At 62.1% G+C, this 69178-nt stretch overlaps 1 protein-coding gene across 1 annotated transcript; it reads left to right on the forward strand.

Moving 5' to 3' along the window:
* The first annotated feature begins 16753 nt into the window (after positions 1 to 16753).
* On the forward strand, positions 16754 to 41071 carry CPZ (carboxypeptidase Z). Its single transcript, XM_043573094.1, is given in 12 exon segments — positions 16754 to 16855; positions 22046 to 22078; positions 23247 to 23622; positions 28045 to 28257; positions 30254 to 30450; positions 31011 to 31172; positions 31635 to 31790; positions 35838 to 35973; positions 37357 to 37496; positions 40296 to 40346; positions 40348 to 40396; positions 40604 to 41071. Coding segments are annotated over 10 exon segments (1557 nt in total). The 5' UTR covers positions 16754 to 16855; positions 22046 to 22078; positions 23247 to 23537; the 3' UTR covers positions 40972 to 41071.
* Positions 41072 to 69178: the final 28107 nt, after the last annotated feature.

Raw genomic sequence — 69178 nt, forward strand, 5'->3', positions numbered from 1 at the left:
GCCAGGGTTGCGTCTGGGGACTCACCGTCACCCCCTCACACACGCTCACCTCCACGCCTGCCCGCACACACACCTGCACGTACACGCACAGGCACACGCGGGCACACACACCAGGCTTGCACAAAGATCCCAGAAAGCACGTGCTACACCATCTCAGATGTTCACTCTCTCTCCTTAGCTCACTGATAAGCCTGGGCAGGTTCCCACGCGCATCAGTCCAGACCTGAACGGACCCCCCCCGGCCCCCGGCACCTCCTTGAGTGTGGCGGGGACCAGCCATCTCTGGGTTTTGTGACCAGGGCCACTGGACCTCCGTGTGCCCACACCTTGGCTTACACACGAACGCCTCCTTGGCGTTACCTGCCGGACGGAAAGTTGTCGGGTGCTACAGGCCTTTAATAAATACTCGTGGGATGGAATTTTAAATTTCTAAGCTGAAGGACGAGCCATTTTTGGTAGCCGTGGCCACGCTCGGGGCTGCGCACGCTGGGCCCGGTTTCCCAGCTTTCCAGGAAGCGACTTTCCCGACTGACGGTGCAGAGCCCAGTCTCCCCTTCCCCGTGTAATTCGATTACTGGGAGGCTGGAAACGTTGTCCCAAAACAAAACGTAGTTTGTTTGCTGACGCTTGTGTATTTGCAGCCCGTCCTCGCTCTCTCGTGAATTCCGGCCCCTTTCCCCGCTGGGTTTCGTGTTGGGCGCTTTTCTCTCCATTAAAGCACCTGTGAGACTTCCTCCCTGCCAGGCTGGTCTACATGAGCACCGGGTGCAGGGGCCACGGGGCAGCGATCGGGAGCCCCCACAGGAGGGGTCGAGCCCCTCGCGGTCCTGTCTCCCTGGGGCGGCGGCCAGGCTGGGCTCTGTGAAGAAGCAGAAAGCGGGGCTTCTGGAAGGGATTTTAGTCTAAAGGGGGTGTTCAGAGACATGCCTTCTTGGCGTGTAGACAGAGACATGACTTGCCCAAAGTCAATACAGGCAAAAGGAAGCCACGCCGGGAAGGAGGAAGCCACTGCTGGCCTCAGCCTTCTCATCTGTGAAATGGGACTCAAGCTGGGGCCTTGCTGTCTCCTCACTGGGCCAAGCGGGGTAGCTCCTCACCAGCTTGGGGCTCCCCTGCGCCCCTCCAGCACAGCCCCGTGTGTCAGTATGAGGAGCCCTCCACACCGCCCCCCTCCCCACTTCGGGAATCAAACCCAGCTCCTTGCAGGGTATGGTGCCTCTCTGTTTCCTGTGGGCGCACTGTCCCTTTTGCTGGGAACAGCCCACAGCGTTCACCTGGCTAACCACCTGAGCACAGCTCCTGGCTTAGATGTCAGCCCCTTTAAGAGCTTGGGGACCCCTATTTGCTCCTCTCCGACCCTGGCCTCACTGCACACGGGGGTCTGGGCTGCACAGACAGGGCAGTGACAGGGGCAGGGCCCTTCTGCCTCCAGCCGTCCACAGGCCACTGCCCACCCCCTCCGCTGGGAGCCCCGACTCCCACCCACCTCACCAGCCGTGCAAGCCACCCCGAGACTTGCTGGTGATAGAAATTATCAGGGTTTTACAAAACTAAGGTGTTTCAAAGCTGGAAACCGAAAGTCAGTCGTGGGGAGGGCAGCCCTTGAGGTGTGAAAGGCACGTTGCTTAGAGTTTTGACAGAGGATTTCAACTGGATCTTTCTTCCTGAGCGATTTCCTGATTTTCAAGCAGTTCGTGCTCTCACAGGAAACGTGAAGCTAGAGGAAAGTATAAGGAAGCAGAACAAACCCCAGGTGCTCATAATCCCGCCACGGGTAGCCGAGCATCATGTGGACTGGCGTGTTTCATCCAGGCCTTTCTGGGCGTCACTGGGGGCTGAGATCCCAGCGTGTCTCCCGTGGTCCTCACGAAACAACACGCGGTGAGCGGGGCCCACACACCCGCCTGTCAGCGGCTGCACCGTGCTGTGCTGTGGGGATAAGGTAAGAGTTTGCCAGCTTCCTGCCGTCGGGTAATTCGTCACTTCTCTTTCTGTCCTCCCACCTTCCCTTCCCTGTGTGTGTGAGCAAACATTTTTGCTGGCATTTTGGATTTCTCCTTTGAGATGCTTGCCTGAGAGGCAGATTGCTGGCGTATGGGAGGGGGCATCCTGGTGGATCTAGAGACATTCCTGCTGCTTCCCCCCAAATCCCCAGACGCCAGGTCTCCGGTCTCGCTGCCCCGCCCCCCTGCCCCCTGGGTTGTAGGAGGTGGCTTTGAGCCCTGTGGTCTTACAATAGAATACCACTTAATATCCACACCCTCAAATCTCATTCCTGATGGAAGATTTAAATCCTCTGTAGGGTGGCACACAGGGTCTAACCCATTTATCTTCCAGTCTTAGAGAAAAAAAAAAAGAAAACGTTAAATATTTGCAGCACAATTTTAAAAAGTACTCTTTAAAAAAACAGTTTTTATTTATTAAAAAAAATTTTTTTTTACGTTTATTCATTTTTGAAAGACACAGAGAGACAGAGCACAAGCAGGGGTGGGGGGGAGAGAAAGGGGGACACAGAATCCGAAGCAGGCTCCAGGCTCTGAGCTGTCAGCACCAGAGCCCGACATGGGGCTCAAACTCATGAACTGCGAGATCATGACCTGAGCTGGAGTCGGATGCTTAACCGACTGAGCCACCCAGGCGCCCCAGTTTTTATTTATTTTTGAGAGAGGTGGGGAGCATGAGCAGGGGAGGGGCAGAGAGAGAGCGAGACACAGAATCTGAAGCAGGTCTCCAGGCTCTGAGCTGTCAGCACAGAGCCCGACGCGGGGCTCGAGCCCACGAACTGAAAGATCATGACATGAACTGAAGCCGAAAGCTTAACCGACTGAGCCATCCAGGCGCCCCTGTCGTGCTCATTCTCGCTGAGATACATGATACGCACTTTGGTGACAAAGCCCAGCACTGGCTCCTGAAGGCCCCGCCCCTGCCCAGTAGCTTTCAATGGTTCCATGTTGCCCAGACAATCCCCAGGGGCTGCTCAAGGCCACCAGAGCCTGGCCCCAGCCACTCGCGATGGGTCCTTTCGCTGCTGTGACCACAAAGACGGCCACACCCGCACCCAAGCTCCCGACTTCCTCCTGCCTGGCCTGGCCTGGCAGCTCTTCACGCCCCCCTAAGTCTTCCAGCCCTGCCAGCCAGGAGAACCACACCTCCTCCGTGCACTCGCTGAGGTTTCTACTGCAGCCCCAGCAAAGTCCTGGGCTTGAGTGAGCCTGCTTCGGCTACTGAGTCAAAGCCGGCTGCTCTGAACTGTTCCCTTGTCTGGAAATCGGGGCAGGAATATGCACCTGCTGGGGCCGTGGTGGGAAGTAAATTCAGTTAAAGGGAACAAGCTTAGTAAGAAAATATGCTTAAAGTGAAGCAAAGTTCAATGCACTCAGTTAACGCTTGTCCTGTCCCCTGTTTACACGGGTTCCCCTCCCTGACTGCACGTAACAAACGTTCCGTGGAAACGAATTGGCTCGCGAGTGACGGTACCTCATCGTAACTGATACAATTCGTTTGTCTTAGGCAACGGGATCATTATTTCTTCCAGGGGCTCAGGGTGCTTGCCCCAGACCTTCTTTTGTCCAATCTTCTCCCCGCTCATCAAAGCGTGAGGATCAACGCCTGCTGGCCTCCACAGTCTGGGTCGTGTCTGCCCCAGGTCCCTTACGCATGCTGGGTGCCCAGAAGTCCTTGTGGGCGGGCAGATGGCTTCTGTCTGCGTAACACTGAAGGGCAAGGCTTTCCTGTGCTCATGTCACGGGATGATGCTCTTGTCCCCCCGAGGGACCTGCCTGGAATCTGTCTCTCCTCGGAGACATTCAGAGGGGACAGGAGCCTCTGTCGGTGGCTGGAGTGAAGTCTCCCTATGGAGCGTCTGATGCCTCCACTAACCTGCCGATCCTCAGATGGCCACTCAGGAACCTTGGAGGGACTGGGGGAGCCCCATGGCCACCTTCCTTATCCCAACTATCCTTCTGTGCCCTTACCGACGCCAGGGTCTGTAGAATAGCCTGCTCTTCCTGGGAAAGTCAGCAGGGAGGGCTTTGGCATTATGGCCCTGGTCTCGGGCAAGGTCTGATCAGTTGAGAATTTTTCTTGGATTTTGAAAGCATTAGTGGGAGGGGTGAGGAGAGAGGAAGGGACTTCATCTGAAGGGTAGAGGCTGGGCTTGGAGCTGGTACGATGGCCCCTCTGTGTGAGGCCGCATGGAGGAGTGATAAAGACTTTGGGTCGGCCAGAAGGACCCAGTCTGACCCCCAGAGCCTCTGGTTTCTAGTTATGTGACCTTGGAAAAGACACTTGACTTGTTTCCCCAATTATTAAGTGGAGTCATAGCAACGGCTGACATTTCTCTGAATACTCACTGTGTGCGGGCACTGTTTGAAGCCCTCTACGTACACTTAGTGGTTCAACGCTGATTGCAGCCACACAAGGCAGGTGTGATTGCTAGTTGTTAATATCTCTGTGGTACACATTAGAAAAGGAGACCCAAGGGGTGCCTGGGTGGCTTGGTCGGTTAAGCCTCTGACTTCGGCTCAGGTCATGATCTCACGGTCCGTGAGTTTGAGCCCCGCGTCGGGCTCTGTGCTGACAGCTCAGAGCTTGGAGCCTGTTTAGGATTCTGTGTCTCCCTCTCTCTCTGCCCCTCCCCTGTTCATGCTGTGTCTCTCTCTGTCTCAAAAATAAATAAAACGTTAAAAAAATAAAAAATAAAATAAAAAAAAAGAAAAGAAAAGGAGACCCAAGGGGCACCTGGGTGGCTCAGACAGTTAAGGGTCTGACTCTTGATTTCAGCTCAGCTCATGATCTATGGTTTGTGAGTTCAAGCTCTGCATGAACTTGGGACTTACTCTCTCCCTCTCTCTCTGCCCCTCCCCCGCTTGTTCTCTTTCTCTCTCTCTCTGTCTCTCAAAATAAATAACTAAATTTCTTTTTTACTTAAAATTTTTTTTAAATTAAAAAATTTTTTTAATTAAAAAAACTTTTTTAATGTTTATTTATTTTTGAGAGAGAGAGAGACAGAGTGTGAGCAGGGAAGGGGCAGAGGGTGAGAGGGAGACACAGAATCGGAAGCAGGCTCCAGGCTCTGAGCTGTCAGCACAGAGCCCAACATGGGGCTCGAACTCACCAACTGTGAGGTCATGACCTGAGCTGAAGTCAGACGCTTAACTGACTGAGCCACCCAGGTGCCTCATAGATAACTAAACTTAAAAAACAAACAAACATGAAAAATAATTTAAAAAAATTAATTAATTAATTAACTAAAAAAAAGCAAAGGAGACCCAAGATGTGACCCTGCCCAAGGCCATGTGGCTGGGGTGATGGGACCAGTGCAATCTGTCCACCCTAGTCCCCCACCCATCTGCCTTCTCTCCAGTCCTTATAGCACTGGCACCAGAGAGACGCCCCCCCCCCCACAAGGGTGAGCCCTCTTCCCACTGGCCACACTCCAACCCTGGGAGAGGGCTAGGGTTGCGGAGCCTCTGGGCAAGAGAGGGTGAGGGGCCAGGGAAAGGTGGGGTGAGGGTCTGCCTTCTGGCTCCTTTCATGCCAGGGCTGCCATTGCAGAGAAGGGGCCAAAAAACGTCCTGGAACCTGCCAGCTTCCAAGTGCCTTCTCTTCATTCTTGTCCTGCCAACTGGGCACTGAAGGGATTGGAACATTCTACAGGCTCAAGAGCCCAGAGGGGTCAGCAGAGATAGACCTCCCCCCACCCCCCGGGGCTCCAAGAGCCACATGGAGAGGCAGAGCTCAGCTCCAAAGGCGGTTCCACGCTGCACCCTGCAGGGACCCCTGCCTCCCAGGCTCTCCCTCTTTCTTTCCCTCTTCCTCTTTGCTTTTCTCTCCTTTACCCTTCCTTCCCTTCCTTCTTCCTTCCTCTTTACCTTTCCCTTCTCACCTTCCTTTCCCCATTTCCCCACCCACACTGTTTCCATTTCTTGCTACCCTTCTTGGTTCAACAGACACAGATCCACTCCCTGGCACTGAGCTGGGGTCTGGAGAGCGGTCCGCCACCCAGGTACGCCACCCAGGTCTCCCTCTAGCTCCCTCTACCGGTCGGTCCCAGCTCCCTGCCCCTCAGTCTCCCGCTTCCCGGCTCCCCCCTGCCCCCAGACCTCCGGGTCACTCCAGTTCGGTGCCGGTGCAGGGGAGAGCGAGGCGCAAGGAAAGGGACGAAGCAACTGAGGAGAAGCGACAGCTTTCGACCTCCCAACTGCGCACGAGTCACCGTCGGGAGGCTCCCGCGGACAAGGTGCGACCGCAGTAAGGACCGTCCTGGTCTTTACTGGGCAGAGGGGCGTAGAACTCCCTGCAGCCACTCCATGGGAAGGGAAGAGACCTTCATGGCTCCTGCACCCCTCGCCCTCCCGCCTGGATTCAGCCACGGAAAGGTGCCTCGGGCAGCCTGGCACCTGGAGCGCCGGCGGCGAGCGCGTTCAGCACCCTGGACAGCGCCACGGGAGGCGACCAGTGCGCGGCGTCGCGCTCCGCCCGCCCCAGGCGGCTCCCCGCTCCGCAGCGCGCTTAGCCAGGCACCGGCGACACCCCGCGCTTGCCGCTGCCCCTTGCGCGCCGCTCCGAACGGTGCCCGCCGGCTCTGCGCCTCCCGGCCTCCGAGGGCGCGCCCGCTCTGCCCCCGCACTCTCCCCGCCCGCGCCCGGGGCGGAACCACCGAGCACAGGTCCCTGCCGCTGCTGCTCCGCGGGGCGCCTGGCCAGCCGCTCGCGCCCCCGGGGCCCGGGAGAGGCGCTGCCGGCCGGGCTGCTGGCGCTGGAGCTGCCGCGCCGTTGCTGTCCATCGCGCTGGTGCTGCTCTGCTGCGCTTACGGAGGGAGCCGAGCGGCAAGCGCGCGCCTCCGGCGTTTTCCTGGTGAACCTGTTCCCGGGCCCCCTGCTGCCGGGCGCTAGGCCAGGCCTTCGTGCTGCCGCCGTCGGGTCCCGGCGCGTGCCAGGCGGTGGGTTTCCCGAACACCTCGGCGGCGTCCCACTCGGTAGGAGCAGGGGCGTAGACCAGCGGCTGGCGTTGGGTTTCCCGCTGCGCTGCTTACGCCCGGCTGGGGTAGGGCGGGAACGGTTGCCGGCGTTCGCGTTCGCGGTGCTGTCCTCATCACAGCTCAGCGACAGCCGCGCCTTCGGGTCCTGCTCGCTTCCCCGACCCCCGAGCCCGAGGGCTGGCGCTTTGCCGCCTTCACCACCCCGCTCCTCGCTGCGGGCTTTGCGCTGCCTTCCAGGTGCTCGGCCTCACCTCGCTCAAGACGCTGCAGGCGGTGGACGCTTCGAGGTAGTCACCATGCAGGTGCTTGTGTTGCTCTACACCCGGGTAGCCGCCTGCGCGTCCCCGCCCGCTGGAGGGGCTCCTGCGCTCCCCACTGGCAGCTGGCTCACAGGAGCCCACAGGCACCACCGCCGACCCCAGGGGTTCCACGCTGTGCGGCTTCCCCTGCGCCTGCTCTCGGGGTTTGCACACGGGCTCGTTTGTACTCTCCGGGAGTCTGCACACCGGAAGGCCCGATGCCTCTCAGCGTCTGGGTTTGCCCTGTGGAATATGTGCCCAGGGAGCTTTTGCACAAGCTGTGAGGTCTGAGCCACGGAAGAAGGGTGGCCACGGCCACCCTCCCCCCGCCGTGGGAGGAGTCAGTCACTCCTCTTTGGGGGCAGGTGGCCGTGTTTCTGAACGCCCCTTCCAGTGTCTGCCCGGCTGACCCAGTGCCCTTGCCTGACCGGAGGTTTCAAGTCTTGAGGCGGGGGTGGGGGATTGCCTGGTTCTGTGTGCTCCCTGCTGGGCACGCATTTGCCGCCGGAGCTCCAGCTGGTGTTACTGGCAGCGGTTGCCCCCTCCCGCCTGCCGCTGCCCCCCTCCAGGACCCTCGCTCTACTGCCTCAGGACGCAGACCCTCTCCCTCCCTGAGGATCCAGACCTGCTCCCCTCTCTACAGGACTGACTTAGACCCCCCCGTACCAGGAGGGAGGGAGAGATAGTGGGGGGGGGCAGCCGCTTAGAGGAGGAAGGGGGGGGTCGTCCCCTCCTTCCTGTCCTCCAGGCCTCTGGTATTTCGCCTTTACGAACCAAACCCACCCCTTCCCGTTGTCTCTTCTCTCTCTCGTCCGTGGGCTCTCCACCCTGGACATCCCCACTGAACCTGCTCACTCTGGCTCTTGCTCTCTGCTCAGCTCTGCCCCTGCCCTCCCGCATGCCCTGGCTTCTGTCCTCTGTTCTGTCCCCGCAGTGAGTGGCAGGGCCGCCTCAGGGAGCAGAAGCACCACCACCGGCCAGATCAGCGTCTTGGGCGGGTCCTTCGCTGTGACCTGGCGGGTCCTGGCCCTCAGACCCCTGACCTGGGGGCTGCTGGGCGGTGGGCTCGGCCTCAGCTGGGCAGGGCCCTGAGGTCTCCCTACTGGGGACCTGGCGGGAAGCTGACGTTCCCCAGGGCCCTTCCTCCACACCTGAGGCACCCAGGGCCCCACCCCGGCTCTTGTCAAAGGCCCTGGGACAGGGATGGGGCCAGCCCCACACCCTAGCTGCAAACGAGAAAGCCGCGCCTGTCCTGGGGAGACTGAGGCTGGGTCACAGGCGGCTGCGAGGTCTGTCTGAGCTAGCGCCTGATTTTTTCCAATCTTAGCAAATTTTTAAAGCCAGTTAGGTGGCCTGGGATCAACCCAGGCCTCAGACTCAGCATCCCCGGCCATGGATTCCAGGATCCTGGGGGGTGGGGGGTGGGGAGGGGACGGAGGGGGGAGCAGCCCAAGGCCTCTGGACCGGCTGAGTGAGTGTTCTCTTTGTCCTTCCTCCCACCCCTTTGCCTGGAGACCCTGGCCCAGAGACCCTGGCCCGGAGCTTGTAGGAGACTGGGGACTCATGGGAAGGGCAGGTGGGTGCCACTGTCCCAGTACCGTGATGAGGGCGCTGGGCCTGTGTTCCCGCCTACAGGGGTCCTGGGGTTCTCGTTCCGTGGCCAGGCCCCTGCTGTGGTCCCCACACCGCATCTTGGGCAGAAAGACGCCCTGACGGAAGGGGCTCCTGGGAGGAGCTGGCAGTCCTCAGCCTCATGGGGCTGGACCGACTATGGCCCAGGCTGCCTACCCAAGGGGGCGGGGAGGCGGTGGGCATGGGGCCAGGCTCCCGGGGCTGTTGAAACAAGCACTGCCTGGGGCCTGCAGGATGCCCAGTGAGGTCAGCTGGTCTCCTCAGGTCTGTCTTTGGCTTGTTGGGTGTCGCTGGGAGGGCACCCACGGTTCCCCCCGGGGCTGGGGGAGGCTTCTGGAGCTTCTGTGCCAAGTGCGGTGGGCTCTGTACTCTCTGCCACGCTCCTGCCGAGAGCTCTTCGGAATCACTGCTCAGGATGTGAGTCATGTGGCTGTTGGCCCAGGGACATGGGGGTGGACACGCACAGGCATGGTGCTTCTTCACACGGCACCTGGCGAAGGTCTCGCATTCTTGGGACAGTGTGTGTGCACGTGTGGGCAGAGCCAGTGTGGTGTTCGCCTCCTGTGAGCCAGCGAGTTGATCCAGCGATGTGGGCACATGCTTGTGTACATGGGACTGTGTGTGCCATTACACATGTGCCTGTGCACACACGTGTGTGTGTGGAGGGGTATGTATGCACGTGAGTGTGTGTGTGCAGGGGGTGTGTGCGCATGTGAGTGTGTGTATATGCATGAGTGTGTGTGCAGGGGTGTGTATGCACATGAGTGTGCAGGGGTGTGTACACACGTGTGTGTGCAGGGGTGTGTACACACGTGAGTGTGTGTGCAGGGGTGTGTACGCGCGTGACTGTGTGTGCAGGGGTGTGTATGCGCATGTGTGTGCAGGGGTCTGTACGCACGTGAGTGCATGTGCAAGGGTGTGTAAACATGTGAGTGTGCACGTGCAGGGGTGTGTATGCATGTGAGTCTGTGTGTGCAAGGGGTGTGTATGTGCATGAGTGTGTGTGCAGGGGTGTGTGTGCACGCGAGTGTGTGTGTGCAGGGGGTGTGTACGTGCATGAGTGTGTGCGCAGGGGTGTGTGCGCGTGTGCGCGCAGGGGTGTGTATGTGCATGAGTGCGCGTGCAGGGGTGTGTATGCACATGAGTGTGTGTGCAGGGGTGTGTGCATGCGTGAGTGTGTGTGTGCAGGGGCAGGTGCTGGAGCCTCAGGAGCTCGTACATGTGGATCCGGCTTCAGCATTTGCTTTTGAAATTGTAAATGAATAATGAGGGAGCCTGGATTACTCAGCCACGATGGGTCGATTGCCAGCTTTTACTTTTGTGTCATATAAGTGTGCAAGGGCCCAAGTGTGTCTATGGGAGCGTGCATGCGTGTAGGCGTGCACACACATGTGCAGGAGGAAGACCCGCAGAACAGAGCCTTGGTGTCCATCGTGTCCACTCGGGAGAGTGGGCAGCTCACACTTTGTGACACGCCCCCAAGCCCTTTATGGAAACGATGGTTGGAATAGAGCCTCTTACCATTGTCACAACTGTCACGATTGTCACAAGTGCCGACGAGGGGCTACGACTCATTCACTCACTGCCTGCTGAGCGCTTCCTGCCCGCTGGGCTTTGTGCCAGCTTCTGGGGGAGTCCTGCCTCGATGGGCTCTCCGTTCTGCTGGCGGGAGATGCAGGTCAACAGGGACAGGCAGGGGTGTCCAGTGGGGGAGGGGCGCTGAGGGACTGGGTTGGGGAGCGGCCCCCGGCTCCGTGTCCATCACCCCCCCCACCCCGCCCCTAGACCGAAGCCTCCTGGAGGCCAGCGTGCTGCCTGCCTGGGACCTTAATTCAAACCGTCGCTTGAACAAGTAAAACCCGAGGGCGACAACCAAGAGGCAGAGAGGGAAAGTCCCCGCGTCCCCGGCTCCTTTACCTTCCTTCACACCACAGGGCAGCTCAAGGCGACTTGGTGGTATTTGTAACCAGCTTAAATCCACCTTCAAAGACTGCGACACAGGGCTGAAAACAGTTCCCGGGGGAATATCCCTAAAATATTTGTAACCAGAACAAGCGTGCGACCTGACGAGGGGGAAGAGGCTGTCGTGGGAGAAACAGCACATCCCTCGGTATTTGAATTCTTGTGGGTTGAACCACCAGCCACTCAGAGTCTCGTCCACACACAGGGCTGCACGGTTCTGATTCGGTTCGCGCTTCTGATGCGGGAGGTCCCCGGCCGGGCGACTCTTCCCGCATGCTGACCGGGCTGCCGTCCCCAAGCTCAACTCCCCGCTGCCTTTCACTGGGGACACGCGCCCCAGGCTCAGACCGTGTGCACAGAGCCACTCAGCTAGTAATGTGAGGGCCGCCTTAGTAGTTGTCCGTGATTCCAGAACCTTCCACATCTCCAGAACACAGGTGTGTATGTGAGCGTGGCCATGGCTGCCGGACTCCTGCTCAGTTCCCAATAGGCTAGTGGAGCTCGTGACCTCGGTCACTGTTAATGCTCCCTGGGGCGTCCTGAACCAGCGCCCGGGCTACGGTAAGGCAGCGGCTGACCCCTGCGTGTGCCCCCAGCTCCCCCAGCACTCCCGCCAGGTCCTGGCCAGCTTGGCCAACTCGCACCCGGCGTCTGCCTACGGCAGCTCTCTGGACACCGAGAGCATCGTTTGCCTGTGGCAGACAACGCTGAGGGCCTGGCCGGGACTCGTCAGAGCCTAGTGGACGGGGCCCTGGTCCTGCCACGGGAGTGCTGGTGGGGACCCCCAAATGGCGGCTTGGCTTTGGGCAGAGGTCGTGGGGGGCAGCGGTGGCGGGGTGGAGGACGTAACACCGGCTGTGGATCGTTTCAGCCCCAGGCTGGGCCGCATGGCGGCCGGGTGGCCCTAGGACGGTGGCTGTCCCTCTCCGAGCCTCCGTTTCCCCACCTCCTTTCTCAGGCTGCAGGGGTGCTTTGGGACGGTGGGTTGGAAGGCACCCTTCACAGGGCTGCGCGCACATTGGGTGTCCCCCGCAGGGACGGCCGCTGTTAGGGGCCGGGTGACCATGCTTGCTCAGGGTCCGTTGGGGTGGCCCAGCTTGACGCCCACTCCTTCAGCCTCCTTGTTAATATTACCCCCTTGCTCGCAGCAGCCTCCGGGTCTGGAGGGTAGATTCTCTGGGAGGCTGGCGTGGGGCTCCCGATCCCACGGCTGCAGTCTGCGGTCAGGGCAGGACACTCCAGCGCAGGCAGGCGGGGTCAGGAAGCGCCCGTCTCCGAGAAACTTTGCGGTCGGCTCCCCCTGCCCCCCTCTCTCCAGCGCGACGCACGTGGGCTGGGCTCACCGGTCACACCTGCATCCTTCCTGCCTTCTTTTGTTTGCTACGAAGGGTCGGAATCTTGAGTGGGGAAGGACGTGAGGAATACGTTTGCGCTCAGAGCCTGTTCTGAGGACGACGTAAGAGCACGCGAACGCCGGCTTTTCTCTCAAGACCACCGCGGAGCCTCTGGACCACGTCCACGAGATGGTCGAGGTTCCGGCCACAGGCGGAGCCCGGGTGTGCCACGGGACAGCGGCCGGAGAGAGGGGGGCCCCGGTCCCCACCGCAGCCGCTCTGCCCAGCACTGGGGCAGCCGGGAGAGGCGGGGGCTTCCCTCAGGCTGGTTGTCGAGGGGGCCACGCCCCGGTGGGGCCACCCACTGCCGCTGTCACTAAATGCGCCCAGGGGACCGTGTCTGGGAACTGCACATGTATCTAGTTCACAATTCAGAAATAGAAAGGTGTGCGGTGTTAAGTGGGTCCTCTGCAGAGGTGTGTTGTGCGGGGCAGGGGGGGGGAAGGGGTGAAGGCTCGCAGTTTCCTCTTCACTCCCGCCCCCTGCCGTTGGCTGGCCTCTTCCGGCCCCAGCCGTCCCCGCGAAACTGGGGCTGGGCCCACCACGCGGTCGGCGGGCTCTCGGGTAGGGCCTAGCCCGTGGGATGTGGCACAGTCCGGAGCCCGCAGCGCTGGCCCCTCAGCCGAGGGCCGGGGCGAGACGGGTCCTGAGCTCGCTCCTTGGAGACTCGCGCACGGCAGTCAGCCCCTTCGGCCCCTCAGGGCGGTGGGAGCAGTCCGTAGCCTGGTGCAGGTTCCGTCCCGACCACCTGGGTGTCACTGGGCTGCTTCCCCAGGGCCTCCCCGCAAGCCGGACATACTTAAGTGCTCATCAGGTCTGCAGCGCAATTCAAATAAAACAAATTCTTTTTTAGGACTAATGACAACTATAGATGTGTGGTCAGGAAGCGGTTAAAAAAACCCCCACCCAGGCAGTTCAGTGAAAACCACATTCCAGCCTTGGGCTGGCAACTGCAGCTGTGAGGGGTGTCGAGGGGCTAAGTCACTGGGTTCGCAGGGGGGTTCGCAGCTGGGCCTGGAGCCTGGGGGTCCCCGAGACGCCCCCGGTGCTTGCAAAGGAGAGCTTGGCCTCCGTTGTGTCGTATGTAACTCGGAGCCGGGCTATGAACCTGCAAGTTGAAGGCCTCTCTCCTCCCTGAGAACTTCACTTGGGCTGGGGGGAGCATGCCCCACGCTTCACAGCCTCGTTCCAGTACGCTCTTCAGGCCTTAAATCCAGCGGAGGAAATACGCGCATCCTGTCCTGGGGAGGGTGCCACGGCTGGAAAGAGACAAGAGTCCTTGCAGGTGGATGTTGTTCTCCTGTTTTGCCTTCCCGGAAGCCACCAGGGAGTTTTCCAGAAAGCCACTCAGGCACAGATGCCTCCCCGGAGAGCACTATTATAATGCCCACGCTGGGCATTCTAGAACATTCTCTCACCATATTATCTTTTGCCTGGGGTTTGTGGCCTTTATTTATTTTTTTTATGTTTATTATTTATTTTGACAGAGAGAGAGAGGGAGAGTGTGAGCACATGGGGGGGTGGTGGGGCAGAGAGAGAGGGAGACAGAGAATCCGAAGCAGGCTCCGTGCTGTTAGCAGGGAGCCCGACGTGAGGCTTGAACCCACGAACCATGAGACTGCGATGTGAGCTGAAGGCGGAAATTTAACCGACTGAGCCACCCAGGCGCCTCAATCTTTTTTTAATTTGAAAGATGGTTTAAATGCCTCGCAGGACGGCGTCCTGTCCCGAGCACCGTGCGAATCCATAAACATTTTGTTCAAAAGCCTCTGGTTTCTCTGCCAAGGGGCCTTTGCAGCAGCCCGAGCCAGCTGTCTGAGGACCAGTCAGTCCTGCAAACCTTATGCTTTCCCAGGGCACCAGCCAGGGCATCTGGCGCCCCCAGACCCCAGGCCAGGCCAGGCCGTGTGAGGAGAATGTCTCCCCAGCGCCCAGCAGGGACGGTGCGGAGTCCGTCCTGGAAGAGCTCTCTGGAAGAGAGACGGGCTAAGTTCAGTGAGTTGAGTGCTGTCCCAGAGGAAGCCTGGGGAGGGTTGGGTCTGGGTGCTGCTGCTCCCAGGGGCCTTGACGCTTCAGCTGGGCACCTGCAGCCCCCCCCATCACTGTGAGCCCCGAGATGGGCAATGACACCTTCCTGGGGGGGGCGGCCAGGCTCACCGATGGAAGCCACGGGCTCTGAGTGAGCCACTTGACGCAGTGACCCCTGAGGGATGGCGGAGTCCGTGCTCTCCCCGTGACACCACGGGGCTCTGCCCCTCGCGGCTTGTTCCGCGAGCAGTGCAGTGCCGTGAGCTCCACTACCTGCTGGCGAATCTGGGTTCCTTCCCGCAGCTCCCTCTCTGGGTGCGTCGGCCGGTTCACCTGCCCCCCTCCTCGTGGTGCCTCCCCGTCCCTCTGGGCCAGTTGGCCGTGAGCGGCAGGGCCCGGACAGGGCCGGGGCGGGCGGGGGGCTGGGCGGGGGCCAACCTGCTGCCCATCCGTTTGGTGGGGTGTCCTCCTCCCCTCGTGGACAAGAAGCCTGGGGTGAGAGACCGTTCCTTCCAACAGCTTAACCGGGGAGGAAAGAGACTGGTCCCACGGGGCGTTGGCAGATTCGACCCACTGGGTCCTTGAAAATCACAACAGCTCACGGCCCTTTGTCTCCACCAAATCTCAGATGCCACTGGCTTACAACGGTGCCACCGTCTTATGCCCCATTCAGACAGAAAACCAAACCCCACGTGAGGGCTGTAGTAGGGGACGCCTGCGCAAATTTGGCCGCCGGGGGGCTGCGGGCTCGGTGTCCGCGAGGATTTAGCCTGCCCGAAAGGGGGGACAGCGAGGACCCTCACGTGCCTCCCTGGCACCCGGGGGAGGAGGGAACAAACCTCACCGGGTGGCTCGCGGGAAGGGCAAGCCGGGGTCTGGACTCGCCCTCCCAGCTAGGACTGGAGACCCCCGAGGGGAAAGTCCAAGGGAAGTGCCTGGGATCCCCGCTGGAGCAAGCCCAGAGACTTCCGGAAGGACGAGGCTGTGGTCCGGGTGGACAGAGGGCAGCACGGAGCGTCAGACGCCCCGGCCGGAGGTGCCGGGAAGGGCAGAGTCAATGAGGTGGAGTGGGGGGCGTGTTCTCCGAGCCGGGGACGGGCGTCCTTCGTACCTCTCTGCCATCACACGCACTGTCAGGGGCAGCCCAGCCTCGGGCCAGGGGGCTCGTCAAAGGGCTGGGCGACATCTGGCTGTATGGCCGGGCCTCCCGGCCGCCCGGGACGGTTGGTAAAGGAGGCCCGGAAAGGCACGTGGCCGCTGAAGGACCTCTGGGCTGACAGCCCGGCGGGGGAGGGGCCCGGCCCAGGTGACTGCACGCAGACCCGTGTCCAAGCTGGCATCGTCCCCGCGGCCCAGGGCGCGAGACACCAGGGGCTGGACGGCAGCTGTGGGGCCGTGACAAGTGGCTGGCAGGCAGATGTGTGCACATCTGGACGGCAGAGCCAGCACCTGCCCGGCTCCGCGAAGCGGGTGCTTCAAAGGCGTTGGCCGCGTCCCCGAGCGGCGCTGGCCCTGGAAGAGAGCGAGGCTCTGGGCGCCCAGTGAGCGGGGGGCTCCGGGGCCCAGGCTTCCCTCCCCTCGGGTCCCGAGCCTCCCTCCTCCCAGGCCCCTTGGGTTTCCTGCCCAGATGGCTTCGGGGCCGCAGGCAGGGGCTGGGGGGGGAGGCGGGTGGGAAGGATCCTCCTGCACCCCTAGAGCGGACCGGGCAGGGTGGCAGGGGCACCTACCCTGGGCTCTCGGAGGACCTGTCGCGTGGCCCGTGCCCCCTCATCCGGTGGGGAGGGGGGCTCACCCCGGGACTCCCTGCCACCGCTTGGCTGGTGTTGTGGCCTCCTCTGGCCGGCTGAGTGGGGCCGCCTCATCTCACCGAGGGCCCTGGTGCCAGGCGCCCTGCCGGGCTCTGCCACAGCGGCCAGGAGGGGCCTCTCCCCAGGGCGCAGACACGGACGGGCTCAGAGGTGAGGGGTTGCCCGAGGCCACTCGGAGCCGCCTGCCCCCTCCCGGTGCCTAAACGTCTGTCCCCCACAGACACTTCTCCTACACCCACACCCCGGCCGCGGTGGGGGCAGCTGGGGACACTGCCTCCTCCCCTCACGGGACAGAGGAGTGACTTGGCCGGGTTCTTGGCCGGCGGGGGTCAGCACGGGGGCAGGACCCACTTGGCCCCCAGATCCATCGTGTCCGGAAACAGGGGTTTGCGGGCGGGGATGAGGAGGGGGCGCGGAGGTCGGCTCCCGGGGGACCTCAGGGGGGAGGGAAGCCGAGCCCCAGGGGGGCGCCCAGCCCAGGGGGCGGGCCCTGGGCCGGAAGCGGGCCGCGAGGCTCTGTCCCTCCGCCCGCTGTAACCCGACTCCACGCTCGCGCTCCTGGGGGGCGGGAGCCCAGCGGCCTTCGCCCCGCGGCCCGAGTGCCACATCACTGCGCTCCTGCCGCCGCCTGCCCGCCGCCCACCATGCCGCCCCCGCCGCCGCCGCCGCTGCCGCTGCCGCTGCTGCTGCTGGCCTCGCTGGCCGCTGTCGCCGCCGGGCCGGGGTGCCCCCTCGGCCGGGGGCGCGCCGGTAAGGCGGACCACCCCGCGCCGGGAACTCCCTCCCCCCCACTCCCGACCCCCCGCGCTCGACCCCTGGCCCCGGAGCACGTCCCCGAGGGGCGCCCGTGACCTTGGACCTCGTGGCCAGCTGGGAGGGGCACTGGGCTCGCAGGGTAGAGGGGGGCTGGGACCCCAAGGGGAGCGCAGCGGACAACTGGGGCAGCGGACGGACGGGCGCCGTGCCCAGGCCAGGGTGGTCCTCCTCCTGGGGTCAGCGCACAGCGGGTGGGGCGCCCTGCTGGTGGGGTCCTAGGGAGCAGGTGTCAGGACTTCACAGGGGAGAGGGCAGCCAAGATCCCTGTTCCCTCCAGGAAGGGGCAGCCCCGTGGGCCGCCGCAAACCCTGTCCAGACCCCTCCCTCCCTCCCCCGCCCTGATGTGGGCAACAGTATCTCCGGAAGTGGGCTCTGAGGGCCTGGGAGGGGTTGGGTCTCCAGGGAGGGGGCGTGGTCACCTGGGAGGGAGGGGGTGCGCCTGGAGGGCTCTGGGGCAGGGGGAAAGGTGACATCCAGGGACCCTGGAGGGGAGGTGGTCTCACCTGAGAGTGTGGGGTGCCGGCCAGGCGGGGGTCCTGGAGTCCTGGGCTCTGGTCCCAGCCACACCCGCCCTCCCGGAGTGGGCTGGTTTCCCCTGTATCCACGTGCCCAGTCCCCTGTCCTCAGAGTCCTTATCAGCAGCAGACGTCTCTGTCCCCAGAGGGTGGGGTCCCCCCGGGCACAGGGCTCCGGGCGCGTCAGATTTGAAATCTCTCAAGTGCAGGCTTTGTGGACACCTGAGCACTTGCTCAGTCCAGCCAAGTGGACGTGCCAGGGGCCAACCGCCCGTCTCAAATGCGCCGATGCCGATCTTTCCTTTTTTTCCTTCTCCGTCTGGATTTCCACCCCACCTGCGACCCTCGCCGCCCCTCCTTCCCTCCCCCCATTTCTGCAGAAAGGCCCAGGCGGAGAGTGTAGGTGTGTGCGTGCCGTGTGCTCAGGTGCACACGGGGAGTGTGGGTGGAACTCACACTGTGTTGTGAAGGGACCTCCCCCTGGGCCCGTGAGACCCCAGCGGACTGTCTAGAATCGGGCCAGTCAGGGAGCACGGCCCCCTCCTCCAGGAGATTCTCCCAGGCCAGTCTTTTTCCCAGGGCGAAGACGCTACTTCCTCACCTGAGGGGTGGGCGGGGCGGCTCTCTGGCCGGGGCCCTGTGGCCTCACTGGTGACCGTTTCCAGAATAAATCGACCCTCCAGCCCCATCTTCACTCCTGACAGAGGAGCGTGTGTGGTCCCAGGAAGCCGAGTGGCTTTTCCAGACGGCAGGCTGGCGCGGGGTGGGGGCCCGGCGGCTTGTGTCCAGGCTGCTCTACCTGAGGACTCTATCCGTGTCCCCACTGCACCTGTCCTGGCGCCTCAGAGCAGGCCTGGACCCTCCCCTCCTGCCTTTCCCCAGGTCTTCACGGGGGGCCTAGGGGGCCGAGGCAACGTTCAAGCTGCTGGGGGCCAGGCGGTTCTGAGTTCAAATCCTTAGTCCTCTTCTCTGCTGTGCAGCCTTGGGCAGATGGCTTGACCTCTCTGGCCCCATTCAGGTGTCTCATCTGTTAGAGGAGTCCTTGGCCGGGACTATCTTCCACTTAAGAGGGACGGAGGGGCACCTGGATGTCTCAGTGGGTTAAATGTCCAGCTCTTGATTTTGGCTCAGGTCATGATCTCGGGATTGTGAGCTCGAGACCTACGTCTCGAGATTCTCTCTCTCCGTCTCCCTCTGCCCCCCTTCCCCACTCACGCACACACACGCTCTCTCTCTCTCAAAATAAATAAACACTAAAAAAAAAAAAAAAAAAAAAGGGAGGGAGGGAGGAAGGGAGGGAGCCGGCCAGCCCCAGGTCAGCCTGGGTCCCTCCGTCAAAGACATGCTGACACCTTGTGGTCACCTAGTGTAAGAGGCATGTGTGATCCGCCCGAGGGCAGAGAATCAGCACCATCTGCAGGGAAGGACGCCAACCCGTGACGGTTCCACACCGTCTAGGGGTCCCACTAAAGAGGTAACGAGAAGCAGGTGAAATTCACCGGAATAACAAATTTTGGGTCAGCCGATGTAACGTTTCAGTGTGTCGTCCTCAGTACAAAACCCACGAATGAAGTATTTTCCATCCTGTTTTTAGGACTGAGTCTGAGATTTGATGAGCACTTAACACGTACGGTACGTGGGGCATGGACCGGGTGCTTCGAGCTCCCGGTGACCCCACGTGGCTAGCGGGGGCACGCTGCCCGGTGCGGCCAGACCCGCCGACTCCTGTGTTGACCCCGCCCCAGCCCCTCAGCTCCCCGCAAGCACACCCTGGGGCCTGCCTCTTGTTAAGGGTGGAGCCGTGTGACCCCCTCCACGCACCGGTGAAGAAACGTTGAAGTCCTAACGCCCCCGTGCCTGTGTCGGTGACCGTATTGAGAAATGGGGTCTTTGCAGGTACAGTCCGAGTAAAGTAAGGTCATACGGGTGCAGGGTGGGCCCCAAATCCAGTGACTGGTGACCTTAGAAGAGGAGGAAACAGACGTTAGACCCACCAGAGGGACATGTGATGATGGGGGTAATGCAGCTGCACGCCAAGGATCGGCGGGGGGCCCAGAGGCGGGGGGAGCAGGGAGGACCCTCCCCGGGATCCTGCAGAAGGGCCTGGCCTCCAGGCCGCTGTCTCCAGAACCAGGCCGTCTGTTACACCAGTTTGTGGGACTTGGTAACAGCAGCCCCAGGACGCGCATCCGTCCGTCCTTCTAGCTGGCTGGCTCCTGGCCGCCACCCTGGGAGTCCTGGTGCCCAAGTCGGCAGATGCCTCCCACGTGTCCATCCCACGGACATCAAGGACACGGTGGCCAGTCCCTCCTCTGGCCTGTGAGCCCCCTGAGCTACTGTTTGTGGAGCCCTTACTGGGCCCAGGTGTCACCCAATCGGGCGGGCCCTATCGTCACCCCCATTTCACAGATGAGAAAACTGAGGCCGAGAAAGGCACCCGATCCCCAAACTTCAGTTACAGGTTGAAGCCATTTAAAACCCGGAGGGACCCTTTGTCGCATCCACTCCGATCCAGCCACTTGGGTGGCCCGTGGTAATTTTGAGGGGGCAGACGTGGGGGTCACTTCTCCACTCCTGGTTTCCTGAGGCTGCGGGGCCCGCGGGCCAAGGGGGCGTCCTGCTCACTGGACGTGCCCAGGGTCTCAACGGATCTGCAGACTGGGCCACCCGCAGCTCAGTGCAGGCACAGGCGCCCTCCGCGGATGCGGGCGTAGGGAGCGGGGTCAGGGGCCCTCGGCCCGGCAGGCCGTCGTGAGGCCCCGGGCTCGTGCGCTGACCTTCTGGGTCACGGCCTCCGCCCCTGTGCGTGCTCACGCGGGCTGTAGCAGGGAGTCGGCTGAGCGTGCATCTCGGTAGGGCAAACGCCACCCGGCAACGTGGGGCGCGGATGCCTGCACGCGGGGCCCTGCACAGACTTGATCCTTTGCTCTGCTCTGGCATCGCCTGGGGCCTTCAGCCACGAGGCGGCCAGGTAACCCCGCGATGTCCCAAGCAGGGTGCTGGGTCAGTTTCTTTCTCTTTCCTTTTTCCCTCAAGTGTTTGGTCCAGCCCGTCACGCCTCTCATTCTGCAGAGGGCGGTGGGCACGAATCGGGGAGCACGTCAGACCCTCAAGACTTTGGAGCTCCGGGCAGTGTCGGGTGGGAGCCCAGAGACGCCCGCCCCTGCGTGCTGAGGGGGGAAGGCGGTTTCTGCCGCCCGGGGTCCCCCAGCTCTGTCACCGCCAGTGCGCTCATCCTCGGGGACCCGAGGGCGCTGGCGGCACACTGTAGCCCCCTGTTTGTATTAGAGCCGACAGAATTGAGGAAGATTGAGGAAAATTATTCTCTTGCCTGCCGCCTTTCCCAAGGCCAGAGAATAATTTCTCTCACTGGGCCCCCTATTATTCGCACAGGGAGGGAGGGCGAGCCCCAGGGCCACAGGTGTTCCCGTGGACGGTCCGTGCACAGCCCAGTGTCTCCTCTGTCACCAGGGCTGGAGTGGAAGCCAGGCGGCGAGGGGCGGCCTTGTAGTCTCCGGCCCGTGAGAGCGCCGGGAGCCGGCCTGCCGCGGGGCCCGGGCTGCGGTTGCCTGGTCCGCGGAGGGCGAACCGCGTGCAGGGGTTCCTGAAAAGGGGAGCTGCCTGGCCAGCCCCCCGGGACCAGGGGCTCCCACCCTTCTCAGACTCGTGGGTCAGGCCTGGGTTGTGCGTGACGTCACAGGATTAGAACACAGGCTTTTCCCTGCGCATCTAACCTTCTGGGCTCCCCACTGCACCTGCCTCCCCCTTGGGCTCCCACTTTTTTGGCCCCCCATCCTGCCCTCTGCTCCCGGGACCCCTGCCCGGGGGCTGTCTGGGGCCAGCCACGCTCTAAATCTGACGCCGATTTCCATCTCTCCGGATCAGCTCCTCCCTCTCGGAGCCCCCAGAACACCGGGGACCTTCTGATAGGGACTGGGCGGGTGGCATCGATGAAGATTGGTTTTATTGGCCTTCCCAGGGCTCTCACTGCCGGGGCCTTGGGGAGTTTTGTGTGTTCTCTGGGAAGAGGAAACTCTTTCCAACTCAGGACATGGCGGAGCACCGCTCTTGCAGAGCGTTCTGGAAGGCAGGGAGCAGGCACCCGTGTGACGCTCAGGGGCTTTGAATGACGTGGGGTCAGAGTCAGTGGTGGGGCAGAGCCACGTGTGGCACAGGATTCTAGAACTCCTTGTTAAAGAGTCAAGAGTTTTGCCGGGACTGGTTGTCCAACTGCCGGAAGCTTGAGACCAGGCCGCCGCGGGGGTGTTTCCAGCTCGGGGACCGGGGGACACCTTCGGCCAGGGCTCCCGTGTCCCGGCGAGCGGGTCTGGCCGCACCCTGCCGGTCTGCCCCAGGCTCTGGGGCCAGATGGACGCAGAGAACCCGCACCGCGCTCCGGCTGTCTTTCCTTAGGCGCTTCGTGGCACCTGTCGGGGACCCGGTGTCCTCACCCGCGGAGGGCGGGTGACGGTTTCCCTCGGCACTGGAGGGCTGTGGTGCAGACCCGGCGAGACACGGGGTGTAAGCGACGGGCTGTCTTCAGTGCATACTCTCAGGGGGACGGGATGACGGGTCCGCGCCCCTAACAGCATGACATTTCTCTTTCCAGGTGAATGCCACGGGCCCTCAGCTACAGACAGTGGTACGGCATGCGGACTTCTCTCCTTTTTGTTTTGTGGGAGCGACGCAGCCCCTCGACGCTGTCCAAGCCCTTAGAGAGCTGACCCACGGTTCCCGAGCCGGTGATTAGTAACAAGGCCCAATCATCAAACCCAAGCCCTTCGTAAAAAGCTGGAGCTCAGACAAAACGAAAGAGGAGGGACCTTCCCTGTGGGCAGCTGGGGCTTTCCACCCTGGCTGTGCCCCGGCTCCCCAGAAAGTGCTCCTTCTAGACATCCCTGCTCCCCTCACGGCTGGCGTCGGTCCACGTGGGCATCCCCTGTATTCTAAGGGGGGGGGGCAGGTTTTTTTTTTTTTTTTTTTGAAAAGCAGGAGAGTATTTTCTCAGTGTGAAAGTCAATGACACATGTAAAAAGCTTTGAGCAGAAAAATGCTGAGTAGAAAGAACCTGGTCCTTTTAGACTCTGACACAGAAAAGTGGCAAAATCTCGTAACTTGCACCGTGAGCTGCCACAAACGCGGAACGTGGGGGGGGGGGTGGCGTGGGGACAACAGCGTACTTAACTCCATCCTGGGGAGGCCTGCGGGGCAGACGGGGCCCCCGCACCCCGGCTGGAGACATGGGAGTCACGAACGGGTGTGAAAATGCCCGGTGACGCCCAAGGCCCTGTGCCCCGGACATCCTGGGAGACGCGGAACGGGGTCAGGCCGGGCGAGGCCGTGGCTGTCTTCACCCAGCCCTCTCTTCAGGCCCTGAGCCCGAGCTAACCACTCAGGCATCGGCCACTTTCCTAGAGACACGAGGCGGTTCAAGCTGGGCGCACCCGCGAGGACTCGTTGGCTTTGGGGCTGTGAGTCTGGGAGGGTTCGCGCCTGCTTCTGCCAAACCCGGGTCTGCTGGCCTCTCTCGTGCGTCCCGGTGCACCGACCCTCGGCAAGGCTGGTTGCACCCATCTTGCAGCTGTGGAAGCTGAGGCCCAGGGCGGCCTGCCCGGGTTTCACTCGGGAGGAAGTGAGCCGAGTCGGTCTCAGGAGCCCCGTCTGTCCCTCCCCGCCCCCCCATCCCGGCCCCGGGCTCTGGCTTCCCCCAGGGGAGCCCCGGCCGGCCCATGCTGGCCGGCTTGCGTCTGACGGATGACCCTGCGGGTCGCGGAGGGAGGGAGTGACCTGGTGACCCCGCCTGCCCCCAGCCACGTGTGTGGACCCGCAGCTCCGGACCTGCAGCGACGTCGCCTACAACCACACGGCCTTCCCCACCCTGCTGGGGCTCCGGTCCCGGGAGGCGGTGGAGTCCAGCTCCGGTACATCCTGTTGAGCGTCCTGCACCACCTCCTGGAGGGCCAGTGCAATCCCGACCTGCGGCTGCTGGGCTGCGCCGTGCTGGCCCCCCGGTGCGGGGGCGGCCGCGTGCACAGGCCCTGCCGGCACGTGGTGTGGAGGACCTGCGCGAGGCCTGCCAGCCCGCCTTCGACGCCATCGACATGGCCTGGCCCTACTTCCTCGACTGCGGCAGCTACTTTGCGAGCGTGGAGGAGGGCTGCCACGACCCCCTGGAGAAGCTGCGAGGTGCGCGGGGCCCCGGGGGCTGCGCTGGTGCCCTCGGGTGGGACAACCGAGTCACGGTGGGGAAAGCACCCCCCCCCCCCCCCCGCCATGGGGGGGCCTCAAGGCCGGGCCGGAGCTCGGGTGTGAGGGAGAGTGTGGCCGGACCCCAGGCTGCCGTGGGAGGGTGCTTCCCCCACGAGGCCTGCTGGGCAAAGCCTGGGGTTGCCTGTGGCCGGGCCCGAAAGACTGCACGTTCCCACGTGGATCGTGGGGCGGAGGGATCCTGGGGCGGAGGGATCCTGGGGCGGAGGGATCCTGGGGCGGAGGGATCCTGGGGCGGGGGGCGTGGCTCAGGAAGGCAGTGGGCGGGGCTTGGAGGGCGGGGTTTTCGGTGTCTCGGGTGCATGAGCCGCCGGCAGGGGTGCGAGGGGCAGCCCCGGGAGGTGGCGAGCTGCTCTTCTCGGGGTGCAAGGAGGTTCGGGGGGTGGGGGGGGACCGCCTGGCGGGGACGCTGCGGGGGAGTGAGCCCTGCGTGAGGGCTGGAGCGCGTGCCCGCCACGCCGTCTGCCGTGCGCCCTGGCGGGGCGTCCGGGTAAGCGGGGACGGGTGTCCGGGGCCCCTTGCCCTCCTGGGACACCCACAGCAGCCCTGGCTGACGGAACTTCCGGCGGCGGTGGGATCGTTCTCTCGTGAGCTGGCCCAGCCCGCGCACGGCGTGCTCGGAACGTGTTCCGTGCCGTCGAGGATCTCAGTGTTGAGTGTGTTCGCCTCTCACGAATTTCAGCGGCCGCGGCCGCGGGTGGCCAGCGTGTGCCGCACCGGGCCGTGCGGGACAGCGGGACGGGGGCCGATCCCGGCGTCCGCACTCGCGTCCCGCGGGTAGCGGTCAGGTTGCCGCGACCTCACGTCCTGGATGACGAAGAGGAGGCTCTGGGGGGTGGGGGACAGCAGGGGCGCGGGCGCCCGCCCGGCAGAGCTGGCGCGAAGCAGGCGGGTCACGGACGGCGGGGCGGATGCCGCACGGTCACTGAGCGCCTGCCGTGGACGTGGCTCCGGGCGGGCACGCTGGCGACGGCAGGGAGGACACGGACGGACATCCGAGCACGCGTGCGCGCTGGCCTCCGGGGAGCCCCGCGCGCAGTCGTGCCGCTCGTGGCCGGGTGTGGGGCTCGGGACCGACCCTGGATCTGGCCCGGAGGGGCCCTGTCGCCCCACGGGCCTCAGTGCCGGGGCCGCGGGCCCACGCGCCGCGCTTCGTGCGGTGGCTGCAGAGGAAGGGAACCAGACGTCCCCGTGGGGCCAAGGCCGCGCCCTGGGAGAGCCCACGGACTTGGCCGGAGGGGGATTATTTTGGGCAATCCCGCCCCAAATTGCTGGTTCCGTCTGCCTGCTTCCTCCCCCAAAAGCGTGTCTCTCGAGCAGGAAGAAAAGCACAGGGCAAGCCAGACGCTCAGGAGAAGCATTAACTGTTAACCAGCCCCCGGGCCGAGTCGGCCGCCCAGACACCGGGACAGCTGGTGACGGTGCCCTGGGCAGGGGGCGCGGGCCCCACCCGGGAGCCCAGGGCCTGCTCCCCAGGAGGCCTCAAAAAAGCGTGGGGAGGAGCTGCCCTCCCTCCTCTCCCCTCCACTCCCCCCTTTCCTCTCCCTCCTCTCCCCTTCCCTCCCTCCCTCCCCCTCCTCCCATTCCCCTCCCCTCCTTTCCCTCCCTCCCCTCACTCCCTCCTCTCCCTTCCCTTCCCCTCCTTCCTCTCCCCTCCCCTCCCTTCCCCTCTCCCCTCCCCCTCCTCCTCCCTCCTCCCCGTTTCCCTCGCTCCCTCCCCTCCCTTCCTCTCCCTCCTCTCCCCTCCACTCCCCTTCTTCCCCTCCCTTCACTCCCCCTTCTTCCTCCTCCCCTTCCCTTCCCCTCCCCTCCCTTCCCTTCCCCTCCTTCCTCTCCCCTCCCCTCCCCCTTCCCCTCCCCTCCTTCCCTTCCCCTCCCCTCCCTTCCCCTCCCCTCCCTTCCCTTCCCCTCCTTCCTCTCCCCTCCCCTCCCCCTTCCCCTCCCCTCCCCCTTCCCCTCCCTCCCCCTTCCCCTCCCCTCCCTTCCCTTCCCCTCCTTCCTCTCCCCTCCCCTCCCCCTTCCCCTCCCCTCCCCCTTCCCCTCCCCTCCCTTCCCTTCCCCTCCCCTCCCTTCCCCTCCCCTCCCTTCCCTTCCCCTCCTTCCTCTCCCCTCCCCTCCCCCTTCCCCTCCCCTCCCTTCCCTTCCCCTCCCCTCCCTTCCCTTCCCCTCCTTCCTCTCCCCTCCCCTCCCCCTTCCCCTCCCCTCCCCCTTCCCCTCCCCTCCCTTCCCTTCCCCTCCCCTCCCTTCCCTTCCCTTCCCCTCCCCTCCCCCTTCCCCTCCCCTCCCCTCCCCCTTCCCCTCCCCTCCCTTCCCTTCCCCTCCTTCCTCTCCCCTCCCCTCCCCCTTCCCCTCCCCTCCCTTCCCTTCCCCTCCCCTCCCTTCCCTTCCCCTCCTTCCTCTCCCCTCCCCTCCCCCTTCCCCTCCCCTCCCCCTTCCCCTCCCCTCCCTTCCCTTCCCCTCCTTCCCTCTCCCCTCCCCTCCCCCTTCCCCTCCCCTCCCCCTTCCCCTCCCCTCCCCCTTCCCCTCCCCTCCCTTCCCTTCCCCTCCTTCCTCTCCCTCCCTCCCCCTTCCCCCTTCCCTCCCCTCCCCTTCTCTCCTTCCCTTCCCCTCCTTCTTCTCCCCTCCCTTCCCTTCTCCTCTCCCCTCCCCCTCCTCCCTTCTCCCCCTTTCCTCCCTCTCTCCCCTCCCTCCCCTTCTTCCCCTCCCTCCCTTCACTCCCCCTTCTTCCTCCTCCCCCTCCTCTCCCCTCCCCTCCCTCCCTTCCCTCCTTCCTCTCCCCTCCCCTCCCCTTCCCCTCCCCTCCCTTCCCTTCCCCTCTTTCCTCTCCCCTCCCCTCCCCTCCCCTTCCCTTCCACTCCCTCCCTCCCTTCCCTTGCCCTCCTTCCTCTCCCCTCCCCTCCCCCTTCCCCTCCCCTCCCCCTTCCCCTCCCCTCCTTTCCCTTCCCCTCCTTCCTCTCCCCTCCCCTCCCTTCTCCTCTCCCCCTCCCCCTCCTCCCTTCTCCCCCTTTCCTCCCTCTCTCCCCTCCCTCCCCTTCTTCCCCTTCCCTCCCTTCACTCCCCTTCTTCCTCCCCTCCCTCCTCTCCCCTCCCCTCCCTCCCTTTCCTCCTTCCTCTCCTCTCCCTTTCCCTCCTTTCCCCTCTCCTCCCCCTCTTCTCCTCCCTCCCTTCCCCCCTCCCTCCCTCCTCCTCCCTTCCTCCTCCCTCCTCTCCTCTCCCCTCCACTCCCCTTCTTCCCTCCCTCCCTTCACTCCCCCTTCTTCCTCCTCTCCCTCCTCTCCCGCTCCTCCTCCCTTCCTTCCCCCTCCCTCCTTCCTCCTCCCTTCATTCTTTCTCCCTCCCTTCCCCTCCCCTTCCCTCCTTCTCCCCCTCTCTCCACTCTTCTTCCCCTCCCCCTCCTTCCCTCCTCCTTTCCTTTGTTCCTCCTCCCCTCCCCTCCCTCCTCCCCTCCTCCCCGTGCCCTGCACAGGCACACTCACTGCTGGACTGATCATCGCTGACACTTGCTGCGACATAGCAGTGGTGGGGGGGTCTGTGAGGAGCCCTCCGGAGCTGTGGTTGCTGGGCCGGCGAGGGGCTGAGACTGTTTCCACGGTGGAGCCGTGCGGACAGAGCAGAAGAGGAGCCTGCTCCGGTGCTGCGACCATGGCTAGGGGTCCGTGGGGAGCGCACACGCGGTCCGGAGGCTGCCCGCCAAGTCGCGGTGTGCTCTGGGCTGGGCTTTCTGCAGGCGTGTCTTCTTCTCTGTGTCCGGTTCTGTGTTTTACACGGTTTCCTTGGTAACCATGTAGTGCTTTTCTTTCTCGGTGTTTGTTTATCCATTTTGAGAGAGAGAGAGAGTGTCCGTGTGGGGGGGGGGAGGGGCAGAGAGAGAGGGAGAGAGACAGAGTCCCAAGCAGGCTCTGCACCGTCGGCCCAGAGCCCGACGTGGGGCTCGAACTCTCGAACCATGAGATCGTGACCTGAGCCCAAATCAAGAGTCAGAGGCTCAGCCGACGGAGCCGCCCAGGCGCCCCCACGACCTAGTACTTTTAATCGTAACGACTTCAGGAACTGTGTTGCTGTGTCCATCTGTTAGGTGCTGTTATTAGCTGTGGATGTGAAGTGTTGTAAAGGGAACGGTGATGAAAAACACGAGCAGATGGGCTGGGGAGCCTTTCCAGGGGCCCCCCAAGTTCCCGAATGTGGCAGGGGAGGGGGCGACGAGGGTTCCGGGACTCGTAGGGGAGCGGGGTGGGGGGGGGGACAGAGCGGCCACCAGCAGGAGGGCGACCCCGCCGGTGGGTGAGCGCTGGCCAGGGGCGTGGAACCGGAGGCTCCCCCAACACCCCCATTCTTCCCCAGGAGGCCTGGACGCGGAGGAGGTGCTGCCCTCGGGCCTGCCCCCGAACTTCATCCACTTCACACACCACTCCTACGCCCAGATGGTGCGCGTGCTGCGTCGGACGGCGGCCCGCTGCGCCCACATCGCCAAGACCTACAGCATCGGGCGCAGCTTCAACGGCAAGGAGCTGCTGGTCATCGAGTTCTCGGCCCGCCCCGGCCAGCACGAGCTGAGTAAGCCGGGGCTGCTGTCGCTGCCCGAGGGAGAGGTCCGGGGGTGGGCTGGCCTCTGGCAAAGGGCTCTGGGCCTACCCGGCTTGGGGTGCGCAAGCCCGGGTGCGGGATCCTGGTCACGACAGGGATGGGGGGGCGGGGGGCGGGGAGCAGGAAGCGTTTGCGCTCTGCTCGGCGCCCCGGGGCGCATGGCCACGTGCCGCAGGGTCTGCTGGGACCCGAGGGGGCGGTGGGAGCTGAGGGCACGGCCCCGAGGAGTGAGCGTCGGGGAGAAGCGAAGTGACGCCCCAGTGCGTCTCCGGGGAGGGGTGACGGGGCCCCGTGCATTCTGTGGTTTTTGCCACCTTGCCCTGCAAGGTCTGCAGCCAGACCCCAGGCACGTCCGTGTGGCCCTTGGTCCCGAACACTTTACGCTCCTTTGAGCTGCTCGGTGAACGTGATGTCACAGAGCAATCTGAATGAAGGACATCGTCCATTTAAAAAGCCCCAACCCCTGGAGCTCGTCAGGCGTAGTGGTCCCCTTCTGAGTTCTGAGGTGAGGCAGAGCTACGTGGAAAATTCCAGATTGTATTGCACCCTCCAGAGCTGCGTTGGTGTCGGCAAAGCAGGAGGTCAGACTTCGTGACCCTCCAGAGCGCAGGTGCTGGAAGGAACTCACGGTGAAACCAAATCTCGAGGGCAGGCCGGGCCCTGGGGGCCTGGGGACCGGCTCAAGGATCCAAGATACTCTAGCAAAGACTCAGCCCCTGGAGGGGCGGCCTGGGTGCCCCGTGTCGAGCTGAAGTCCACCATGAACCTCTCCGGGGCACTGAGGGCATGTCTGGGCCACGGGGGCCTGGTTCTGGCCTCTGCCAGGAGCCCTTCCTTGGCCCTGTCCCTCAGCTGGTCTGTCATCGTGACCATGTGAGGCACGTGGGGTCCATCGAGAAGCAGGTCCCATCGGACCCTTGGTCGTTTGATTACTGAAAATTATACCATTTGGGTTCAGTGGCTCTGACGCCTTTGCTGGGTCGGCCAGCAACTCCGAGTATTTGGGCTGCATGGACATCATGAGCCCAAAGTCCTGGCTCCTGCTGAGGGTCAGAGGTCCCCTGGCCCACCCCAGCCTCCGAGCTCCCCACTCCCCGCCTCATACCGCCCTGGCTCGCGGGCTGCCCCAGGATGAAGACAGGACCCTTTCCTCTTTCAGACCGGTGTGTGGCTTTGCAGTGTGGTGAGGGCGTCCCCTGTGAGAAGCCAAGGGGGGGGGGGGTGACCGTTGCGGGAAGCATCAGGGTCATTTATACTCTCAGAATTCAGGAGGCACGTGAGTGTCTGCTCCCATAGCTGCAGGTCCTGGGGCTGTGCACAGCCAGGGAAGGAGACGCCGTTTTCCAGACGAACAACGTGAGGCTCAGAGAAGAGACGTGATTTGCATGAGGTCACAGTTAGTAAGGCTGCCAGGCTCCTGCTCTGCTCTTCCCTTCCAACCACAATCCACCCTTTGCTTCTTCCTTCCATCCATCATCCATTCTTCCAAACTAACTTCCTTTTTTTCTCCCTCCCTTCCTCCCTCCCCCTCTTTCTTTCTTTCTCTCTTTCTTTCTTTCTTTCTTTCTTTCTTTCTTTCTTTCTCTCTTTCCTTCTTTCTTTCTTTCTTCTCTTCCCCCCCTTCCATTCATTTGAGGGCCAGCTGCCTTCCCTTCTCAGCACCAATGTACACCTTAACTCACTTCACAAATGTGGAAAGTGGCTATGAATAACATTCACACAGAGCGACGACACCGTATATTATTAGTTAATATCCTTGATGTGTCCTGCTAATAATCACAGCTAAAGGTAGGAATTGAGCTTAGTAAGTAGTGACTTTGATGAGACATGAGTCATAGAGATGCTTGGGCCAAAACAAGTATGGCCAGGTCCCCAAGCATCCCGCCAGCCTTGCCACGTGGGCCCTCAAGTCTCCGGGGACCCTAGGGTTTGAGATCACCCCTCAGGTCGCTGTATCTCCCCCAAGTGGAGCCTGAGGTGAAGCTCATCGGCAACATCCATGGCAATGAGGTGGCAGGGCGGGAGATGCTCATCTACCTGGCCCAGTACCTGTGCTCCGAGTACCTGTTGGGCAGTCCCCGCATCCAGCGCCTGCTCAACACCACCCGCATTCACCTGCTGCCCTCCATGAACCCCGACGGGTACGAGGTGGCGGCCGCCGAGGTGAGTGCCCCCCACACCGGATCCCGCGGGCTGCGGGCACGCTCCCATCCGTTCACTGGCTAGCAGTCATGGAGGGTCTGTGCGCCCACCGTTCTGGGTGACGGGTGTTCAGCAGGCAGCCGCACCAGCAAGGTCCTACGTGAGGGTGGGGACAGACACCGGCAATTCTGGATGAACGAGCACCCGTGTTCTCTGGAGAAACTGGGGGAGATCTCACGCAGGCCGGAGGGCGGGGAGCTGCCTGATGCGACTTTGAGCAGAGCCCCAGTGGAGGTGGGGAGCGAGCCGTGCACATGACTCCTGGGGGCATTCAGGCGGGGGATCGGCCAGCGCAAGGCTGCAGGGTCGGCAAGCAGGCCGGCCGGAAGGGAGGGCCAGACAGGTGGGAGAGGAGGTCAAGGACAGCTTGGCCGGACACGCTCCCAAGCCCATCACCTGAAGCCAGAGGAAAGCTGCAGCCCTCACCTCCCACTCAGCCCAGCCCAGCCCTGTGGCCTCCCTTTGGAAAGAGGCGGGGCGGGGTGTGCTGACCCCCAGGTGGCGGTGGGCTGTGTTTTCAGGGCGCTGGCTACAACGGGTGGACGAGCGGGAGGCAGAACGCGCAGAACTTGGACCTGAACCGTAACTTCCCCGACCTGACATCTGAGTTCTACCGCCTGGAGGCATCCGGGAGCATCCGCAGCAGCCGCATCCCCATCCCGCAGCACTACTGGTGGGGTAAGGTAGGAGCCACCCCCGCCACCCCCACCCCGCACCGGCCTGGGCCCGGCCCACGGGTATGCGCCTGGGGGCAGGTGCTCTGGCTCTTCCCGGGGCCCGCAGGAGAGCAGCCTGAGCCCCCTGAGTCTGTTTCCCGCCTGGGAAACGGGGATAACCCTTCACTGGGTTGTTGGGATGCAGGGAACACGGACTGAAAACACCCTGGGCCCGGCAGGTACTCAGTGACAGCAACCCGGGCAGGCTGCCTGGAGGCAGTGACGGCCTGAGGAGGGGGGAAAACCAGTGTGAGGAGGGGGTGTGGGCATGAGCCTGGTGGCATCGGAAGGAGATCCTGAAGGCAGGGCGGGGTAGGCCGGCCCGGAGAGCCCAGAGACGGCTGTGACGGAGCCTGTGGACATGGCCGGGGGTGGCCAGCAGGGGCGTGCCTGGTCCCGACCCACGGTGGCCTCCTCTGTCCCGGGCAGGTGGCCCCCGAGACCAAGGCGATAATAAAGTGGATGCGGACCACCCCGTTCGTGCTCTCAGCCAGCCTCCATGGGGGCGACCTGGTGGTGTCCTACCCCTTTGATCTCTCCAAACACTCCCAGGAAGAGAAGTTTTCTCCCACGCCCGATGAGAAGGTGAGTGTGGGTGTGCCGTGTGTGCGTGCATGGGAGGCTGCGGTGTGGGGTGGCGCCCTCGGGGCTGGCTTTATCCCTGTTCTGAGCTCAGTGAGACCCGTGAGGTCACAGCACCAGTAGGAGCTCTCCAGGCCCAGCTCGAAAGCCCCCTCCTCCAGGAAGCCTTCTGGCCAGCGGGAAGCAGCCCATCCTTCCACTGGCCACACCCCACTTTCCATCAGTGTCCCCACCTGGGAGCCCCTAGGGTGGGGGGTTGCAGCCCCAGTGCCCTCCCTGCCCGGCTGGTGGCCTGGTGTTTTGTGTCCGGGGACAGGGTGGGGTTCCAGGCATTGCCAGCAGAGGGCAGTGCTGCAGCGCACATGGCGCCCGCGGGGCTCTTGGCCGCCTCCCTGCTTCCTGGGGGCCTTGCAGGTCGGTTAAGGGCCACCAGGCGGGCTCCGTGGGAGCTGGGGTGCAGTGGGTTCAGAGAATTCTGGCCCTGGAGTGCCCTTGGGTCTGAGGAGGACTTGCCTCTCTTCAGGCCTCAGTTTCCCTCACTGATCAGGCCAGCAGGGCGTGAGACGTGATAATGCCCAGAACCTTCTCCACCCCACTCTCCCCTTAAGGACTCGCTGCCTGCAGCCCCCCAGTCCTGACCCTCCCCTGCCTGATCCTGGAGTCTTTGCAGGCTGGGCTTCCGGGGGCGGGGAGGTGCCACTTTCCATTTCATGGAGGTGAAGGGGGCGATCCGTGATGGCCCAGGGCCCGTCGGCAAGGGCCCCGGAGGAGCCGTCCGAGCTGCCCGCGGTGACCCCTCTCGCCACGGCCAGCCCCTGGGCTCCTTCCCATCCCCTCCCGGGACGGCAAAGCTGGACGCTCTTCCTTGGCGGCCTGGGGACTCGGCCCAGGCCACTCGAAAGGCCTGCCGGTGGACCAGACGTGGTGCGGGGCCCGGCCTGCTCTCTCCCTCCGCCGTGGGGGTCGGCTCTGCCTCCCCCGGCCTCTCCTGACCCCTGCGCTGCAGGTCTGGATCGAGCTGGACCGGCCCTTGCCCTGAGGGCCCCATCCAGGTTCGGAGGCGGAGCCGGACACGGGCAGGGCCGGGACAGAGGGCCGCCCGGGGTCGGGGGTCGGGGGCCGGGGGCCACGCAGGCTGTGTGGGTGTGAGCGAGGAGGGTGAACCCCCAGCCCGTCCTGGGCCTTCAGGAGGGCTTCCCTGAGGAGGCGTCTGCCTCGGCGGAGCCTGAAAGAGGTGATTTCCCACAGGCACCCAGACGGGACCCCCAGACGGGGCCAGGCGTGCCCCGGAACCGGGGAGGCGGAGCCCGGGCACCAGGCTGAGCGCCCCGCCTCCACCAGAGCTGGGACAGCACTGCCATGTGGCCCAGGCCTCTGGTCCCACGTCTTCCGCCCTTGCTCTGCCGAGTCCCTCGCTCACTCGTCCATCCGTCCACTCGCTCACTCGTTCACTCCCTCCCTCATTCATTCATTCCCTTGTTCACTACCTCAGTCACTCATTCATTCACCTAGTGACTCACTCACTCACTTGCACACTCAGTCTCCCACCCACACACTAACACGCTCACCCACTCACTCACCTGCCTTCTCACACCCGCACACTCACTCACATACACTCACACACCTTCTCACACACACACCCACGCTCACACTCACCCCCACGCTCACCCACGTACCCACTCACACCTACTCGTATACCTTCTCACACACTCACATGCTTGGTCACACACGCACTCACGCATCACACACACGTACGCCTTATCACACACTCACCCACATATCCACTCACCCACTTGCACACTCATGCCCTTACACACTCACACACCCATACACCTTCTCAGGCACTTCCACACACCCAATCACAACTCACTCATACACCTTCTCACACACTCACACACTCATCTACTCACAACCCTTCTCACACTCACATACTCAGTCACACACCCACTTACCCAGTCACACACCCACTTGTACACCTTCTCACGCACGCACGCACTCACTCGGCCCCTGCAGCCAGCACATGCCCCGGTCTTGCAGGGGGGGCTGGGTTCTGTGCTCAGAGTTCAGCAAGTGACCCGGGCCGGGTGGTGACCCAGACGGCAGGGCCAACGTCTGGACGAGCCCGTGTCCTCTGGGCAGCAGGAGCCCTCAGCGCCAGGCCCCGCGTCTCTGAATCGTAGAGGCAGACGCGTGAAGACGTCCCTAGGGGGGAAGTTCACCTCAACGAGTCCCTCCAGAGTCAGAAAACTGAGGCTTTCCCACCAGCCATCAATCAGGGATCGATAATCCTCAGGCCCATAGCCAGCAGTGGTCTCAGTGGAAACCAGGGTCCCGGGAGGGGTGCCGGGGCGTGGGGGAGCGGGAAGAGGGGCCGGCCGGGGTGTCCCGAGCCACCTCCCCCAGGCTCCCGTGGCGCCCCGTGGATGAGAGCCCACACCTCCTGGCGGTGTTCTAGGCCCCCAGGCCGGCCGTGGCCGCCCGCCCCGCTCCTGTCCCCCCTACACCTGTCCCTTCCGCCGAAATCTTACTCCCAAGCTGGGCTCGAGCTCTGTCCTGCCCCGCAAACCCTCCCCAACCCAGCCCATGTCCAGCAGGAGCGAGCGACGGTTTCTGCGGGGTCTCGGGCGGCCCCGGCGAGGCAGTCTGGTCCTTCCCGGGGCCTGGGGCCCCGCAGCCGCCGTGTCCCTGCCCCCTCTCATTAACAGCCGTCTGGCCTCTGATGTCCTTGTGCCGCGCCGGCCCCCCCAGGTCGGGCCTGTTCCCAGCGGGGCCTGCGGCTCGGGCGTCCCTGGGCTTCGGGGACGATGATGGCGTTCCCCGCTCTCCTGAGGGCACACGCTTTGGTGGCGGGGCTGACCGACGGGTGAGGGGAGGGAGACCCAGGCAGCGTGTGGTCCGGCCTCCCCTGCCTGCCTCGGCCCAGGCCCCGCTTTGCAGGCAGACGGGAGGGCCAGAAAGGTGGGAACCGGGCAGAGCTCTAGCCACCAACCCGTCAGCACACGGAGGCAGAGGGCGAGTGTCTTAGGCCCCCGGACTCCTGGCCGAGGCCATGGTTGCAGCAGGGGCTGCCCCCCCAAGACATCCGTGCCCCGTCTGCAGGCCGGCCTCAGTGACTGAAGGACACGCACGGGGTTGTGTTTTGGGAGCTTGGTTTGTGTCTGTGGGGCTGAGCTGACTCTGCACAGGCCTCCCCCCGAGAAACCGGACCCTCCTTCCCCAGACCCCGGGGGCCCTCGTTCTGGTCTGACCCCACCTGCCCAGCCCACCCCCTTTTTACAGAGGGATCTCCTTCTCGGGACAGGCTTCTCCCGGGGCCGCAGGGCTCTGACAAGGGTAGTGCAGTGGCCCTCTCGTCCACACGGCGCCCCCTTGGGAGCTCCCGCCCGGAGTCAGACCCGGTGTCTTGTGCTGGGACATAGGCACAGGAAGCCCCTTGGGCCCCGCCTGGGGTGGGGGCCTGACGGGGCGCGTGCTGGGCTGGGGGCCGGGGCCGTGAACCTGCCAGGAGGTGGAGGCTGTGTCCCACGTCCCCCCACCAGCCACCTGGAAGGTGCTTGTCATGTGGCAGCAGGTGGGGGCTTCCTCAGGTACAAGTTGTCCCCGGGGAATGTGAAGCGACAGTTATTGTAGAGGAAATCGGTGGTGACGTCAGTGAACGTGAGGCCCACTCTAGCCTCCTGCTTCCCCCAAGGCTCGCCGTCTGCAGGAAGCGCCTTGGAAACTGCAAAGCCAACCTCTGCGAGCCCTGCCAAGGTCCCTTCAGTGTGCCCCCTCCTCGAGAGAAAGCTCACACTCCCCGGCCGGGGTGCAAGGGTTCCACGATGTGCCACGTGGCCCCCGCCGGTGCCTTGAGCTCTGGCTGTCTCGCCCCCGGCTTTTGCACGTGCTGAGCTGCTTCTGTGGACACGACTCCCGTGTATCTGTGCTGCAGGTGTTGGCTGTGGGGGCCCCTCCTCGCTCCGTGGCCCCCAGTGCTGAGAGAGTTCTGCAGGGGGCCCCAGCTCCCGGCCTTGGCCTCACAGGAAACCTCTCCCTTGGTCTCCTTTCCAGATGTTCAAGCTGCTGGCCAGGGCCTACGCGGATGTCCACCCCATGATGATGGACAGGTCGGAGAACAGGTGTGGTGGCAACTTCCTGAAGAGGGGCAGCATCATCAACGGGGCGGACTGGTACAGCTTCACCGGAGGTGCGGGGGTGAACAGGCTGGGCTGGCGCTGGTGGGGGGGAGGAGAGCTGGGGATGGGAAGGGGGGAGGGGAGAGCTGAGGGAAGGTCTGGAGGGGGAGGTTGGGGAGCGGCTGGGGCAGGCTGCGGGAGGGGAGGGCTGAGGGAGATTTGGCGGAAGGGAGAGGTTGGAGAAGGGTTGGGGGGTTGGGTGGGAATGAGGGGGACGTGGGAGGGGGAGGAAGGGGCTGGGGAGGGGAGGGGGAAGGTGAGGAGGGGTTATGGAGTGGGGGAGCTGGCGCCCCCTGTCTGTCCCAGCTCTTTCTGGGAAGGGGATTCTGGGACGTCTGCTTTGGGGAGCAGCACAGGTGCGCCCTGGCATCCGCGCGTGGAGAGCGCCCAGGGTGCGGGAGGATGGGGGGGCGGTCTGGCTTCAGTTCTGGCCCCCCCTGGTAAAATTGGAGGTGGCCCGTGTGGTCCAGCCGGACCCCCCGCCCCCTGCCGTTCCTGCAGTGTAGTTCATGAGCGCGGACACACGCCACGCGGTAATCCTGTGACCAGGTCCCCTCGGGGGACAAGTAGGGGTTGTCGCAGGGAACGAAGGACTCCGGTTAAACTTGAATTTCAGAAAGATAATGAGGAATTTTGGGTACTGCATAAGTATGTCCCAAGAACTGCGCGGGGTATACTTACACTGAAACTTTGCTCAGCTTTAACTGGCGTGCTCTTTGCTAAGCTGTCCCGGGTGCACATCACACAGAGCAGTGGGGCTGTGCCTGGCACCGAATGCCACGACCAGAGCCCCCACGCTCTGCCTGCCATCCCTCCATGCCGGCATGACACCTGTGTGTGACATGTGGCAGGTGAGGAGCTCGGGCTCGGGCAGAAGGGCCTGGTGGCGCCCAGGGCGCGGGCCCAGCCTCCCACTTCTGTGCAGGGACCCGGTGGATTGGAGTGTGGCTGCCCTTCGGATTGTGAAGGTCAAGTCCGTGACGGTGGCCGCTGGCTTACCAGGGCTCCGGGGAGGCTCTGACTTCCAGGGGACAGGGGCCCCCTCTGCTCCTGACACAGGGCTGGCCCGTGGGCACGGCAGGTCTGCCCTGGAGAGCCCTCTCAGCTTCTACGGGACGAGAAATCCCGGAAGCAGATGGGGCGAAGGGCACAAGCGGGTGGGTGGTGGTCAGCCCGATTTTCCCGAAGCCTCTCTCGGCCCCCCGATTGGCGGACTCTCCAGCCTTGCCCAGCCTGTGTTCTCCCCGGAAATGGAGGTTAGGGGATCTTCTCCCCCAGGCTGTTCCTGGGACCGTCTAGGCAAACGGGCAGTGTATCACCGGGGTTCAGACCGGCAGGGGAGGCAGAGGCGGATGCCGAGTGCGGGAAGCGCTCAGGCCGCCCCTGCCCTGCAGGCATGTCCGACTTCAATTACCTGCATAGCAACTGCTTTGAGATCACGGTGGAGCTGGGCTGCGTGAAGTTCCCCCCGGAGGAGGCCCTCTATACCATCTGGCAGCACAACAAAGAGCCCCTCCTGAACTTCGTGGAGATGGTGAGCCCTGGGCCTGGGGGCGTGGGGGATGGGGAGGCCCGGGCAGCCGGGCCTGGAGTGGGGGAGGGACGGGGCCGAGGTCACCCAGAAATGGGTGGTGAGCAGTGAGAAAGGGTCCACAATAATCCTCACTGGACCCAGGGGGTGGTCTTCTTGTGGCTCGGTGACCGTGTGGGGACCAGCTGCCAGTGTCCCCTGCCTCCTCGAGTCCTGCCTGGGGGCGTGGCTCCCAGCCGCGGGGCGTGGTGGGGGTCCGAGGGAGGTAGCCACATGCGACAGGGAGACGGGGACCGACCCAGGAGGTGAAATGACACCGAACGGCGGCTCCACGGACGCCTCTGTGACTCTCCCCGAGCGTTTCCAAGACTCCCGCGAATCGCATATTGGCACAATGTCCCCGTGAGAAGCAGGCCCTGGGAGGGAAACGGGATTGCCCGAAGGGGACACTGAGGGGACGTATGTGAATCGCACCCCACAGTGGGCGCCCCCACATGTGGCATTGAATCCTGACACCAGTCCCGGGCGGGAGGAGGGGCTGCCCCGCTTTACGGGTGGAGGGACGGATGCCGGGGAGGGACAGCGCGGGTCTCGGGTTCCTGGGTCGCACGTGGCTCTCAGTGCCTATGAGAAAACCAGAGGAGGAGACAGAGGGTCAGACCGTGTCACCTAGCGACTGTCCAGAGCTGGAACTCAGATCTGCCTGCCCCACACCTCAGTTCTGTCAACGAACCCTTTCTAGAAAGATCAGGAACCTTCCTCCAGGCCAGAACCAAGCAGAACCTCCCGGATAAGCCGCTGCCACAATAAGAAAGAAAAAAAAGAAAGCAAAGCCCAGATAATAGCTGGACGTTATTAGCGTCGTTTGAGTTTCTTTTTCATGGCCGAGCCAGCGACCTCTCGCTGCGTGGGGAGGGTCATCATTCGGTAATGGGTCTGGGTCAGACTGCTTGCTCATTCCATTTTACGGCCGTCTGGTGAAAATGAGTTTTAAGGAGCCTTAAATGGAGCTGGGATTGCTCTGCGGATATTGCATGTGAAGTCTTGGGATATAAAGATTTAATAGTGCGCGCGATGCTGTGGGGGGTGGGGCGTGCAGCCGGGTGTGGCTGCCCCCCCCCCCCCCCAGCTTCCCGCCGCAGGACGACGCCCCGGGAGGGCCGAGCTGGGGCTTCTGATAAGGATCGAGCCTGCCATGGCCCATGGAGGCCTTCTTCACAGTGATGCTGACCAGGCCTCGGGTGGGTGTCTGCAGCTCCCCGGGTCGGGAGGGAGGGGCGTGCACGCCACGCCTCCCTCGCTGCCGGAGACCTCCACGGCCCTGGGTCTGCATGGAGATCGCTCCTCAGCCCCAAAGCAAGGACAGAACCAAGTCTAACCCATGCAAGCTGACATTGAATGAGGCCCTACTGTGTGTCTGGTCTCTAGGTCGGGGGGAGGAGGGCAGACAGTGCCATTACGGTGAGATCAGGGCTGGGAGAATGGAAGCCTGGAACTGGGGACCCCAGAAGAGGCCCCTGATGTGGCCGGTCGTCAAGGAGGACTTCCTGGAGGAAGAGTGTGGGGGAGAGGAATGGCCAGTGCAGGAGCTGGCGAGGTGTTCCGAGCAGAGGAGGGGGCAGGACAGAGGGTTGGAGGCCTGGGGGGGGGGGGGCACTGAAGGTGTAGGCAGCAGCCTCCCGGGAGAGAGCCGTCTCACTGCACCGTCTCCCCTCCCACCCAGTCACCTTGGCCTCATTTGACACGACCTGTGGGTCCCAAGTTGTTTTCAGCCCAATAGAGCAAGGGGAGGTTGACTTGTTGATTGTCGACATTTAAGAAAATTTTTTTAACATTAATTTTTGAGAGACAGAGAGAGAGAGAGAGACAGAGCACAAGTGGAGGAGGGGCAGAGAGAGAGGGAGACGCAGAATCCGAAGCAGGCTCCGGGCTCCGAGCTGTCAGCACAGAGCCCGACGTGGGTGGCCTGAGCCGAAGTTGGAGGCTTAACTGACGGAGCCCCCAGGCACCTCTGTGATTGTCAACCTTATAAGAAGAGCGTGAAGGGGGCCAGGCAGTGCCGAGGGGGGCTCTCCCTGAGGCACATGGAGCTTCCCCGTCTGGGGGCCGGGTGTGTGCATCTGCCCCGAGGGTGCTGTGTCTGGACCGGTTCACACTGGGGAGACCCGGGCAGCCGGGCCTGGAGTGGGGGAGGGACGGGGCCAAGGTCACCCAGAAATAGGTGGTGAGCATTGAGAAAGGGTCCAGAATAATCCTCACTGGGAGGAGGACCCCGTCCCGGCTGTCGCTGGGCCTCTTGTGTGTTGACTGTTGGCACCGTTGCCCCATTTTTCGGATGGGAGGCGGTGCTGAGACACGAGGTAGCCTGTCCGGGATCAGAGCGCCGTCGGTGTCTCGGCTGGGGCTGACTGTGGGGTCCACGCCTGGGGCCCGGGTCCCTGTGCGCAGGCTCAGAGCAGCGGCCGTGGCGGTTCAGACGGGCTTGACGTTTTCTGGTGGCGTTCTGGGCCCAGGAGAGGGGGTCGGGTGGACCCTCGAGCGAGCAGCTGCGGGCTCGTTCACAAGCCCAGAGGGGAGCTCACTGGTCACCCCGCTTCACAGATGAGGAAACCGAGGCCCAGAGAAGGGAGTGACTTGGAGAAGGCAAGGCGGGTGGTGCAGAGCTGGGTCCGCCAGGCGCTTTCCCCGGAGACCCTGGCTCCGGGGACAGACGGGGAGCTGGCGGTTGGGGGGGGGGGCGGGCGCCGCCTGGGCTCCCCGGAGAGCGCGTCATGGCCACGCCCTCACCCCCCATCTCTTCAGGTGCACCGGGGCATCAAAGGTGTGGTGATGGACAAGTTTGGCAAGCCGGTCAAAAAACGCCCGGATTTTGGTCAAGGGCATCCGCCACGACATCACCACAGGTGAGCACCCTCCCGGGACCTGCGTCGTGGCGGCTCCGGGACGCGCTCAGAGGGAGCAGACGGGAGGGGTGCTCCAGCCCAGTGCAGAGGCAGGTGCAAATCCGGGGTCTGCTTGAGGCCGATGTGCCTGGGACCCCCGGCGCTGGTCACCTCGAGCCCGAATCTGAGCCCAGGTCGGAGAATCACTCGTGTCCTGTTTATCTGCAGCCCCAGACGGGGACTATTGGAGATTGCTGCCTCCGGGGTCCCACATCGTCATAGCTCAAGCCCCCGGCTACTCCAAGGTCATCAAGAAAGTCACCATCCCCGCCCGGATGAAGAGGGCTGGCCGCGTGGACTTCATTCTCCAGCCCCTGGGGACCGGACCCAAGAAGTTCCTCCTCGGGCCGCGGAGAAGCGGGTCCGCAGTCCGTGACCCGCTGGGAGGTGCCGGCCCGTACGGAGAGCCCCAGGAGCCCGGCCAGGAGCCCCTCGGGGCGCGGAGGCAGCCCTCGGCCGGCGGGAGCAAGCCCTGGTGGTGGTCCTACTTTACATCGATAAGCCAGCACAAACCCCGTTGGCTTCTCAAGTACTAGGGACCACAGCCCGCCTCTGCCCGGGGCTCCGGGCTCTCGGTTCTGTCTTCTGGAGACACCCTGTAAAGCGCTTTCTGTTTTCTTAAAGCTGTTCCACTCACCTTCGCCGTGACGAGAAGCCCTGTGTGAGAGGCGCCTGCCGAGGGGAAGCAGGGGACCCGGCCGAGGGAGGGCCACCCTGGCCTCGTCCACCTCGATGGCCCCGGGGGCTGGTGCCCCTGCGGTCCCACAGGCGGCCAGGACTGGGGCTGGACCCTGAGGCCTTGGCACGAGAAGGGGCCTCACGTTACAGATGGGGATGCGGACGCTGGGTGGGGGATGCGACCCGCCAAGGTCACACGTGGGGTGGGTGGCGCGGGGCCAGCCAAGCGGGAGCGGACACGCTGGGCCCTGTGGCTGAGGCTTGCGTGTCCGGGAGCCTGTGGCGGTGGGATGCTAAGGACAAAGGTCAGGGGGGTCTGGCTGGGAGAAGTGGGTGTGGGCGGCAGGTGACCTCAAGGACAGGGCCGAGGCCGCAAGGGCCGGAGAGCTGGCAAGAGCCTCAGCATCACCCAAGGGTCACACTTGGCCTTGACTCCAGGAGGAAACGTCTCCCTTGGCCCCTTCCTCATCCTTAGGATGCTACCAACTCAGGTCCAGAGACAGCCCCCCACCCCAGGCCCCAGCCTTCCCCCAGGACCCCCCCTGGTCCGCCTCTCTGTTGTCCGGTGGGTGTGTGGGTCCTAGGATCTATCAGACAGGGCGGCATGAGACCGATCAGAGAACGCCAGCAAGGAGTGTGCCTGTCAGCTGGGGCTGTGTAACAAAACCCCACAGGCTGGGGCTCGAGCCTCAGAGGTTTGTCGTCTCCCAGTGCTGGCCGCCCGAGATCCAGGTGTGGACACGGGGTCGGTTCCGTCAGAGGCCACGAGGGAGCGATGCCTCCGGGCCTGTGTGCTCGGCTCGTCGCCAGCCGGCCCCTCCCTGTGCCTTCACGCCACCTTCTACGCCTGTCTGCCTTTCTGTCCAGATTTCCCGTTTGTAGGGACACCAGTCACATTGGAGCAGGGCCACCCTAATGGCCTCATTTTCGTTTGACCACCTCGAGAAAGACCCCTTCTCCAAGTACAGTCACGTTCACAGATACCGGAGGTTAGGAATTCGCCGCGTAACTTCCGGGAGAGCACAACCCCGCCCATAACAGAGGGATTGTCCGCAACACTGCGGGCTCCTCGCTTGCGCCCGGCGGTGCCAGTGGACCCCTTGCTCTCGGGTCCTGGACCTGGGCGAGGTTTGCCCCACGCTGGCGGAGGCATCCCATTGGGGCCGTGCCTCGACCCCAGCTGAACACCGGCGTGACCCTCGCGGCACATCAGCAGAGTCCCATCACTCCCTCGGCCTGTGCCGGCTCAGAAGGCTGCGGGGCGAGTGAGAGGAAAGGTGCGCCCCCAGCACCAGGGGGTGGGGGCCCGGGGGGCGTGGGTGTCTCCGTGTCCTCCGTCCGGCCTGGAGACTGCGGTTCACAGAGCGAGCGTGTGCCCATAGCCATGACGTGGAGTCCTACAGCCTTCAGGGCTCTCGACCCTGCGTGTGTCCAGTGGTTCTGAAGCTCGTCACTTATTTGGCCCCACTGTGTGCCCGGCACTGTGCAGAGCACCGTGTGGACAGGCAGACTCGTCTTCCCACTTTGCAGAGAGGCTGCCCAGGACCTCGGGGCATGTTGGTGGCGGCTCAGTCCCTCCTGCAGGACACTTGTGTGAGGCTCCTGCTGTTCCCAGCTGTCTGGAGGAGAAGCGCCCCCCCCCCCCCCGCCAGAGCTGGCGTGAAGGCCAAGAGCTCAGCTGGGCACCTCGGTCACTCCAGGAGCTGAGGCCTGGGCCCCAGTGGCGGGCGTGGGGGTGGCCGGGACGAGGAGAGAGATGGCCTGAGGCGTGTGGGGAGGGCTGTGGGCGGTGGGAGGGTCAGGTGGGGACAGGATAGGCTCCCCATTTCTGGCTGGCAGAGGACCCCGTTGGTGGCTCCTACCCTCTTTCTTTCGATAGAACCTAGGACAGAGCCCCCACACGGAGGAGGCTGAACGCAGGGTCCACCTGCCGTGCTCACCGTGAGACGGAAGGGGATGTCAGAGCAGTGGGGACCTCGGGATTCAGTGAGACGCAGGGAGACAGAACGTCGTCTCTGGGGCCAGCCCAGCACCCCTGCCTGTGGGAGCTGGTAGGGCCCTCCTCCGGGGGGGGGGGGGGGGCGGGCAGCTCTCTGCACAGTGGAGCGGGGGGGTTCCAAAGGGAGCGCGCGTGCACCGGGGCGTCGCCGCTGGTGGCTGTCATTACAACAGAGCTGGCAGCTTGGTCCGGAGACAGGAAAAGAGGTGGCCCTTATGGGAGGGGAGCACGGCGTCTCTCGGATGCCGCCAAGGAGCACAGGGGGGCGAGTACCAGCGTGGGCTGCAGCCAAAGTCAGGAAAAGGCGACAAATCATCCAGCAGGGAAAAAACAGTGAGCATAAAGGACACGGAAGGACTAAAACGCAGATCCCGGACACCGTGCGTGGGCTGAATCCTCTGCTAAAGAAGCCCAGGCTTGAAGACGAGCCAAGGAGCGCCTATTCCCAGGAGCCCAGGGCTCCACTCACGGTTCAGGAGTGGAACTGAGGACCACGGGCATTAAATGGGAAAGAAAGGCATGTCAAGAATATGGAACAGGTTATGAGTAAGATAAAATAGTAAGTCTGCGTTATGCATCAATCAACTTGGCAGCTAATGAGGTAAAGCCCAGTTATTTAAACACGCGAGATTCCAGTAGGAACTCAACGTGCCATTTTCAGGATCAGACCTGTCTAGTAGGGAAGTCGGCGTCGGTCGGGTTTTAGGGACACGGAATCACACAACCAGCAAACTCAGGTTGAGCAGGGCGTAGAGACGTCGCTTACTTCAAAAGGAGATCACACGCTAGCGGACGGTTGGCTGTTTTTAAGCCCTATTAAACCCTATTTGGAATAGGATAGGGGATAAATAAAAACATCGCCCGACGCTAACATTCTGTTCCTTACCGTTCCCATCTTTCCGTTGAAAGCTGCCTTTTCAGAGCATCACGATAGGTTTTAACGGTGTCACTTTAGCCCGAAACATGGCGTTTTCCCGGCCTTCGTTAGTTCTTAAGAACAAATTTTAAAAATCAAAGAAATAAATAACAAATGTGCTGTTTTGTAAAAAAAAAAAAAGAAAGGAGAGAGAGAGGGAGATTACACATTCTCTCCAAGATCCATTGAGCGTTTTCTCAAAGAAAACCTTGAGAAAAATTTAAAAGGTTGAGATTATTTCTGGCCGTAGTCTAGGAAAATTAGAAATAATTCAGGAAATTGTGACAGCTTCCTCCCTGCCTCCCCCAGGAAAAACCCCTTTACCATTTGAATTGGTTTCTTTTTTTTTTTTTTTTTTTAATTTTTTTTCAAAGTTTATTTATTTTTGGGACAGAGAGAGACAGAGCATGAACGGGGGAGGGGCAGAGAGAGAGGGAGACACAGAATCGGAAACAGGCTCCAGGCTCTGAGCCATCAGCCCAGAGCCCGACGCGGGGCTCGAACTCACGCGAGATCACTCGAGATCTCGCGAGATCGTGAACTCCCGGACCGCGAGATCGTGACCTGGCTGAAGTCGGACGCTTAACCGACTGTGCCACCCAGGCGCCCCTTAGCGAATGGATTTAGCTGCATGGCAGAGAACCAACAGAAGGGTGGAGTCACGCAAAGTTCGTTTCCAGCACGCAAGTCTGGGCTCGGCGGTGGCATGAGACCCCGGGCTCCATCCACTCGCCGCTCCACGATCCTGGGGCGAGGGCTCCCCACCTTGCCCCTGTCGCTTCTGATCTCACTGCCCACTTCTGCTGCTTGCCCCTATCCCTATCATGTCTCCTTGGCCAGCACTCGGTCACATGGTTATGCCTGGCTCAAAGAATGCTGGGAGTTGTAGTTTTTATCTTGGGGGGGGGAGTGTGCTCCGTTAAAAGGGAAGGTTCCATTCCCCAAACAAAAGGGGAGAATGGGTTTTGGAAGACAGCTAGACTGTCTGCACTACATCCTTGGAGTAAACCATGGGGCGCCTGAGCGGCTCGGTTGGTTGAGCGTCTGGCTCTTGATTTCGGCTCAGGTCATGATCTCACGGTTCATGAGTTCGAGCCCTGTGTCGGGCTCTGTGCTGACAGCATGGAGCCTGCTTGGGATTCTCTCCCCTCTATGCCCCTCCCTCATTCGCTCTCTCTCTCTCTCTCTCTCTCTCTCAAAATAAATAACTAGTTAAAAAATATTTTAAAAGAAAATTTCATATGAATTCTACGGTCATACAATTGAAAGCCTAGAGGAAAAATATAAATTCAATATATAAAATACAAATGTAAATGATGAAAATTAAAGCCAGAAAACGCAGCCAACTTGGAGAGACAGAGGCCCCAGGATGGGTGGGGCTGCCCGTGCCAGGCAGAGGGAGGGGAAGTGAGCGGGGTCCTTTGGGGTGATGGGAATATTCTGGAAGCAGACAGGGGTGATGGTCGTACGATTCTGTGACTCTACTAAAACCCAATGAATTGTGTCCTTCAAAATGCTCTAAAATGGTGAATTTGATGTTATACGAATTGTATCTCAGGGAGAAGCCTCAGCACCCGGTCTGATGGGACCTCTGGGCTGAGGGGATTTGCAGGCTACGGGCTTGGGGCTGGTGCACCCGGAGCCCCTCATCCGTCCTCAGCTGCCCTTCCCTGGGCTTCCGTGGGCCCTGTGGGGGACGGTGTCCACCTGGCTGTCGGCCACACCACGGGGCCTGCTGAGTCCCCGATGCTCCTGGAGCGAGTGAATGGGAATGAAGGGCTTGGGTCCCTGATTTAGCACCCCTTCCCCAGGACAGCTCCCCCGCTCCCGTGGGCTCAGCGCTCTGCTCCCTGCTGAGCGCCCGTGTCCCTTCCCCGGGTGAGCTGCACACGGGCCGAGGACAGAAGCCATTTGGGCCCAGTGCCCGTGTCCCAGCATGCATTAAACCATAAACCACTCTCAAATGATTTTATGAGAGTCGTTTTTTTTCCTTCCATTTTCGTAGACAAATCTAATCTTTTGAGAACCTACTCCCTTCTAACTCACATATTATGGGCTTTCATCAATAATAATATACGATCAATTACTCAAATGTAATTGATTAGTCGAGAAGACCATATTTTCCCCTCCTAGTTTGTGTCTGATTGGACATAAAGCACCACAATTGCTCTGTGATGGTGGCCTTGCCCTTTGGCTGTGGACTATCTTTACCTTTTAGCCGAGATTAAATTTATACACAATTTTCTAATGTTAGCTTAAGAAAAATCCAAAAGGCCACTTTACGTCCCAACCTTACGGATGACACCATTCCCGGGGCGCGATAAGCAGCCGGGGAGGCGGATTAGTGGCCGAAATGGCCTTTCGAGTTGGCTCTGAGCTTTGTTCATCTTTATTTGGTCGCGCAGATCATTTTTGTCATCAGAAAGTTGAGTCCCATAAATCCAATATTGCCCAATTCAATAAGGAGAATCGCAGTCTGTTCCAGCCAGTCTGCGTCTCTCTTAGCTGAGACAAAACCACACTGTTTTACCCGGATGGCCGGGCGCCCAGTGGCTTCCAGCCGGGCAGGGGTCCCTGGGAGCCAGGTCACGGGGGTGCTTACGATGGCCTCTCATTTGGGGGGGCACAAGATTCCACGAGGAAGTCAGAGCTCTGGTTGGGGGCGCTGGGGAGCTATCTGCCGGCTGGATGCGTTTGCTACCAAGTCAGGACTCGTGGAGACTATTCGAAAGGGGGCTCAGTTAGTTAAGCGTCTGACTTGGGCTCGGTCATGATCTCGCAGTTCGGGAGTTCAAGCCTCGCGTCGGGCCCTGTGCTGACGGCTCGGAGCCTGGAGCCCGCTTCGGATTCTGTGTCTCCCTCTCTCTCTGCCCCTCCCCCGCTCATGCTCTGTCTCTCTCTGTCTCTCAAAAATGAATAAACACTAAAAAAAAAAAATCTGCACGACCCAGTGCAGATTCTGCCCTCTCCCGGAGCTTCACCACTCTTGCCGCTGATTCCATACAATGTAGCCGACTGTACTTGAACCAGTGCCAGAGAGGAGACACGGAGGAGGAGGAAGAGAAATGAACCTGCAGCCATCGTCTCACGTAGCTTGGGGGGGTGGTGCCCGCCCCCTGGGGACCCCGCCCTGGTCCCATCACAGTCGGCGGCCGGGAGTCAGGGCTCCTGTGACAAGGGGCGTCCTCACGCACTGGGCCACTTTCCCATCGCCCCGCAGTCAGGATCTGGGAGGTTGCCTTATTACAAAGTAACAAGTTGCGGCTGGAAGGAGACACAAGCCTCCTGGGTCAGAGATAAGGAAGTTTCCGACTCCGGGACCGGCAAGCGCTGAGCATGACGGTCCTCTTGCCTCCGCCTCCTCAGGGTGACCGGGAGGCTCGCACCACACCCATAGTAGGTTTGCCGGGTTGGCCAGGAATGCCGGGTCGGGAACCTGCTGCTCCACGTCTTGCGGGTATGTGTCACCTCGTCCCCCAAGGCCGCTCCTGCAAACACGCGCCGAGACGTGGCCTGGGTACCGAGGCCAGCGTGTCGCGTTCCTGGCGGACTCGGCAAGAAGGGCAGGGCTGCTCAGGCTGCCACCTGGCATCTCCACCCAGCTGTCCTGCTCATCGAGTCCCAGACCCTCCTGCAGCCAGCAAAGCGGGAAGGGGCCCGTCTGGTCCTGCCTGGGCTTCACGGCGGGGTTGCTCCAGTCGGTCTTCACGTGGGCCTCTGGGCACCGCCTTCCCAGCAACCTCTCGACTGCTTCTTCCTGGGCGGCGGGTGTTACCCACCCACATGGGCTGACCTTGCCCGGACGCAGGCTTTTGTTTCCTGCTCTGGTACCCCCTGGGCCACAAATCCTCTTTGGAATAAAAAGGGAAACACTGCACCGGTGTGCGCACAGGTGCATACACCCTCAGAGCCCTGCTTCTGTGTCACCCCTGCAGCCTCAGCGCTCTGTGCAGGGACACTCAGTAGGTCCAGTAGTCAGTAGCTGGTTGGATTATTGAGTCAACTCTCGGGTTCTCATGTCAACTAGATGTCATGAGAAGCAGCTAAGAGAACATATGAGAGGGGCGTCTGGGTGACCCAGGGGGTTAAGCGTTAGACTTTGGCTCAGGTCACGATCTCACCATTCGTGGGTTCGAGCCCCGCGTCGGGCTCTGTGCTGACAGCTCGGAGCCTGGAGCCTGCTTCGGATTCTGTGTCTCCCTCTGTCTCTGCCCTTCCCCTGCTTGTGCTCTGTGTCTGTCTTGAAAATAAATACACATTAAAAGAAATTTTAAGAGAACGTTTGAGAAAGTCTGAGTGGGCATCTGATTCTCAGTGGAGACCTTTCAAGAAGGAATAGACACTGTTCTTAAGCCTTGTTCTGGGTCCATAGGCTCGTCTGTATTTCTCCACCAGGGCCCTGGGAGACTCACCTACAGGAAGCCGATTCTGCAGTTCCCCCAGAGAGGGCTCACTTCCTCCAAAGACATTTCTAAATATTTACCCCCACCCCCACCCCCTCCACCCCTGTCCTATAAAGAGAGAGGAGGTACAACAAACACCTATTGACAGGTGGTAAAAAGAGTGATCTCACTGGGTCACTCACCCCACAGAGACTGGGGGACAGGGGGCATCTTGGAGGCAGAGGAGGACCACCCTGGGAGCCTTGGTGGTGGCTGTGGCAGACCCCATGTCACATCCCTGTCTTTGCCTTTCCTGGGGTCCCGAGTGGCAAAGGAAGGTGAGGCTGGGGGGGTCCATGGCTCATGGTTTTTGAAGTTAACCTTGCCCTGTGAGCTACAGGCAGGTGTGTGTGTGTGTGACTTGAGGTGCATTTATAAGGACCGCTCAAATCATCGCCATCCACCGGAGGACCTAGAACAACCACCGTGGGAAACGCCAGCCTGGCGGAATACTGACCCCGGGCGAATGTCAGTGACCTCCACCCCAGCTCTGCACTCTCCACTCAGCTGATGGCATCCGGAGGGGAGGCTGCCGACCTCTGGCCTCAGCCCTTCACCATGCCATGTGGCCTGTGACCAGCTGGTGAAGGGGAACACGGACCAGCTTGGTTCACTGGACCTTCCTCCAATTGGACCTGGTTGGCCCTCTTCCTCAGGCTGGGGGGTTCCTTGGCTGGGAATAGGGTGTGAGTGGAGGTGCTGGTGGGGGGAGGCAGTAGACGAGGCTCCAATGCGGCCTCAACACTGGAAAATTTGGGAAACTGAAAAATAGAAACCTAAGTATCAGTCAACGCCCAAGGCACCTGCCAGGTCGTGGGGTCTGTGGTAACTACTACCCATGGCTGTGGGGTCTGTAGTAGTTTCCCGTGGCCCCTGCAACAAAGCATCACAAACCGGGGGCTGGACAACACAAACTCATTCTCTGGAGGCTGGAGGCTGGCAGCCGGAGATCAAGGGTCAGCGGGGCTGCGCTCCCCGCCCCCCCCCCCCCCCACATAGGCTCCGGGGGAGGATCTTCTCTTCCTCTTCCAGCTCCTGGTGGCCCCTCGTGGCCTTCAGTCTGTGTGTCTCCGTCTCTGTCCTGACCTCTTCTCAGAAGGGCTCCAATCATATTACATTTAGGGCCCACGGTGCCCCGGTGTGGAGTATCCTAACTAACCATGTCTGCAATAACCTTACTGCCAAATAGGGTCACGTTCACACATCCTGGGGGGTAGGGCTGCAGCATTTTGGGGGGGACACAAGTCAACCCCCAACAACATCTAGCTGTCCTCTCGGGACGGTGACTCCGTGTGTCAGCTCTCCTGGAAATGGGGCCCTCAATGGCACCGCTCACTTCTGCTTCCGTCCCTGGGCGTCACCTGGCTTTTCCCCCGTGTTCTTTCCAGAACTTGGGTGAGGAACAATCCCAGTGTGGAATGGCAGCAGACGCGGCTTCTCCCCTTGCTGCTCCTCGTTGTCAGCTGGTTTCACCCCAGGGCGGAGGCTTCCCTGGGCAGTTCCCAAGGCGGCCAGTGATGCAGCCAGAGGCCAGAAAGATCAGGATGGAGGGGCCGGCGGGCCGCCCAAGTTTCCGCTGAATGAGAGGCCCTGTGATGGATGGAAGCAGCGTCCCCGTCTGACTCAGATGCCCGAGTGGGAATCCAGCCTCATGGCCTCCCACTCAAGCACCCCGGGGCGAGTTACTTAAACTCTCTGCCTCCAGTTACTCATCCGGAAAATGGGATGATGAGAATACACTCCTTCTCTGGGTTAAATGAAGGGAAGCGTGGTCGGCCCCTGCTGCCTTCCACAGTGAGTCGGCGGGGGGCCGGGGGCCAGCTGCCCTCTGCGTGCGTGGGTGTGCGGGGCAGCCTTCCCCCCAGGACCCGGGCCCTGACCGGCCTCCTGCCACTTGTGTCGCCATCACAGCCCGCCTGCAGACGTCTGAGACTGGACAGAGGCCAAGTCGAGCTCGTTCCCCGGGTGCTCCCTTCATCTGCATGAGATGAGGTGCAGCCACACGTTGCCTTCCTTGGGGTCCCAGATGGGACGGTGGCTGGGAGCCCCTGGCGTGTGCCAGCGCTCACTGAGCCTCCACAAAAGGGGTCCGTGGTGATGGGCACTAAGGTTGGACCCCACTGTGGGTTGAATTGTGCCCTCCCTGAAAACCCTAGGGACCTGCGAATGTGACGTTATTTGGAACAGGGTCTCTGCAGAGGCAGACAAGTTAAGATGAGGTCATACCGGGGTGGGGTGGGCCCCACTCCAATGGCTGGGGTCCTTATAAGAAGAGGACACGACACAGACATATGGGGGGAGGCCATGTGACCACGGAGGCAGGGACCGGGAGGACGTGGCCATCAGGAAACCGAGGATGACGGCCCCTCCAGAACCACAGGAAGCCGGACGCTCTCTCCCTAGAGTGTCAGAGGGAGTGAGGAGACCCTGCCCGCACCTTGGTTTTAGACTCCTGGCCTCCAGGGCTGGGAGATGACACATTTCAGTTTACGCTGATCTGTTACGGCCTCCCCAGGACACTGGCACAGACCCTGGCCGCCCGGTCTTCTGTGTCGCTTCTGCGGCCACAGCTGGTTTGAGGGAAAAAGAATTTGGGAGTCACCCTCGGGAGCCAAGGAACATCGTGTCTCCTGGGGGTGGGGGGACACATGGTGAGGGAAGTGGAGGAAGGAAAATCCCTTCCGACCTCGGCCCCCGCCCCGCGTGCCCGGAGCGCGGTGGGCGTGCATAATTTGTTTGCTTTGCGATTCTCTCCCCTCAGTGGAGACAAATTGATTTGTACATGGAAATGGGCTGTCACTGGGGGGCGGCTGTCTCGTTAGGGGACAGGATTTGCTGGGTGTAGGCAGGGCTGTGGGGGCAGAGCTGGTGGTGGGGGGAGGGCGCGCCCAGGTGGGCCCTTTTGGGGGGCACCGCCCGGCTCCGAGGCCGTGCTCCAGACTGTGGCGCCCTCGAGCCTCTGCCTGGGCATCGAGGCCCCGGCTGGGCACCCGCCTGCCGAGCATCTCTGTGCGGAGCTCACCGGCTCTCGGGGCGGGGCCGGGCCCCGAGCCCCTCGCCTCCTCACCAGCCCCGCGAGGTCCCATGTGTCCCTGCCATCGGGTGCGGCCGTCCAGCGGTGGGATGCCCTTTTCGTCAGTCCTGTGCGGGGACGACAGGGCGGGAATGGGTCACGCGAAAATCGCGGATGGAAACTCGGGGGGCCCACGCCAGCGGGGCACTGGCGCTGGCCTCTGGGGGCTCGCGGCTGGCGTGCTCGGAGGCGGGGCAGGAGCAGGAGTTCAGGCCTGGGCGAGACCCTCCATCCCGTGGGCCTCATCTCTGGGTCTCAGGTTCTTCGTTCTCCCAACGGGCGTCGTTACCACCCACACATGCTCGCTAAGGGTCTGGCGCACAGCGGGTCCTCAGCAGCTGGGCAGCCACCGTCAGCTGTTACGGAGCCAGCCCCCCAGGAGGGAGACGCCCAGCACGGGGCCTGTCCCGTCGCGCTTTGGCAGGCCCCGGTGACATTTACTTTTCCTTTAGGGCAAGGTCATCGTTGAGATCTGGTTGCCCTTGCGAATTTTCTCATGGGATATTTCGAAAAAGATAACCTATCTCCCATCCCCAAATGCCCGAGATTGCTTACAGAGACGCCGTCACAGAACAGGATGGGATTGAAAGTGAGGGCATCTGGGCCAAGGGCAAACATGAACAGAAACACGACCGGAAGCCGGAGCTAAGGACGGCCCACAAAATACGCCCCAGGAGCCCCCGGACGCTCGCATGAGGGGTGTTGGAGACTCGAGCCTGGGCTTCAAACCAAAGAGGGAGATGGGGGGGTCGTGGGACTCGCGGTGTGTGCAAAGATTCAAAACATCAATTATTCAGAAGAAAGAGAGGCGTCCTCACGCTGCAGACAGAGGAATGGGTGAGAGAGAAAGCCCGTGAGTGATGGCCACATTCGGCAGGTACTTACTGAGGACCTACTATGTGCCCTGCGTTGGGGGTCAGGTGATGAGAGCACGGGCATGGTCTGCAGGCGGGGAGGCTTCGTGACCCAGGCGTGGTTCGCGTCAGATGCCGCTCCCACCCTAGCAAGGGTCCTAGAGGTAGAGACCGCCAGCCCCGCCTCGCAGGTGACGTGGGCTCTATGTCTTACCCGAGGCCCAGCCCCCGTAACTCAGGGGAGAGGCTCCCGGTGAACCCGCGCGCGGAATGTCTCACAGCACAGAACTTCTCCTGGCACAGGCCTGGCCCCCAGCGGGCACCCCGGACCCAAGAAGAAAGGTGCCACACCTCTGGCTACGGCTCGTCTGGCTTGGCTGGAGAAGCTGTCCCCAGTGAGCGACGGCAGAGAAGTCTGACCAGAGCGTGGTGGCGGCTGTGGCCCCGGAATCAGGGGTCAGGCGGTCCGCAGGCCGAGCCCATGTTGCCAGAATTAATACGTAAGATAAACAGACCCCTGGAGGCACTGATCGAATTCTCCAGGCCCGGGTCAGAGGTCTGCTCCGTAGGTGTGAGAAAAAGTTTAGGGAGGACCGGGGTCAAATATGTACAGCCAGACAGGCTGACCAGGGGCTGCCTCCTCCCCCCCCACCCCCGCCCCCACCAGGCGGGTCTCTCTGGGGCCGCACTTGGGGGGGTGGAGCCGTCAGAGTGGACTCATTACTCGGAAAGGCCGAGAAAGTTGTCTGCGGCTGCTCTCGGCTGCCCGAGCACATCAGCGTCAGCCGTCGCCCCGGCCCCCGGGGCCCCGGGGCCCCGCTGCTTCTTGACCCATTGGCTCCAGCTCCTGCGTGATTCCAGCGGGGGAAGGAAGCCCCACAGCCGGTGGGTGGAGGGGCGAGGCGGGGCCGCATGCTCGACAGGTGGCCCCCGGCCTGTGACGGGGAGCTCACTACTTAGCAGGGCATTTGGGAGCACGCTGACCCTCTGTGACAGCCCGGGGCTTTAATGAGTCTCCCCTTCGAGAAAGCCCTTCCCCACATGTGGCCAGAGCCTCAGGCCTCTGCTGTGACTGGACAGGGCTGGGCGGGGGTTGTCTGTCCCCGGTTTACAGCCGAGGGCCTCGGTCAAGCCACCCGCTTTGGGGTCCTGCTCTCTGGGCCGCGAGGAACACGCGGGTGCGGGAAGGGGCCCTGAGGGGCCTCTCCTCTTAACTCTCAATTTGTACAGACACATAAAGTGCTCAGATGCCCCGTCTTTGCCTCGACCCGGGGCCGGTTCGTATAATAATGGCTGTTTACAATGGCCGAGGCTGGTGTTCGCTAATTTCGCCCAGACGGGTCGTTACACACGCGGGGGACAGAAGTCAGCAGCCAGTCTGCGTGCTCCCGGCGAGACGTGGACTGATTTAACGTAGCGACCGACGAGGCAAAGGAAGGTTTTCGACGATCGATTCATTTCAGGGTCTTCACGGAGAACGTACCCCGGGCGTGGCATCAGGGAAAACACGAGAGCTGAGAATGTCTGTCCGTGCTCCCCCTGAATGCCTGGTGGTGGGCCTCCCGCGTGTGCGACTCCCGCCCACCTCCAAACATCCGTCTGTCCGTCCGTCCTCTCCTCGCTCATTTGCGAGCACTCACGGTGGTTCTGGGCGTCGGGCTGGAGGCTGAGGACACGGTGACCACTAAGATGGGGACAGGGTGGTCACCAGGCAGGAGGGGGGAAGGGCGCAGTGACAGATGTCAGTGTGAGATACCGTCAATGGACAAAAGAGGGAGGGAGCCCCCGGGCCTGGACGGGGTGGGGGGATTCAAGGAGGGCTTCCCAGAGGAGGAGGCGTGGTGTGGCCACCGAAGGCACCGTTGGAGCTCCCCAGGGACGAGCGGGGAAGGGCGCTGAGAGAAGTGCCCCAGCTGTGAAGTGTGGTCTGCGGGAGCCCGGGCTGGGAGGAAGGGGCAGCATCTTCCAGAAGAAAATGAACCTGCCTGGCTCCGTCTGTGGAGCCGGGCCCTTCGTTCCCGGAGCACGTGCTATGGAGGAGCAGGCCTCAGAGGTGCCCCTTGGTTCAAGGAGTTTGGGGATTATCTCAGAGATTCTTAGTGCACATTATCCTGTTAAAGGCTCTGAGAAGTCCTGCAGCAAGAAAACCAGCTCCCTCTAATTCAGTGACCTCCGCCCATTTGACCACAGAACCCCCCTCTTGCACACCACCGAGGGAGCCCCTGGAGACGGGCACTCGGCCAGTCACTGCCCCCAACAACGGGGGACTTGGAGAGGGTCTGAACGCTGGCTCGGACGCTCACCAGCCGTGCCGTACTGGCTGAGCTTCTCTGATGACTCTCTGGGGTGGGGGGCGGGGGGGAGAGGAAAGGGGCCATGTGAGGAGCTCGGGCGGGGCACCAGGATGTGCTGAGACCCAGGGACGTCCCCCGGCCTGGTGTCTTGGGTCTCGGACAAGGGCAAGAGGGCCAGAGGTGGCCGGGGAATCGTGCCTGGAGCCGACCCCCAGCCTGAGGCACCGTCTGCTGCCCCTCCCGACCCTACCGGCCCGAGCGGCCGAGCAGGAGCACCTCCTGACCACTGACCGGAACGCTCCTCTGCCTCCAGCCTGCACCACGGCTGCCCAAGTAGGAAGCCGGCTTCCTCTGCGTGCCCAGATCCACCGGATTGAAACCCGGAAGGGCAAGTCTCCGGGAACAAAGACTTACATAAAACCCAGCCTCCCGAGAACACGGAGGCAGGAAGGGGTGCCTAACTCTTTCCAGGGCACCAGCGGGATGCACGCGGGTCTGGGGAGGAGGCCCATGGGAAGGGTGTGGGGGTGCGGCCCCGAGGCCCCCCGCCCCGGGGTTGGGTGCCTTTTCCCCGGGGCCACGCCCTGGTCCCCGGAGATGCTGCGGTGGGCAACGTGGCTCCCACCTCACAGATGGGGAAACCGAGGTCAGGGAGGCCGGCTCACTTTCTAGGTCACATTCTGGGGAAAGAGACAAGGTCTGGGCCTGGAGGCAGGGAAAGAGCCTGGGCAGAGCAGGGGGCAGGGGGCAGGCCTCAGAGACCGGGCCTTCCGGAATCATCACACGAGTCTGTCTTTGCCGAGAGCTTCTGGATCAGGCCCCGGCCCACCCTCCCTCTCACGCCCATGCTGTCTGAGACTCGGTGGCCTCACTCTGGAGGGGCGGAAGCCCGTGTTAGCTGAGCCCCTGCCTGGGCGGCCAGTACGTGGGAGACAAGCCGTATCTCCATCCTCTCGAGCATCCTCAAGGCCCCTCGCGGAGGAGAGGGCCGACGGCGGGTGTGAGAGAGGGAGCAGCACCCCCGCCCCGGTCCCCAGACCGACCGCTTGGCTCAGCCCAGGTGTCACCACATCCTCCAGCGGCACGGTCACCGAGCCTCCGTGCGCCTCAGCGTCCTGTCCTGTAAAGTGGGCTGGGCGGCCCCCGTACCTGCCAGAGACGCTCACGTAAGGACCAGTGACTCTGAACATGGGCAGCCCCAGAAGGGCGCCTGGCCGTGGGTGCGGCGGCCGGTCTGCGTGACCACTTGTCTGCACCGCCGGGCTGGGTGCCACGAACCGGCTCTCTCCGGAAAGGAAAGCAGACAAGCGGTCGCTCAGGGCACCTGCAGGTTTTCGTGGCGGAAACGTTCTCTCTCCGGCTGTTTCAAACATTCCAGTGGCCCCCAAACTTCTGGAGCCATGAGCCCCCTGTAGCTGCTGCGACCTGGGAAGGCGCTTGTGGCCACCCCGCCCCCCCCCCGCCCCCCCGCGCGCCTGTCCTCGCTGCTGGGAAAAAGAAATCGAGGCCGGGGCCCGCGTCCCTGGGAGGTCCCTCGGGCTGGGGCTCTGACTCCAAAGCTCCGGAGTGGATGCCAAAGGGAGGTTTGGGGAAGAGCGCCTCTGTGTGGACCGCCCCGAGGGAGACGGTGGGGCTGGCGTCCTCTTTGCTGCCAGACGGGACCCGCCCGAGCTGGAGAACGGCCGCTCCGGTCCGGAGTCACGTCTCCCCTCGGCACGTGGCCAGGAGGGGACAGAGCGCGGCCGGCCCATCTCTGGGGCGAGAGAAGCCAGCTCCTCCCAGCGTGCGCCGGTCGGGGCCTCCCCGGGGCCTCTGTGCGCACTCGCTGAGCTGAAGCGGCTCCCGGGGTAGACGTGCAAAGGCTATTCTCTTACCGAGGTGAAAGAGGCCGTGTCTTGGCCTGCAGGGCGAACGCGGGCTTTCTCCCGGACCCACACCGGCCCTCGTGTCCACACACCCCGGAGCGCACGCTGAGCCACCGTCCGGGGCGGGGGCAAGGTGGGGACCGCGGGACACTGGGTGATGGCATTCGTGAGGTCCAGGCAAGCCCCCGCTGGGCAGCGAGGAACACCCGGACGCCTGTAGGCCGGGGACAGAGGACGGGGTGGGGTCCAGAGACCCCAGGGTCTGGCCCTGGAGCGGGGGGGGGTCCCACCCCCGCCCCCGCCCCCACCCGTGCCTTCTTAGGTCTGCCCTTTCCCTGCTGATGGCACTGGTCAGCACCTGGACCGTCCCCCGAAGTTTTGGCCCATGAACGCACGAGCTGGCTCCCTGGTGGCCCTACCTCCTAGGTCTGTGTGGCCTTAGGAGAGTGGCTGACCCCTCTGTGCCCCCCATCTCCTCACTCGTACTGGGAGCGTTAACGGGGTGATGTGCATCCACGCTGGAGCCCACACCTGAGGGAGGCTTGCTCCTGCCGCGATGGCCTTCTCGTCATTAACCTGTCAGCAGACGGCACAGGAGTCACGGAGGCAGACCCTCTGGGGGCAAGTGACAGAGGAGGGTGTCATGCGGGCAGAGGACTTCACCCTCAGAACTAGCTTCGGGCTGTGGGGGGCAGGGGCCTCTGCAGGAGGAGCCCCCATATGGGACAAGCCCCTTCTGTGGGATGAGACCCCCTTACAGGACTAGCCCCCCCATGGGACGAGCCCCTTTGGGAGGCAGGAGGTGGGGATCCCGTGCATCCAGCAGGAGACTTGAAGGCTCTCAGCTTCCTGTTTGCCTGTGGCTAACCTACAAGGTCAAGCAAGGCATCCTGTCCCTTCCGAATGGGGACGGTCACTGGGACTCCTCGGGATGGTCCAGTCAGCGCTGGGGTGGGGGGGAGGGGGCGGGGCTGTGGCAAGTAAGCTTCCCCACCTGCAGAGAGAAGGCGTGGGCGCACGAGGCCGCGGGGCCACCACCTGACCGGAGCCTCCCCGGCCTCCCCCTGGGCTCCTCACACCCCGCACCCTCCCCCAGCTCTCACCTGCCCTAGGCCCGCCATCTGGCTTGGCTGCCCCCCTGCCACCCCCCTCGGTGGGGGGAAAGCCATCCCGATGCCCCAGGAGAGCAGACCCAGGGCAGCGCATGAGGACCCCCGGGGCAGCCGGGGATCCTGGGCCTGTCTACACAGTGTTCATCAGAAGGCAGGGAGCCCGGGGCCTTGGGGTGGCCCTCACTGCTGCTCCCTCTGTGGTGTGGACAGACAGACACACATAAAGGTCCCCAGTCAGCCGGGAAACAGGATGGGCCTCCTTCACCTCCAAGCCCCCAGGCAGGGTGTTCACTGGTGGGGTGTGCGGTCCCCAGGCAGGGCGCTCACTGGGGGGGTGCGGTCCCCAGGCAGGGTGCTCACTGGGGGGGGTGTGGTCCCCAGCAGGGTGCTCACTGGTGGGGGGGGCGCGGTCCCCAGGCAGGGTGTTCACTGGGGGGGGTGCAGTCCCCAGGCAGGGCGCTCACTGGGGGGGTGCGGTCCCCAGCAGGGTGTTCACTGGTGGGGGGGCACGGTCCCCAGGCAGGGTGTTCACTGGTGGGGGGTGCGGTCCCCAGGCAGGGCGCTCACTGGGGGGGTGCGGTCCCCAGGCAGGGCGCTCACTGGGGGGGTGCGGTCCCCAGGCAGGGTGCTCACTGGGGGGGGTGCGGTCCCCAGCAGGGTGTTCACTGGTGGGGGGGCGCGGTCCCCAGGCAGGGTGTTCACTGGTGGGGGGTGCGGTCCCCAGGCAGGGCGCTCACTGGGGGGGCGCGGTCCCCAGGCAGGGTGTTCACTGGGGGGGGTGCAGTCCCCAGGCAGGGCGCTCACTGGGGGGGTGCGGTCCCCAGCAGGGTGTTCACTGGTGGGGGGGCACGGTCCCCAGGCAGGGTGTTCACTGGTGGGGGGTGCGGTCCCCAGGCAGGGCGCTCACTGGGGGGGTGCGGTCCCCAGGCAGGGCGCTCACTGGGGGGGGTGCGGTCCCCAAGCAGGGTGCTCACTGGGGGGGGGTGCGGTCCCCAGCAGGGTGCTCACTGGTGGGGGGGGCGCGGTCCCAGCCTGGAGGACCAGGTCAGCGCATGCTCCTTCCCCAGCCGAGGGCACCAGCACCAATGCCCCCCCCCCGACTTCTCTCCTCCCCCTCCGTGCTCTCCCCCTCCCTTCTTCCCATGGGGGCTTGCTGAGCATGTCCCGGGTGCCGCACGGATCCAGGAGCCAGCCCGATGTGCCCGATGTGCTCGGGTTAAGAGAAGGCCAGAAGCAAGCTGCTCCCAGAGAGGGACGGGCTGCACGGAGGAGCGTCCTGTGAACAGGAGTCTGGGCCCCACCCTGCTTGGCGTCCCCGTGTTTGTGCAGGGGTCCGATTGGACTACAGGGCTCGGAAGGAAAGGGAGACTGACGCCCGGGGGCGGAGACGCCTGCCAGGGGGGAAGAGGCTGGAGAGTGTTGGGCCGAATCTGACAGCCCTGTGCCTCCCTGCTGTTGGTGGAGTCTGGGGTGACGAGGCGGAGCCTGGAGAGTGGGGGAGGGGGTGGGGGGGGAGGAAAGGAGACACGGCACCAGGCTGGGGTGCACTGAGCCAGGGGCTGGGTGAGCACTCGCGGGTAGCTGAGGTGCCAGGAAAGGGGCGTGACCTGGGATGGGAGGGGCTCCCCAGTGCTGGCCAGAGGACACCGGGACCCTGACTTCCCTCCTGTCGTGGAATACCGCTGATGGTGGACTGTGGCGTTGAGGCTGCAGGTAGGAGACAGATGTCACAAGGTTCTGTCCTCAGGAGACAGATGCCAGGCAAGCGGAGCCAGCTCAGAGGTCGCTTCACAGGGACGTGCCTGTCCCCAGCAGTGGGTGATGGCCATTAGCGCGGCCAGGCAGAGCTAGGGAAGGGTGCTCCTGATGGAAGGGCACGTGCAAAGGCCCGGTGGTTAGAGCCAGTAAGTAGTGCTTGAATCTGCGTGTCACGCAGCAGGCCCAGCCCTGGCATCGTGACCTGGGCTGCTCTTTGGGGCTCACGTGCAGCTCACGGCCTGCGGGGCCTCCAGAGCCACTTCCTAACGGTGCTCTCACCTCCCACTTTCTGCCGGGAACGCGGGCACTCGTCATTTTAAGAACACATTCCAAAGTGGCGACCAAACCCTACCTGCCGACCCCCAGCCCTGTCCCCCATCACACCCTCTCCCCCCCCTTTCCCCCCGGACCAGGGTGGCGGGGCCGGGTGTGGCTGTCGAGCGTCCACAGGTACTCGTGCCCAAAGCCTGTGTCACCTCATATGCAAAAGGAGACTTTGCGGATGTTAGTAAGGACCTTGAGATTTGGAGAGTGTCCCGTATCATCCAGGTGAACCCCAACTGTAATCACAGGGGTCCTTCTAAGAGGGGGGCAGAGGCAGATCTGGCACCAAAGTAGGAAATGTGTCCAGGGAAAGGATGCAGTCATGAGCTGGGAATGCTGGGAAAGCCGGCAACGCCAGGGAAGGCCCGGAATGTCCGCAGCCTCGGGCAGGTGAACACGCAGGGGTGGCTGCTCCCCGGGGGGCCTCTAGAAAGAACCAGCCCTGCAGACACTATAGTTTCAGCCCCGTGAGGCCCATTTCAGGCTTCTAGCCTCCCGAACTTCGAGATCATAAATCTGGGTCGTTTTAACACACTAGGTTTGCTGTGGTTTGGTAGGGCGGCCGCAGGGAGCCCATCCGGGACGCGGGGCATCTCCCTGCCATTCCTCACGTGGTTTCTTGTTTTCAGGGTCCTCCGCTTCTAACGAACTCCTACACGTCCGCCAAGGTCCCCCCGAAACAGCACCGCCTCGCCATCGCCCGGCCACGGTATCGTGGCGCCGCGGCGGGTAGCGCCCTCCGCAGGCACGTTGACGCGCAGCAGGAGAAGGCGCGGGACGCTGTGTTCTCTGCGGTCCCGCTCCCCCCACCCCTCCCCGGGGCGGCCGCTGCTGAGTTGGTGCGGATTGAACCGACGGGGGGTGACCAGAGGAGGGCATCTCCAAGCACGCCCTCCAGGGGGCCCTGCTCTCGGTCAGGAGGAGGGATGCGTGGGTCTGGGGAGGATTTGCTGATGATCCAGTGATCAGACCAGACCCGGGTCGCCGTGGAGGTGCAGCCGTGGGAGGCTCGGCGGGTGCTGGGGGGGGGGGGGGCAGGAGCGGCGGAGGGGGGAGGGGAGGGAAGCAGGGCCCAGGGGCGAAGCAGAACCGGACCAGGTTCCTCTCTCTACGTGAGGAGGGGGGAGCACGGGGCCCCAGGGGCCCCAGGATACTGCGATCCTAATGTGTGACAAGTCCCTTCCGTGGAGGGGGCTGGAACGGCCGGCCTGGCGCTGCCTCCTCCCCCGGGGAGCCTCCGGGTGCGCGTGGGGGAGGGCAGGGCGCTGCACGTGCTACCATTGACCGGATTCCGCCTCGATCCAGCTTGCGGTGGAGATGTTCCGAGTCGGATCGCCCCCAGCCCCACACACGTACCCCCACTACGTACACGTACCTCCCCCGACGTCCCCCCACCGCGCGCGCGCGCACACGCACCCCCCCCCCCCCCCCACCAACAGCAGGCTCTCAGCAAATGGTGAAAATCCGCCAGAAACATCTCGCTGGGGCCACGCTCACACGCCGCAGATGGCCGGGCCAACCGGAGGGAGCCCCGGGCAGGAGTTGGGGCTGCATGAGCGCAAGATAGGGAAACTGACGCTCGGGGTGTCACGAGACCCGCCCAAGGTCTCTGGAGAAGGCCGAGAGGTGGCGCCCCGGCCCGTCCGTCCCCCGAGGGATCTCGCAGCCTGCTGCACGCGGGGACTCCCGGTGCCTTTCCGAGACCTGCCAGAAATAACTCGTTTTCCGGCCGTGTAGGGAAGGCTGCCTCAGGAGACTGAACGCTCCACTCTCCTAAATCAAGCGGCCCGTCACCGACCGCGTCCCCGGGCCTTCCTGAGCACCTTCCCTCCCGCTGCTGCTGCGAGGAAGCGAGGTCCCACCGCCAATCTTTAGCTTGTGGTTTTCCAAGGCAGGAGACCTGGGCAGAGGGTCCCCGGCCGGGAGTGGGTGAGGGAAGAACGGTTTCATCACAACAGTTTACGATAAAAAGGGCCGGAAGGCTTTCACCTTGCTGCACATCAGGCACGTAGCCGAGAGTGGGTGGGAATCACTGTTCCCTGAGGCCCCGAGCTCTGACGTCGTCCTGTGTTCTGGTGGCCTTGTTGTCTGGGGAGCTGTTTGGGGGGATGTACAGGGGAGGTTCCGTGCGCCCCAGCCCCGGCGCTCGCTCGCTCGCAGCACAGACAGGAGGGGGGCCCCGCTGCCCCGTCTTCTGTCCCAGCTGGTCGTGTGGCCGTTGACACAGGCATGAACCCTCCCGCTCTGGATCCCCTCGCCCTCCCGTCTCAAATGCAGCCGCTTGGGCCTCGCCAGGGTGGCACATGTGGCCGCCTCTCTCCAGCCCCCCCTCCCTGCACAGCCCAAACAAGCTTTAACCATCCTCCCAGACCCGCCTCCCTCACCTCCTCCCTCACCCCCCTCCCCGTGGGTCTGGAGGAGTGGCTCGAGAGGCCAAAGTGAGCAGAACTCAAACCTCGGCTTCTCCGCTTTCCCACCGGCTGGATGCCCCGGAAGCAGACCCTAAACAACTCTGGCCATTCATTCATTCACGCCGGGAGACGCGCACGCATTCATTCAACATCCCTTACACGTCTGCCTGTGGCCGTGTGCTCGCGCCCGGGCCTGGTGAGCAAGCCCGCCGGGGGCCTGCCCTCGGGAGCCCGCTGGCTAATTGTGCACAAAAGGGCTTTTTTCCAAGAAATGCAGCTATAACTCACATAGCATAAAATTCACCCATCTAAAGTGTGCGATTCAGTGGCTTTTAGTGTATGCAGAGTAATCTGACCGTCACCACGATCAATTTTAGAACATTCTCAACATCCCCCCAAAGAAACCCCAAACCCATTAGCAGTCACTCCCCATTCCCACTCCCCCCGCGCCCCCCAGCCTCTGGCAGCCGGAGCCTGCTTTCCGCCTCTGCGCGCCTGCCCCTTCCGGACATTTCCATCAACGCGGGCATCCAGCAGGCGGCCTCGGTGACCGGCTGCTTCCCCCGCGCGTCCCGTCTGCCGGGCCCATCCCAGTGGCAGCAGGTGTCAGATCAGACCCGCATCCCTTTTGACGGCTGCCTAAGACTCCGTTGTGTGGACGTCTGGCTCGTGGCCACTTTTTGGCTAACGTGAGGACCGCGGCCGTGAACGTTCACTTCAGCTCTTTGTACGTGCCCACGTTTTCAGTTCTGTGTTTCAAGGGTAGATGCCTCGGAGTCGAGTGGCTGGGAGCAGGGTTTGACAACTTCCTAACGTTCTCTGACATCTGTCAGGGCAAGTCCTCTCTCCTCGGTGTTCTTCGGAAGAGTGCTTTGGCTCTTCTCAGATGCCGCTTGTCCGTAGACATTCTAGAATCAGTTCAAGTCACACAGGCACACACAGCAACGTGGTTGGACTTGTATTCACTCTGTGGGTCAGTTTAGGGAGAACTGACATCTTGAGGCTCAGAGTCTTTGTCTCCATGGATATGGTACACGTCCCTGTTTATTTAGGTCTTCCCAAGTCCCGTTGATGACGTTTGATGACTTTCTCCACAGGCCTATCCTTTTTAAGATTTATTGCTAGGCACTCTCTATCTGCTGCTGCTATTGTAAACATTAGATTTTCTGTTTGCTCCTGCCTTAAAGTAATGCATTTAAAAAAATATATTAGGGGCGCCTGGGTGGCGCAGTCGGTTAAGCGTCCGACTTCAGCCAGGTCACGATCTCGAGGTCTGTGAGTTCGAGCCCCGCGTCAGGCTCTGGCCGGATGGCTCGGAGCCTGGAGCCTGTTTCCGATTCTGTGTCTCCCTCTCTCTCTGCCCCTCCCCCGTTCATGCTCTGTCTCTCTCTGTCCCAATAAATAAAAACGTTGAAAAAAAAATATATTAATCTAGGGGCGCCCGGGTGACTCAGTCGGTTGAGCGTCCGACTTCGGCTCAGGTCACGATCTCACGGTTCGTGGGTTCGAGGCCCGTGTCGGGCTCTGTGCTGACGGCTCAGAGCCTGGAGCCTGCTTCGCGTTCTGTGTCTCCCTCTGTCTCTGCCCCTCCCCAGCTTGCCCTCTGTCTCTCCCTCTCTCAAAAATAAATAAACATTAAAAAAAAATTTAAAAATATATATTAATCTAGTATTCAGAAACCGCACTAGTCTCTGATGAATGCTGATAACTTAGCTATAGATTACTTGGGGCTTTCCGTAGAGAACAATCATGTCATATGAAAGTAGTGGCAACTTGCATTCCGCCCTCCACCCCCCTCACTGAATTGTATCTTCTGCATTGTGTCCTGCCTTCCTGAGCTGGCTGGGACCTCCTTGTTGTGTTGACTTGGGGTACGCACTCACGCCTTGTCTCTGATGTTACGGAGGACGTTTATCACAGCTCACCCCCAAGCGTGCTGTTTGTGTAGATTGGGCCGATAACCAGTGTTGGTCAAGGAAACCCTCCGGTCTAATTCGCTAAGACCGACCGACATTTCTCAATGTCGGAAGGTGCTGCCTATTCTTTGCACACATCACTTCATTAGTTGCTTGTCACCGCAACCTGTGAGGGGGGCGCCACTACCCTCACTTCGCAGATGAGGCGCAGAGAGGCGGAGTCACCTGACCGGGGTCACACAGCAGCCGCTGCGTAGAGCCACCTTCGGTCCAGAGCTTGGCTCGCTGACCACGACACGGCTCTCTCCATAGCAAGGATGCAACGGTTAAAAATCAAAAGGTGTGTAAAAAGCAACCGAATCGGAAATACGATTCTTTGACATATTGAACCGATCTTTGCCAAGGCTGCTTAAGGGAGAAAGGAGACAGGGCAGAAACAAACAATGTGGAAAGGAGAAGACGTAACCACGCAATCAACAGTGTCGTGGAATCCTAAGGAAGAGTGATATGAATATATTTGAAAATGAATTTTATATGAATATAAATTTATATGAATATATTCCAAATATATTTCAATATATTCAATATATAAATTGTACGAATATAAATTTATATCAATATATTTGAAAAATCTGTAGGCATAGCTTTTTCCAGAAACACAGGTCATCAAATTTTATTTCGGGGGAAATGGAAAATGTACAAACACCTGAGTCCCCCCCCCCCCCAGCCCACCCCTGGCCATGGAGCGGTGAGGTTCAACACATCTTCAAGTAATGGACAGTCTCTACATTCAGTCTCTGGTTCAGACTTTGAGAGAAGGAAAGAAAAAGCTGCAGTCTTGCTTGTAGGCTGATGCTCTCTGATGTCAAACCCACCAAGAGCCTGTACAGAACCAGACCAATACGGGCCAGTGTGTTTTCAGACCTTTGCAAAACCTCACGTGAGGGATTAGCACGTGAAACCCAGCAAGACTTACCCTAGAAAGGTACAGTGGTTCTAGCAAAAGAGAGAGCCACGCCTTACCCGAAACTTCTAGTTGGAGCAAAGCTCTTCAGTTGGAGAACCCGAGCGTTAGAGGCAGGTGCACAGGGTTCGGGAGCCCAGGGCAGGGAAACCCTGAGTCGGATCCAAGCAGAGTAACCGGTAAAGGCAAGAGTCGTAGATTGGATTACATCAAGATTTAAATTAACTGCCAAAGACAAGAAACAGAGATAAACATCGGGCAGCAGACAGAAGACTGATACCCAGGGTACATAAATTACTGCTGTAACTTGGTGAGGAGGGACAGTGACCGGCGGGACAGAGGGAAAAGAGATACAGCGAAGAGGAAATGACGTGTGAACAGACAGGATGTTCAGGTGGCCGTTGGATCGGCTCCCCCAGGACCTGAGAGTGGGGTCCCAGCCTCCCTTTCGGGGGCTCACCCCGAGAGGCTGGGACACACGAACCAGAGGCACATGCAGGGGCTTGAGGTGGCCTCACTGGTCCTGGCGACGGAGGGAGCAGCCTCTGTGCCCGTCATACGGATGGACAAGTAAAGAGGAGGCACGTTCTTATGATGAAATGCTCTAGAGCGGTGAAAACATTCCAGCGTCTTCCGTGCATTTGTAGGCACGTGATGAAACACGACGGATTGCTTACAAGTGCCTGTGCCCTAGAAGAGGAAAGGGAACTTGGCGAGGGTGGGGGGGAGGCCGTGGCGAGCAGCTGTGTGCCCTTGGGGGAGCAGGGCGCCCGTGGGGCAGGGGACCCGCAAGATTCACCCGTGAGGCTGATCCCCTTTGTTTCAAGAAGTCTAAATAAAAATGATAAAACGTGAACACTCGTGGATCCTGGGAGTTGGGAACAGGGCGGAATTTTTTCTCTGTGCCTTTTGTGTTTTAGAACTTTCCAGAAGAGTTACAGCAGGAACGAGGACGTCGGGGACGCGGGCAGGGGTGGGGAGGAGGGGAAGGGACAGGGGGCCGGCCCACCGAGGCGCTGGGGTTTCCCTCACCCTCCTGGAGCCATGACTCACCCAGGCCGCCCGGCCGGTGGCTCCGTGCGGTTTCTGGGTATTGATCGGAGACTCACTCTGTGGCCACAAGCTCCCTGCCTGGGTGGTGTCTGTAGTGGGAGCTGGATCCTGAGGATCGCCGCGCCCGGCGTAAGCCTGTGGGTGGGGTGCACAGAAGACACGGTCGAGGAGAGGTCGGGCCAGGAGCCGGAGACCCTCCTCTCGGGTCCGGCTGCACCTCCCAGTTCCCGGGGGGCCCTTCTCACCCACACGCCGACAAGCAGGGTCTGGCTGGCCTGGAAGGACAGTTCTGAGGCCCCTGGGTGTCTACACCCCCCACAGCCCCACATGCAGCATTAGGAAGCCCGGGAAGGCCTGCTGAGAAGGAGCGTCTGTTTGGGGTCTTGAGGGATGAGCAGGAGTTTCTAAGACGGGAGACAGAAAGGCACTGTGGTCCGAGGGCACGGCTCCGACAAGCTGCAAGCGTGAAGAGGGCTGCAAACGAGCTGAATTGGTGTCACCCCTCCTTGAAGGGCCCCCCACCGCCCCACCTGTGACTATGGCACCTGTGGCCTCCGGAGGGAACAGCTCGGCAACCGCCAGGAAGCGCCGCTCGAGAGTTGCACCTGCGGCTGCCTTGTTCCGCCGTCTCCCCGCCCGCCCCGTCCTGGACGGCGGGGCCGCTTGGGGGGCGTGCTTCGCTTCGGGTTCCAGCATCGGAAGATAAAGAAGTAATCTGCCTCCCGGAGATATACAGCTGTTGCCAAGGGCTGCAGGCCGAACGCTGCCTCTCTCCTCCATTATCATTCTGGGCCAAATCAATATCCAAACAACCCAAGTCTAGACGCATAAATGTCAAACTATTTAACAAGAGGCAGTTAGTGCAGAAAAAAACACTTAAATGGCAATTGAAGGGCCTGATGAGCCTTAAAGTAGCTTACGAGGATTTATGGAAGATAAAAACAGTTTAACTAAGCCTGGAGCCGGGCCCCCGGCGGCCCGGCGCGAGGACATGGGGGCTTTATCTCCCCTGGCGGGGCTGCTGAGCGGGGCTGCAGGGTCCCAGCGGAGGGAGCCCTTCCTCCGCCGGCTCATTTCCGCCCTGTCCGGGCTACAGGTCGTCGTGTTCGCGTTAATAATCCTAATAGGGTGTGATGTGCCAGGATTGGATGTCGGCCGCACTGCTGTGACCACAGCCGTGCCTTGCAAGGGAGCCCGCGTTTAACTGGAACATTCTCTGCTTAATTGTAACAACGGCCACGGCCCGTCGGGGGCCCACCATCTTCCAGGTGCGTGCGTGGCTCCCAGGATCTTCCCCTGGAGGTGGGGACTCTCAGCTTCGTGCAGAGAAGATGTAACAGGGGCTCCCGGCCTGGCTCAGGGCCGCCGCTGGGTCTGCACCTGCATGAATCCTGCGACCACCCCCCCCCAGCCCGTGCGCCCTCCCCCACCCCCACCGGCCCTGCTGCTGCGCCCACGCCAAGCCCCGTGCTGCCTCGTGCTCCGCAGGGGCCCAACTGTCCCCGGAGACAGGGCGAGATGACCCCCCCCCACCCGTGCCCCATCTCAAGTGCCCTGTAACTGCCCACTTGCTGTTTAGTGGAATCAATGATGACTTCTTAATTGTTGGTAATGACTTCAGGCCCATCCAATTATTGCCGCACTTCACGAGGGTCCGTAAATCACCTGCAGTTCTCAGAGCGAGAAGGAGAGTGAGGTTGGAATTTGAAAACTACTCGGATCTCCCCGGACCGCACCCCCCACCCCCCACCTCTGTCAGCTCCTACGACCGAGCCCTGCTTTGCTGCAGGGAGACCTCGCCCAGAGCCGGGATACCATTATCAGGATGCAACGGCAAATTCTGTGGTCGTGTCCCAGATTCTTCTTTTTTTAATTTTTTTTTTTTTGGATGTTTATTCATTTTTGAGACACGGAGTGCGAGCAGGGGAGAGGCAGAGAGGGAGACACAGACTCCGAAGCGGGCTCCAGGCTCCGAGCCGTCAGCACAGAGCCCGACGCGGGGCTCGGACCCACGAACCGCGAGATCGTGACCTGAGCCAAAACCAAGAGGCAGACACTTAACGGACTGAGCCGCCTAGGTGCCCCCGGAATTGGTGTTTTGAGAGAGGAGCCAGAAAATGTATGGAAATTATTAGTCTTATGGAGGGCACTATAATAATAACCTCTTATTTAAAAAAGATTTTTTACTGTTTATTTTTTTGAGAGAGAGAGACGAAGTGGGAGCGAGGGAGGGGCAGAGGGAGAGGGAGACACAGAATCCAAAGCAGGCTCCAGGCTCCGAGCTGTGAGCACAGAGCCCGACGTGGGGCTCGAACCCACGAACCGTGAGGTCATGACCTGAGCCGGAGTCGGAGGCCGACCGACTGAGCCCCCGGGCGCCCCCCAGGGTTTTCTTTCCGTGAGCGAAGGCAGAGGTTGGCAATCGTTCATGCAGCTCAGCTGAGGGCCTCCTTCTGCAAGGGGCCGAGTCTTCTGGAAGGGGGCTTGACCACCACCCACCCGTCACGGCTGCCGCAGCCTCGGATCAAAGCGAAAACCACAGCCTGGTGACGCGCGGCCTGCCGTGAGGCCCGTCTGTCCCTTCACTGCACCAGGCTCAGCACCCGCCCCGGCACCTGCTCCGCAGTAAGTGCTCAGTGAATGCTTTCCGTCCTTTGCATCGGTGAAGTTTTCTTTGTTTGAAATGAAAGGACCCCCTTCTGCAACCTAACGTCTAGAGGCCTGGAGAGAGCGTCCTGGTGCAGCATAGCTTAGGATACTGGATGAAAATAAATACAGATTGCAGACATTTTCTATGTGTTTCATCATTTAAGATGCTTCTCTGAGCTAGTAGGAAAGAACGAGAAAGGCTCAGCGGCCAGAAATCATGAGCAATTGTGAGTCCAGGCTGGTGAACAGCACGAAAGGTGGGCTTCATGCTGGGAGACCCCTGCCCATCTCGGGCATCCTAGAGGCGAGCTGGGAAGGGCCCCGTGGAACTGTAGACGAGCCGCTCACTCAGGGCCCACGCAGGGTCACAGGCTGGGCAGACCCCCCTACGGGAGACAGCACTTGTGAAATGGGACAAGGGGACAGACGTCACCT

Source organism: Prionailurus bengalensis, chromosome B1 (genome assembly GCF_016509475.1).
Source record: "Prionailurus bengalensis isolate Pbe53 chromosome B1, Fcat_Pben_1.1_paternal_pri, whole genome shotgun sequence".
NCBI classification, from domain to species: Eukaryota; Metazoa; Chordata; class Mammalia; order Carnivora; family Felidae; genus Prionailurus; species Prionailurus bengalensis.